Genomic DNA, 72,089 nt, shown 5'->3' on the forward strand with positions numbered 1-72,089 from the left:
TAGTATAAGGAAGCCCCCCATAGGCAGACTCTTTAGTATAATGCAGCCCCCCATATTCAGACTCTATAGTATAATGCAGCCTTCCATAAGCTGACTGTAATGTAAGGCAGCCCCCCATAGGCAGACTAATATAATGGAGCCCCACATAGGCTGACGGTAATATAATGCACCCCCAGGCAGACTCTAATATAAGGCAATCCCCCATAGGCAGACTGTAATATAATGCACCTCCAGGCAGACTATAATGTAAGGCAGCCACCCATAGGCAGACTGTAATGTAAGGCACCTCCATAGGCAGACTGTAATGTAAGGCAGCAACCCCCATAGGCAGACTGTAATGTAAGGCAGCACCCCCCATAGGCAGACTGTAATGTAAGGCAGCACCCCCCATAGGCAGACTGTAATGTAAGGCACCCCCATATGCAGACTGTAATGTAAGGCAGCATCCCATCCCATAGGCAGACTCTGTAGTATAAGGCAGCCTCTCTTCCTCCTGGCTCCTGCACTACTCCGAGCTCCCGCTCATCTCCAGACATCAGGCGCCAGGTAGTGATATCGTCGTGCCTGCTGTCAGTTTCTGCAACTGCGTCGGATGCTGACACTGACAGGGGGATGATGGGAGAAGGAGCGTAACGTGCCTTCTTTCATCAATGCGGTCAGTTGTATCGGCTGGGTGCTGATACAGTCGACCCTGCGATGATGGGCAGGGGCCCACTGCTGGGTCCCCCCGCCTGCTCAGGTGCCCCATAGTGGCCGGGTGGCAGAGCAGGGAGATCGATTCTCCCTGCTCTGCCTCAGAATGTAACTGTATGGGCACGCTGTGCACGCCGATACAGTTACAGTAGCGTAGCTCCGGGTGGGCCCCCTCAGAGCACGGGGCCCAGTGACACTGCCCCCTCTGCCTCCCCGGTAGCTAAGCTACTGCCACTAGGGAAATAGAGGGTCATTCGGGAAAGATGCCGAGGAGCGGAGGTGCATCTCATCTAGTCTGTGAACCTCAACGGTTAGGTAGGGAATTCACCTAAGATTTTCTAGGAATATCTTAGCATATATATTGCACCATCCAGATCTGTTCTCTACTTTTTATAACAATTTTCAAGTATTGTCTTGAAATATTTCAGGGATTTGTTTTAATAATTTATAATATAAGTAATCTACAGGTAAATAGCTTTACAATGTTGTCTGGCAGCCTTAGTGAAAGTCTGACTTTCAAGCAGAGGCGTAGCTAGGGTTTCAACTTAGGGGGGGCGAAACATCTGAGTGGGCCCCTAACCAGCTAACCCTGATTACAGCTACGGTTGCGCACTCTAATTGTGAATATAGGGGAACCTCAGAATGTGACCCTACTGTTACTGAAAATAAATCTATATACAAAAACGAACGTTGACTTTACCGCCATATTGTGACCATATGCAACTTTGATGGTCACAATACTCTGAGTGCCCCTATAACAACGATGCTTAAGTGCCCACTTAACATTTAATAATGTCCCCTAAGTTCCCCCATGTACTGCTCCATTATACACAGTATGGTGAGCTTAAAGCTTCCCTATACACAGTCTAAGGCCCCCACAGCTCCCCTATACACAGTATGGTGATTCTATAACTCCCCGATACACCGTATGATGTTCTCACTGCTCCCCTTTACACAGTATGATGTTTCCACTGCTCCCCTCTACACAGTATAATGCTGACAGAACTCCACTATAGAAAGTATAATGCCCCCCAGAGCTCCCCTATATACAATGTAATGGGCCAACAGCTCCCATATGCACAATATGCCTTCACAGTTCCTTATACACAGTATGATGGGCCCGCAGCTCCCTTATACACAGTATGATTGGCCCACAGCTCCCTTATACACAGTATGATGGGCCCGCAGCTCCCTTATACACAGTATGATTGGCCCGCAGCTCCCGTATACACAGTATGATTGGCCCGCAGCTCCCTTATACACAGTATGATGGGCCCGCAGCTCCCTTATACACAGTGTGATGGGCCTGCAGCTCCCTTATACACAGTATGATTGGCCCGCAGCTCCCTTATACACAGTATGATTGACCCGCAGCTCCCTTATACACAGTATGATGGGCCCGCAGCTCCCGTATAAACAGTATGATGGGCCCGCAGCTCCCATATACACAGTATGATGGGCCCGCAGCTCCCTTATACACAGTATGATGGGCCCACAGCTCCCATATATACAGTATGATGGGCCCACAGCTCCTCTATACACAGTATGATGGGCCTGCAGCTCCCTTATACACAGTATGATGGGCCCGCAGCTCCCTTATACACAGTATGATGAGCCCGCAGCTCCCTTATACACAGTATGATGCACTCACAGCTCCCTTATACACAGTATGATGGGCCCGCAGCTCCCTTATACACAGTATGATGGGCCCGCAGCTCCCTTATACACAGTATGATGGACTTACAGCTCCCGTATACACAGTATGATGGGCCCGCAGCTCCCTTATACACAGTATGATTGGCCCGCAGCTCCCTTATACACAGTATGATGGGCCCGCAGCTCCCTTATACACAGTATGATGGGCCCGCAGCTCCCTTATACACAGTGTGATGGGCCTGCAGCTCCCGTACAAACAGTATGATGGACTTACAGCTCCCGTATACACAGTATGATGGACCCGCAGCTCCCGTATACACAGTATGATGGACTTACAGCTCCCTTATACACAGTGTGATGGGCCAGCAGCTCCCTTATACACAGTGTGATGGGCCCGCAGATCCCTTATACACAGTATGATGTTCCTGCAGCTCCCGTACAAACAGTATGATGGACTTACAGCTCCCGTATACACTGTCTGATGGACCCGCAGCTCCCGTATACACAGTATGATTGGCCCGCAGCTCCCGTATACACAGTATGATGGACTTGCAGCTCCCGTATACACAGTATGATGGTCCCGCAGCTCCCTTATACACAGTATGATGGGCCCGCAGCTCCCTTATACACAGTATGATGGACTTGCAGCTCCCGTATACACAGTATGATGGGCCCGCAGCTCCCTTATACACAGTATGATTGGCCCGCAGCTCCCTTATACACAGTATGATGGACTTCCAGCTCCCGTATACACAGTATGATGGACCCGCAGCTCCCTTATACACAGTATGATGAGCCCGCAGCTCCCTTATACACAGTATGATTGGCCTGCAGCTCCCGTATACACAGTATGATGGACCTGCAGCTCCCGTATACACAGTACGATGGACCCGCAGCTCCCTTATACACAGTATGATTGGCCCGCAGCTCCCTTATACATAGTATGATTGGCCCGCAGCTCCCTTATACACAGTATGATGGACCTGCAGGTCCCTTATACACAGTATGATGGGCCCGCAGCTCCCTTATATGTGACGCCCGGGAGACCGAGGTACCCAGCACCAGATCAATGAGGTCCGTCTCTTAAGGGGGATGTCACTAGTGGCTTGGCCCGGTGCTGTGGCCTCAGGCGATGCACAATGTAAGGGATATCATGAAGGAACAGACACTTACTTGATCAGCAGCAGGTCCTCTCAGCTGTGATGACCCCGATCCTGGATTGATGGCTATTGTCCAAATGAAAGACTGAGGCGCTGAAACGTTTAACCAGTTTACTTCAACAAAAAGGGATTTGTGACCAACACTGTCACCGGAGTCTGTATAAGAACTCTGAAATTATTTTGACCCTGTTAGGATTTCCACCTCTTATTATGCGCAGTTTCTATATGGCCCTGCTGCTGTTTGTGAACTGGCTGCCGGCCCAATCTGTCTCTTCTGTGCTCTGGTTCGACGGACAACCCGAGTCCTTTTTGTCGGCTTACCCCCTCTGGGAGTACCGCTGAACTCTGTGTCTGTTGCTGCGTCTTACCCTAGTGAAGCTGATATCACCTCACTTCCTTCCGGTTGCTGTATAATATGTAATGAATATAGCCACGGATCCGGTATCCGTCTCTGCGCCTATTCTGGGTAGAGGTTATTGCTACCCGGTTCTCACAATGTCCTTTTTCTCTATTCCTCTTTTCCTACTATGGGTATTACGGGCCTATAATCCGTCATAGGGCTGTTAGGAGCTCAGTTATACGACCTCTCACTTTCAGCTCCTTAACCCAACTGTCAGTCTTTTTCTCAGACCAGAATAGATCAAGGGGAATCTCTGGAGCTCCCCCTTCTGGCCGGAGATGGTAGTGCAGTCTTGCTATTCTAGTATTTGTATTTGGTGTCAATAACTATTTTTGTGGCAAATACCCCTAGGGGCGCCACATATACATAGTATGATTGGTCCACAGCTCCCTTATACACAGTATGATGGACTCACAGCTCCCTGTCATGATTTGGATGCCCCGGTCATTTACTCATCCTCCGGCGTATTCACTATTTTGTGGCACTGCTGCAGTGCCGCGGCTCAAACTTGTGAGCGTAGCTTCTGACAGGCCAGAAGTTAGAAGCTATGTCACAATCGCTCAATGTAAGACTATGAGGCTATGTGCACTTGTTGCGGATTCGTGTGCGGATTTACCGCGGATTTCCTGTGTTTTTTGTGCAGATTTCACCTGCGGAATCCTATACAGGAGCAGGTGTAAAACGCTGCGGAATCTTCAAAAAGAATTGACATGCTACGGAAAATACAACGCAGCGTTTCCACGCAGTATTTTTCGCACCATGGGCACTGCGGATTTGGTTTTCCATAGGTTTACATGGCACTGTAAACCAGATGGAAAACTGCTGCAAATCCGCAGCGGCCAATCGCAACGTGTGCACATAGCCTGAGAGTGAGAAAGAGGCCAGAACGAGGCTCCCATAGACTCACACTGATTAGTGACCTCTACGCTGCTCCATGAAACACTGGAGCAGCGGACAGGCCACAAACTGCAGGAGACGGAGCTGAGCGGAGATTAAACAGATGAAAATGCCAGAAGGTGAGTATCAGACAGGGCGCAGGGGACGCGGATTTTCAGCACCGCTCCAGCAATGAAATAAAAAAATAATGCTGGAGTGGTGCTGTAAATGTGATGCAGCTCTTGGTTACTGTATGCTGCTCCTTATACTAATACTCATAAAAGACCCAGGTGGTACGTATCAAAAGCCCCCTACCCCCCATCTCCAGCCTCCCCAGACAGCAAATATTACATGTGATCAAGTACATATAATATCAGAACAAAACATTTTAATATTCAGCCCCCAGTGACCTGTCACCCCTCCCCCACTTCAGCCCCAATACCCCCATCATCTCACATCCACCCCCTCAGTGCCCTGTCCCACCTCACCCACCTTCTGCCCTCACAACCACCAAATGGTCTCACATCCACCCCCCCCAGTACCCTGTCCCCCCTCACTCACTTTCAGCCCCCCAATACCCCAACGGTCTCACAGTGACATACCTGAATTTAATAAACATAATAAGTTCCATCCCAACTTACTGATAAAGCTTGCACTGCAGGCAGGACCAGGACGTGAAATGCACGGTGTGGACACTAGGACCCAGCGTGCCTGAGCCAATCCCAGCGTGCACAGAGTGAAGAAAAACTGCAGCCAGGAAAAGCTTCATCATCAGGTCAGAGGGGCAGCACCATTCACTGCAGGGGGGAGACTGCAGCCGCCACTGTGCTAGCAGCCTGAAGAGGCTTCCTCAGACGGGAGCAGACATTATACTGCTCTGCTCCTATGCGGTGTTCTGCCTCGTCACAGATGTGGCCTTGACTCCCGGTGGGCCCCTTCATGTGACAGGGCTCAGGGCGACGGCCCCCTCTGCCCCCCCAGTAGCTACGCTACTGCTTTCAAGAGAAAATGAACTTATTTCCTCCCAGGAGCTGCCAGCTTTCAGTCATTGGAGTTTGCACGGAGAGGCTACACTATACTGTGAGTGGTGGCTGTGAGCACGCTCTGGCACTTTGACAACTCATGGTGCAGTGAATTTGTGTAGATGTGCAGCGCCCCAGAGTCCTGGTCGTTGCAGTACTGTGGCTCTGCCACTATGGGGAGCTATGGTGCGTCCGATGGCACTGAAGGAGTTCATCTGATCAGGTATCACAGACACCAATACATTTCACAGCCGGGCCTCCGGGGGGAGCTAAGGGTGCTATTCATTAGGCCACTCCCCACCATAGTGGGTAAACTGGGGGTCAGGCAGGAAGTTAGATCAGAAAGCTGACTGGGTTGGAACCAGGCAACACCTTGTGGCAGAGGGTGTTGTAGGGGAAGATACAGTAGGGTCTCTGTCAGGGGTGGGATCCTGACAGAGGCTTGGCAACGAGAACGAACGTAACGGGACCGTGCCTGCTCCGGGTAGCGGCGGTGCCCAAGAAAGGATTAGAAGAGAGATAGATTGTGCTGAGTGAGAAACGGGATCACGCAAAGGAGAAATACCAGTAGGAGTCGTGCTGTAAGACCGAAGCAACATCCTACTGAGGCGCAATACCGGTGGCCGGAACACCGAGGGAGTAGAACAACATTCAGCTTCAAGCAATACTCCAAACAGCGGCAGGACAGTCAGTCTCAGGCGGGCTGTCTAACTCAAATCACCTATGAAGTCTTGGGAGGCAATTGTGGGAGAGGGGCGTCTCTAGGGTCCCGGAAGAACTCCAGGCCTACCCGTCAAACGGGTGCCGTTCCTACCCGAACCTCAGGGAGGGACGGAGGATTAGCAGAACATCATCTAGTCGAGTTGTGAGGGAACATCAGAAACAGACACAACAGTTGTGGGGTACTTTCCGTAAGCACAGCAGGGAAGGACTACAACACATAGCGCTAGGGGGAAGGCACAGATTTCCTCCTGTGAAGAGAACTCTGGAAGTGTCATTGGACCGGCCGGACTTGCGGAGCCTGGTGAACCGTATTCTGGATTGAGGACTCAGAGATCTTCAGTAAAGAGGTAAAGAGACTGCAACCTGGTGTCCTTGTTATTTACCGCGACCTGCACCCCACAACTGCACCGTTACAACACCACTTATTGCACCGGACGTCCCCCACTGACAGACAGGGCCACGGACCGGGTCTAGCCACCGTGACAACCCCAGGACTGAGATCCCAAAGGCCCGGCTCCGGGTACCCCTCGGCCCTGCGGCGGTGTGGGGGCGCTCCATCTTGGCGTCACGAACAGGATCTACTTAAGCCTGAAGAATCAGGTCATGTGTGTCTTGGAACTGTGATTTACTGTGCTTGGACTGTACTTTATTGCAAGGACTGTGCTGCGCCATTTGCCGCCAAAATCCGCCGCCATTACAGCGCTGAGGAGAGCGCAGGCAGAGAAGAGGGGCGTGGAGTAGGCGTAGACAAGCTAGAGAGCGCGAAGGGCAATGGCCGCCCAGTCTAAACATTTCCTGGTCCTGAGGACGTGTCCGTCAACGGCCGAGGTCCGCCTCCTGATCCTGTTTGGAGGGTGGAGACCATGGAGACGGGGCCGCCCACGAAAGAGACCGCGGGAAGAGGACACCGAAGGAGGAGAAAAGATGGCGACACCGAGAGCACCGCGTGGGACTGCCCCGATCCAGCCTGAGGCTGCACCGCCCGACACAGCCCCAGATGCGCCAGCGTTGCGGGAGCTGACCCTTACGGAGCTACCGATGGGCCGATCCCCCTTGCCGCCGTCGGCGGAGTGTGTAGCTGCAGCCGAGGCCCGCCAGCTAGCGCGCTGCGTGGAGGCCGAGGCCCGCGTGCTCGCTCGGCTGGGCCAACCCACGGAGGTCCGTTTAACTCCGGTGTCCCCTGCTCCTCCTGACCCGGCCGCGGCTGAAGGTGAGCTGCAAACACAAGGCCTGAAGATTATGCCAGAGGCCCGGAAGGAAACCACCTGCTGCGCAGAAAGAGTAAGCATGATTGCTTTAAAAATGTAAATAGTTCTCTCTTTGTTTAACTGTTTGTTTACTGTTTGCTGCTAAACCCGTCCAGGGTTAATTTCTTATGGATCCCTTTGTTGACCTGGGATCCCTGTTATTTGTTTACTTTTCTTCAAGTTTGCACAAAATTGAAAGAACTGCAGTAATCATGGACCGTGCATGATACAAACTTTTTCCTGTATATAGTTTGCACCTTCTTAAAGGCGCTTCCTACTGGTTTTACTTAAAGACTCTTTGCGAAGATACCGTACCGGAACCTTTGCTGAGCATGGACTGGTAGTCTGAGAAGACGAACTACCTCAGAAAGACTTGATCCCCTCTTAAAGGGGATGCCAAAAGTGTACTTATGAGTGATACTGTTTTAGAACAGTAATGTGATGACAATGCTTAAAGTGAAAATGATAATTTTTTACATGTAACAGTTATATGTATTTGATTGGTTAAATATAAAGAAATGTAGATGATGTCTCCAGAAAGAAAGTTAGAAGAAAGATGCAGAAGGCCCGTAGGGGTAGACAGAGTGTTCTGCATAGTCAGTAGTAAGAACGTAATAATGAGGATTGATGTTATAAGAGAATAGTTGATAATGTTGATAAGAAACTGGGGATAGAAGGTAAACCCTGAGTCCTCCATAGTAAGTTAGTTATTGTAAAGAAAGAGTTAATAATGTGTTACAGAAGACAGAAAGTGAACCCGTAGGGGTTAGGTAGTGAGTCCTCCTAGGAGCCATACGTAGATGGCTCAGTGCTTCTAAAACTGAAAGTAATGTTATGATCTATACTGTGTATAGTAGTTGAAAAGGCAGTAGGCCCTGGCTGAACGGGGCGGTCCTGTAACAGAAAGGAGAGGCAGTAGGTCTGGTGCCGATAGGACAGGCGGTCCTGCAGATTCAAAGAAGGAGAATGAAAAAAGTTAATTTACCTTATAATGTGATTATAGGAAGGTCTTTGGTGGATACAGAGTGTATGTCCTTAAAGGCAATGTTAAAGTATTGTTCAGCAATTTTTGCACTTAGTAGAATACTCGGTTGGGTAACAGGAGTTATTTATAGCCTGTAATTTATAATATTTAATGTTTAACCATGTTTTGTAACGTTCAAGTATTCTCACCTCCCATAAAGGGAAGCTTGTTCAAGTATACGTATTGTTATTTGCACTCAACAAAAATTGTATGTCTTTTTGCTAAACTTGTATTGTTGTTTTCTTCTCAGTCCCGGAGTACTGTGTTTAACCAGGGGGGAGTGCAGCGCCCCAGAGTCCTGGTCGTTGCAGTACTGTGGCTCCGCCACTATGGGGAGCTATGGTGCGTCCGATGGCACTGAAGGAGTTCATCTGATCAGGTATCACAGACACCAATACATTTCACAGCCGGGCCTCCGGGGGGAGCTAAGGGTGCTATTCATTAGGCCACTCCCCACCATAGTGGGTAAACTGGGGGTCAGGCAGGAAGTTAGATCAGAAAGCTGACTGGGTTGGAACCAGGCAACACCTTGTGGCAGAGGGTGTTGTAGGGGAAGATACAGTAGGGTCTCTGTCAGGGGTGGGATCCTGACAGAGGCTTGGCAACGAGAACGAACGTAACGGGACCGTGCCTGCTCCGGGTAGCGGCGGTGCCCAAGAAAGGATTAGAAGAGAGATAGATTGTGCTGAGTGAGAAACGGGATCACGCAAAGGAGAAATACCAGTAGGAGTCGTGCTGTAAGACCGAAGCAACATCCTACTGAGGCGCAATACCGGTGGCCGGAACGCCGAGGGAGTAGAACAACATTCAGCTTCAAGCAATACTCCAAACAGCGGCAGGGCAGTCAGTCTCAGGCGGGCTGTCTAACTCAAATCACCTATGAAGTCTTGGGAGGCAATTGTGGGAGAGGGGCGTCTCTAGGGTCCCAGAAGAACTCCAGGCCTACCCGTCAAACGGGTGCCGTTCCTACCCGAACCTCAGGGAGGGACGGAGGATTAGCAGAACATCATCTAGTCGAGTTGTGAGGGAACATCAGAAACAGACACAACAGTTGTGGGGTACTTTCCGTAAGCACAGCAGGGAAGGACTACAACACATAGCGCTAGGGGGAAGGCACAGATTTCCTCCTGTGAAGAGAACTCTGGAAGTGTCATTGGACCGGCCGGACTTGCGGAGCCTGGTGAACCGTATTCTGGATTGAGGACTCAGAGATCTTCAGTAAAGAGGTAAAGAGACTGCAACCTGGTTTCCTTGTTATTTACCGCGACCTGCACCCCACAACTGCACCGTTACAACACCACTTATTGCACCGGACGTCCCCCACTGACAGACAGGGCCACGGACCGGGTCTAGCCACCGTGACAACCCCAGGACTGAGATCCCAAAGGCCCGGCTCCGGGTACCCCTCGGCCCTGCGGCGGTGTGGGGGCGCTCCAGATGCATCTGTCAAAGTGCTGAGACGTGCTTACAGTGGTCAGTCATAGATTAGTGAGCGGTACTACTATCCACTCTGTGTATGTCCCATGATGACTGAAAGCTTGTGGCTCCCAGGAGGAAATAAGTGAATTTTCTCCCAGTAGCCAAGCTGTCTGTAAGGTGGCTAGTCAGCACTCTATTGCTATTTACCTACAGCTTAATCCTACCTCTGCAGGTAAGGCTACTTTCACACTAGCGTCGGGCTCGGCCCGTCGCAGTGTGTCGGGCCGAGGTTACCGACGCTAGCGTTGTATATGCCGCACAACGGGGGCAGCGGATGCATTTTTCCAGCGCATCCGCCGCCCCATTGTGAGGTGCGGGGAGGTGGGGGCGGAGTTCTGGCCGTGCATGCGCGGTCGGAAAAAGCGGACACGTCGCACAAAAAAACGTTACATGTAGCTTTTTTTGTGCCGACGGTCCGCCAAAGCACGACGCATCCGTCGCACAACGGTTGCGACGTGTGTCAATGCGTAGCAATGCGTCGCTAATGTTAGTCAATAGGGAAAAAACGCATCCTGGAGACAACTTTGCAGGATGCGTTTTTTCGCCAAAACGACGCATTGCGACGTATTGCAAAAAACGCTAGTGTGAAAGTAGCCTAAATTGGGTTTTCCAATGTGACAGGTTCCCTTTAAACTATGTTTTTTAAAGTACCACACCAGAATTTTTTGTTGTTATTTCACAACTGGAGTCATGCTACAAATCTGTATTCCCTGACCCTAGTATTATATTTACCAGCCGCTGTCTTCAGCTCTTTCCATTGCTGCTCTGATCACACTCCACCATTTTGTGATGGCAACTTCTGACTGACTCTCAGTGTAAGTCTATGACAGCCTTCTATTCAGACTTACATTGACATATGATTTTTAGATTGCCCAGCAAACCCTTGAGTGATCCGGCAGGTCACATACTGCCAAAGATCGACTAGAGCGCCATCGATAAAAGATGAAAACGATTGCTGGTATAGAGACAAGACGTAGAGAACTTAGATTAGTAGCAGCACTCCAGTGCTTCAATAAAAAAAACAACGATGGAGTGGTTTTAAGTGGCTTTAATTGTTTCCACTACTTTTACATTGATGCCCTATTCTTAGGATAGGACATCAATGTCTGATCTGCCAGGGTCCGTCACTCGGCACACCCACCAATCAGGTGTTATCGATGGCTGATGGCTGGAAGTACTTACTTGTGGAGCTGGCCATCTACCTGTAGTGGCCGAGGCTTGTTCCTGCACATCCGCCTTCTATTGAATTGAATAGGAGGCGTAAGTGTAGCACCCCATGGCGGCCACTACAGGTAGACGGCCAGCACCGCAAGTAAGTACTTCCAGCCGTCAGCAAGACGCTGCTGGCAATGATAACAGCTGATCGTCTGAGGTACCAAGTGCCGGACCCAGGCTGATCAGACATTGAGGCCCTGTCCGGAGGTTAGGGCAGCAATGTAAAAGTAGTGGACAACCTCTTTAATTATAGTATCACAAGTTCAGTGTTCTCTGTATGAGCCTTTAATTCTTTTACCTTGGTAGATACAAAATCCAGAATTTTCTCTTCTGCAATATAAATCGGTAAAAAACATGCAGACTGAGAAGGGCTTGTCAGACAGTCAGGGGACACCTCCACAGCAATTTATAGAAAGTGTATATTGCACCAGTTGCTGGGTAAATATTCTGCAAATTATTAAAAGCAAATCAAATGAAATATTCATTTTTTTGGGCTGAGTTCATATAGACAGACGTCTGAAAGAATTCAAACTGCAAGTGAATTCAGTGGTTTTCTTCTTTTATTGAAAGAACAAATATGGAAATGACAAACTCTGAGATCTAGCACCGGAAGTTCCTAACATTGCAATCACTATCACTCTGTCCGCTAAATTCAGCAAGAACCATGCCAGGGAATCAAGAATTCCAAATATGTGCTTTGAAAAGCTTCTCTTTACAACGGAATTTTGTAACTTCTGATTTAACATAGTCTGAAGGAGGAGGAGGGAGAAGAAGATCAATACATGTATTTCACCCAGTAACAATATACCATATGTATTATTTACTTGTGGAATTTACAATCCGATGCACTGTGCAAACAAAGCGCGGAGAACTTGTCATCTCTCAGAAGCTCGGGAAACAGAAGTAGAATTGAGGTCATATCAGACCAAAATATAATATGTGAAACAAGCTGTGTTTTCTTTACCTACCTGTGAGTTCCTTGGAATGCTTGAGAGATCTTTGCTGTGACCTTAGAATACTTTAAAGAGGCATGCAAAGGACCAAGGAAGTAGATATATGGTCCACAGACAAAAAATAAATAAAAACCGCCCAGACTGGTATTTTACTATTGAAGAGCAAAAAAGTTTTTAACACATCAAACACTGGTAATAATCACATACATAAGAAAATGTGTCAGGAGCATGTTAGAACCAGACCTACAGGGTTCCTATTAACAAAAATCTCTGGCCCCACTGGTCCCCTGCTAAAAGTCAACATAAAAAAAGATTTAATGTATGTCCACAAGGGACATTTCCACATCTGATTTTTACAGAGGAAAAGCATTAACACATCTGCAAAGACAAAAACCTCAATAAATGTGCTGATTACACTGCAAGTTTTAATAAATATTTCACCCTTTGTGTAGCAAAGGATAAAATCACCAGTGAACATCCACAGCTTCATTATTCACTGTTAATTTTCTCTGCAGCGTGTGGATGAGATTTAGTGAAATCTCATTCATAATGATATTATAATTACACAGGAGATTGTGGGTCAATCAGTATTGTTAGTCGATATTAAATATTCACTGTGTATGAGGGAGTCATGCTTTAAAAGGGTAATTTTACCATGCAACGTGCATCGGAGTGGGAGGCTCTCCACTTTAGCTCAACAAGAGGGGTCCTGAGAGGTATAAGGCTATGCCCACCCAGAGTTTTTTATGTGGATTTTGAAACAAATATGCTTCAAATTCCATGTCAAAAAGCTCAGCGTCAACATGCCCTAGGAAGGTATATGGAAAGGGGTCATCCTTATGAGGCAACCTCTAGGACCATAGAAGGTCCTTAATCAGACAAGGCATTCGCACACTGGTCTAGGTCTAGGGTGGACTGGAGGAAAATGAGACAATTGGATTAAGAGTCATACGGGTTTTATTAATTTTATCTGTGCAACAAAAAAGCAAAACTGTGCCTTATTCTACAGAATTCTTATAATTTATTCAGCAATTATGTGGGCGAGTAAATGAACAGCAGACATCAGAGCTAGACTGGCTATCTGGCAATTCTGGCAAATACCAAATAGGCCAGTCCAGCACTATACCAATATTGTTACCAACTGTAGTGGAACAGAGAGCTATTGGCTCTGTACTCTGCCAGTTGCTCAAGCAATGTGCACTGCAAGAAGCCGGTGCCACGCAAGGAATGTCGGGCGGCTCAAGAGCATCACTTAATCGTACTTTCTATGCTTGGCTTAGGACTGCGGACGGGTCATATCACACAACTGTTTGTAATGACTCTATATAATATATGAGTTTCTTTTTTGTATTGAAGAACTGAAATAAATTAACTTTTTGATGATATTCTAATTTTGTGAGAAGCACCTGTAGGAAGCAATATTTCGACAAAAAGAAGGAAAAATGGGAGTCCATATTAGTATAACAAGGACTAAAGGGGAAGCATAGAAAATATATGGGTATACAGCGCCCCCACTGCCGCAGGGCCGAGGGGTACCCGGTACCGGGCCTCTGAGTCTCTGTTCTGGGGTTGTCACGGTGGCTAAACCCGGTCCGTGACCCTGCTGAGGGGCGCCCAATGAAAGGGGTGTGGATGGTGATGATGTTATGGTGAGGTGCAGGTCGCAGTAAATAACGAGGACACCTGGTTGCAGTCTCTTTACCTCTTTACTGAAGGCTTCAGGATCCTCGGTCCGGAATACGGTTAACCGGGCTGCGCAAGTCCAGCCGGTCCGATGGCACCTCCAGAGTTCCCTTTGCAGGTGGAAATCTGTGCCTACCTTCTAGCGCTTGTGTGTTGTGGTCCTCCCCTGCTGTGCTTACGGAATAGTCCCCACAACTGTTGTGTCTGTTTCTGAAGTTCCCTCACAACTCGATTCTGATGATCTTCTTCATCCCCCAGATGATATGGCTAGGACGCACCCGTATGACGGGTAGGCTCGGAGGTCTTCCGGGACCCTAGTGTCGCCCCTCTCCAACTGTTGCCCCCTATGTCTTCTTAGGTGATTTGAGTGAGACAGCCCGCCTATAACTGACTGTCCTGCCGTAGGTTTGAAGTAAGGCCTGGAGCTCAATACTTCCTCGGCGTTCCGGCCACCGGCTACGCGCCTCAATAGGATGTTGCCTCGTCTTACAGCACAACTCCTACTGGTGTTTCTCCTTGTTGCGGTGATCTCGTTTCTCACTCAGCACAATAAACCTCGCTTCTTGTCCTTTCTTGGGGTACCGCCGCGATGAAGTGCAGGCGCGGTCCCGTAACGTTCTTTCTGTTCGCTAGGCCTCTGTCAGGATCCCACCCCTGACAGGGACCCCCCTGAATCTTCCCCTGCAACACCCTCTGCCACAGCATGTTGCCTGGTTCCAACCCAGTCAGCTTCTCCCTAACTTCCTATCCAACCCCCAGTTTTACCAGATTGTGAGGAGTGGCCTAATACATAGTACCCTTAGCTCCCCCTGGAGGCCAGACTGTGAAATGTATTGGTGACTGTGATACCTGGTCAGGTGAACTCCTTCAGTGCCATCAGACGTACCATATCCCCCCTTAGCGGCGGAGCATCAGTACTGCAACAACCAGGACTCTGGGGCGCTGCAGGTACAATTGGGACAATAATATAATGAAGCACAATGGGGGCATTACTATAAGGAGGCTCTATGTGGAGGCACAGAGGGGGCATTATTACCGTCTAGGGCATTAGTTGTAGCAGTTTGTATAAGGCTGTGTGCACACGTTGCGTTTTTTTGCTATAAAAAAACGCATACATATGCATCCTATCATTTAGAATGCATTCTGCAATTTTTGTGCACATGATGCGTTTTTTTCCCGCGAAAAAAACGCATCATGGTAAAAAACGCAGCATGTTCATTTGTTTTGCGTTTTTTTCGCGTTTTTCCCGCTATATAATGCATTGGGAAAGCTCCGGAAAAAAAAACGAGGAAAAAAGTATGCGGATTTCTTGCTGAAAATGTCCGGTTTTCTGCAAGAAATCCTGACGTGTGCACATACTCTAAAAGTGGAGAAATGTGAGTCGTGTGTTGGAAAAGCAATATGCACAAGATGTCTGGTTGTTACATTCTGTAGCTATATGTCTTAGATTGAAAAAGTTGTCATGGCAGTCTTGGCCAAAAGGAAAAAAGCAAAATAAAGTTATTGACTATGATCATGAGATCATCAATGGAGTGCCACTGGATTTATCTGTACACTATACATATATGTGGTCTGCAGAGCACTGGTGTCTGCCATAACAAAGTCTCTCTATGGTGATAATATCAGTCTTAGCACATCATTTTTTGTTAATGATCAGAATGGTGATATCACTACTATATATGCTGTACAGTGGGGACAATAAGTATTTGATTGCCGATTTTACAAGTTTTCCCACCTACAAAGAATGGAGACATCTGTAATTCTTATTGTAGGTACACTTCAACTGTGAGAGACAGAATGTAAAAATAAAAACCAAAAAATCACATTTTATGATTTTAAAAAAAAAAAATTAAATTGCATTTTGTGCATGAAATAAGTATTTGATCACCTACCAACCAGTAAGAATTCGGGATATCACAGACCTGTTTACAATATGTTTTTTTTTTTTGCTTAAAATACAAAGGAAATGTGTCATCTTTAACTTTAGCCCTTTTGCAGATCATTTACTCTTCAACTTGTTTAACTGTTCACAATAGCAGTAATTTTGACTAAGCTTTTACATGTCCCTGTAACTGAACATGAGGTTCTTAGCTTAACATTCTGATCAGACTGTATGAAGCCCACAGCCTCATCACAGCAATCCTCTCAGTGGGTCCGAACTTTTTATAGCCTTAAAGGGAACCTGTCAGCAGGATTGTGCACAGTAACCTACACACAGTGTCAGGTCGGCGCCGTTATACTGAATAAAATGATACCTTGGTTAATGAAATCCGTCTTGTGGTTGCTCTTTACTCTTTATTTTCAGTTTGTAGTTAATGGGATTCTCGTGCCCTAAGGCGGGGTTCATGTATGTGGTGCTCTGATTAGATATTCATAATGCAGACTGCTGACAGGTCACTGATTCCTCACTGACCTGCAAAATAGTTTGCATAATGAATACCTAACATACTGAAGAAAGAGACAAAAAAAGTTTCTGAAGGCAAGGGCCGGCTGTGGCACCTGCTCTGTAGCATAATCGCATGTTTAGTGTTACAATAATACATTTTCTTGATGTTATCCAGCTAGGGGAAAAAACAGTTTTAAAATGTTGCCCGCCGCGCTTGCGCAGTAGCAGCTATTGGATCACAGCTATAGACACCTATAGCTGCTACTACGCAGGTGCGGTGGGCGCCATTTTCAAATAGTTTTTTTTTCCCCTAGCTGGATAACATCAAGAAAATGTATTATTGCCACACTAAACATGCGATTATGCTGCAGCGCAGGGGCCACGGCCGGCACCTGCCTGCAAAAAGAACCCCTCTGGCAGTTTTCTGCTCATTAAAAATGCCAGTGCCAAAAGGGGTAGTGCTGATCCAAGTGAAGGGATAGATCATGCAATACGCTGAAAAAAGGACATGGACCACACATCCAAAAATCATACGTTGACCTAACGCTAGGCAAAAATACGCATGACTGAACATTAGGTTCTTAGTTTAACATTCTGATCAGACTGTATGAAGTCCACTGCAGGCTCTGACAGTCCATTCAGTTTGACGGCACGGTACCATATGATGTGATAGTTGAAAGGCAATATGGAGTAGCCCGCGCAGTAGAAATGAGGTCATGTCAGTCTACTGTGCTTCATCCAATCTGGAGCAATGTGTAAAATGACTGAGAATTTTTTTGACAATTCACAGGAATTGAACATTTTTCAAATTTGCCTTGACTTGCGAATATCATCAAATCCTACTTAAGTTCGATTCACATCATATCGATTTGCTAATTTCTAGCATGGTATTATTATTACATCACCATGTACTAGTATATCATTTAACCTTATATAGCAATATTTTTGGGGTAATATTGGTCTAACAGTAAATCTTGGTTTCCTTCAACATCAGGCAGGGTCATATTTGCATTACAAATCCACATATGGGGAAGTGGGTGTAGGGGGTCATTATGGCCCCCTGTGCCTTCAAATTCAAGGACTGAATTTCAGTCCCAATCCGGCCACGGCAGGCATACAGCATGTAAGATGGAAAACAAAAACTTTCTTGGTACAAGTAATTTTATTTACTTTTGACTATTTACTTCAAGAAATGAGTCTTGTGCCCGAGTTCTAAAGTAAGCTGTCAAATATGCCAAGTGTTCCCACCTTGCCGTCAGATTAGAAGGAGCAGACATGTACGTTTCATTTTGACCTATCTCTGCCGTGATGTAACAGCTTGTAACATTCTTTTGACCCTTTTCATCTGTTTTAAGTAATTAAATGTCCTCCCCGTACACAGCTGTGTTTGATAATCCGAGAAAACAAATAGCAATGAAAGGCGAGAGCAGCTGAGTATTGTCTGCAGGCCACTGACCCCGTTGATCATTGTGCAATGTATTATCTGTCTGTTGGATATCAGTTCTCTGTCCTATTCCATTTTTTGTTGTATTGTCAAGTTGTTTGCCTTCTGAATAATTTGTGGTTACTTCAAATTCGACAGATAAATAAGGCAGGTTTATCAATGTAGCAAAGTTGCCTAATATGGCATATCCAATTCTACAACATTACATTTGTCAGACAAAAATCTAAAATTTATTCTGTTGTAATTTTTTATTAAATTCTCATTTGTTTAGATATTGCATTTTACACATTTACTATAGTGCCCTATGGTGTTCTTTTGATTAGCGCCCAGAATACTCATTATTAGGTCTAGTGCAGGCGAGAAGTGTCTTCTAGTGCATTAATTCTTATACTGACTGGCTGCAAAATAGCAGGAATCACTCCGGTGCCGGCGCAAGAAAATTTCCGTAATGGGACTGGCTACTGGGGAATGACTGATCACTGGCAGGGGACACATTAGGTAGATGTTTTTGAGAGAGAACGGAAAAAAATAGTATGTAGCCTGATTCAGATTCAGGAAAAAGGTGGCATTTACAAAAAATAAATATATTTACAGCAAAAGACAGGTCCACTTTAAACAATTTCCACTGTTATTATACCATTTCCTCAGCAAATTACCAACATCTTTAACTTTTTTTTGAAGGGCACATGGCTAAGAAGTGTCAATAAGAACATGCAAGGAAGGTTTTACTTCATCCAACTTTTTTCCTCTTCCCTTTGACTAAAGATCTCCAACACTTTTTAAAATTACGTTATTGATTCCGATAGGAGGGAAGGCTCCTTTTCTGCCAAATGCATTGTATGCTTTTTATTTCATAAAGAAAAATCCAAAATAACAGAGTCCGTATGTATAATACAACTAGATCTGCAAGGAAATTGTACTATATATACTGAGGAACCCATATATCATTTATAGTGTGCCTCTATGAGAGGCCACTTTTTCTGCACCCCGCTTATGGAGTTGTTATATACCTATATTAATACCATCTGCTCCGTAGATGCCTATTATTTGTTCCTTAGATAAGCCTCATGCTGCGACGTTCAGTTATTCTTATTTTTTCTGTGACATTTGTATATCATACATTATTTAATACAGTTACCACTATGCGGTACTAGACAGACTATAGGATTACATCCTTTTGATGTCTTTGGATCTTGATTTTTTTATGTATATCTTACTCATATATTGCTTTCTATTTTTCTTTTTATATATATATATATATATATATATATATATATATATATATATATATACTGTATATATATATATATAAAAACCTTGTCGCTCTAGATCATTTTGAACTGTTCTGAGGAAGGTCTATGTTTGACCGAAAACGTTTAAAACTGGTTCTATGTCTGGACGCACAATAAATTGAATGTTTCGTTTTCACAAACATTTGAGTGCCGAGTTATTCTGAACAATTGCCATTAAGGGTGGGATACCCTACTCGAGCACCAATAACCACTTCTCCACAGAGTGCTGTGCTGCATCTATTTAATTTGGACTCCTGTCACCTGACACCTGTCCATAATGTCCATAATGTCAACTGGGACTTTCTTCTATAACGCTGAAGAAGCAGCTGAGATCGTCTCTAAGGTGACAGCATCAGGTGAATTTCTTCACACTTCCACACAGGAACTCAAAAACAGGGACCTGGAAAGGGCGACAAAAAGGGCGATCAACCTTGAACTGCGTACCATCACCATAGCTGAATATCTACGTGTTCAACGAATCCCAAGGGGTTTACGGGTTCCCCTACAACCCACCTTCTTCAAGGACGACAAAGACTATTGTACAAAATTTGAACATATTCTGAACAAATGCTCATTCGACCTGATGACCCTGACCCTGGCCTATCTGCAAAAAAATCTGGACATTGTGAACACACAGATATCTGCCAGAGAAAACCAACTTTCAAGTACTCTATCACAGGAGGATTTCCAAGAAATCAAATCCAAAAATCAGGAGACTTTACGAGTTCACCGTCAGGAACTTGAAAAAAAAAGAGATCCAAATTACTAAGGGACACGGAGGATTACTTACAGAATCGTGTCTACCAATGGCGGGACAAACAACGTTCTTTCAGGCGACAACCTCCCAAAGTTCCTCTGGCTCAGCAGACAGCCAAACCGGCTCCACCAACACCTCCACTACTGTCCCTTTTTTAGGGAACAACCGAGGCCGGGCAAAAGGAAAATGAGGTGGGGGGGCCAGTGCCGCCGAGGACAGCAGGACCCAAGTAATAACCAGATCACAGGTAGGCAACCTCCTCTAGTAATTAATATCTCCTCTAAGAACTTGGATTCTCATCAACTTTCGCTATTGCAAAAAGGCCTCTCGTTCCGTCCAGCTTATAAATTAAATTTCTTTGAGCTCAGTGTAGATTTACAGAGGTTTTATCGCAATCTTAAACCCAAGGCACATTTTCAGAGTATTCCAGATGTCACGATTTCCCACGACACTCCAGCCCTTCTACAGCTGAAAGAGTTGGGTTTACATACAACTAGCTCTTTCATGCCACCTAGGGACAAACCCCCCATTGAAACATTTATCGCCTTGGTTGAGAGGGATATGGAGGTGTTCAATCATGAGGTTAATCAGGGCAGATTTCATCACCAAACAAATTTAACCCCTAATGAAAAATTAGCACTTGATCAATTGTCAAATGACAAGTCCCTTATCATCAAACTGGCAGACAAGGGTGGGGCCATTGTCATCATGGACAAAACTGAATATATATCCGAAATACAGAGACAGTTGAGTGACACAAGGGTTTACGAGGCTATTCCACACAATTCCACTAATGTTATAGCCAGTAAAATCTCATCGGTAGTGAACCACCACTTACATGAAGGCACCATAGACAAGAAATTGCGGAACTATCTAATCAAAACGAATCCAATCACACCAGTTTTTTATATTTTACCAAAAGTACATAAATGTTTACACAAACCACCGGGTCGCCCTATAGTATCTTCTACTGATTCGGTCCTTTCACCTCTGGCTAAAACATTGGAGAAAATATTAACACCACTAACCAAACAGACCAAATCATTCTTATTGGATACTAATGATTTTTTGAACATGATCAAAGCCCTAGATCCTCTTCTTACATCTACCATACTCGCTACTTGGGATGTGAGTAGTCTATACACTTCTATTACCCACACCAAAGGGATGGAGGCCACTGACCGTTTATTAACGGAAGCCAACATTGATCCTAAAGTCAGATGTTTTTGCTCTGACATGTTGGGCCTTGTTCTCAGTGAGAACTACTTTATGTTCCAAGACACCTTTTACATCCAGCGACAAGGGACCACGATGGGCTCAAATGTAGCACCACCTTATGCGGTGGCCTACATGGTGGCTTTCGAGGAAGACCATGTTTACGTACATCCATTATACAAACAGCATTCAAAAACATGGCGACAGTTCATTGATGATATTTTCTGTGTGTGGGATGGGCCAGTCAAAGCACTTCTTCTCTTTGATACTCAAATCAATAATATACGGCCCGAGTTGAAATTCACCCTACAGTACAGCACAAAAAATATCAGTTTCCTTGACACCATGGTATACAAAAATGGTGATGGTACACTCTCCACTGATCTCTATACCAAAACCACCGATAGGAACAGCCTCCTACAATTCACCAGTTTTCACCCCCCAGCGATAAAAAAATCTATCCCAATATCACAGTTCCAGAGAGTTGAAAGGATAGTCACGGATAGCGATACTAGGAGTCAGAGACTACAAGAAATGGAAGAGAAATTCTCTAACAGAGGTTACCCTAAGACAGTCTTATCAGGGGCTAGACATTCTACTCCGAAACCCAAAATGCCTGGGCCACGCATACCCTTTGTAAATACTTACCATCCTTACTCTAGACGGGTTCAGGCTTCACTCTGTAGACATTGGAGCATTTTAAGTAAGAGCTACCCCAATGTGCCCGAATTTCAAAAACCCTTCCTCTCCTGCTACTGTCGCCCCTCAAACATCAAGGACAAGTTGGTAAGGGCAGACATTGGATCGGGTACCAGAGTACCCAGACAAGTTTTTTTACTTACACAGAAACGGGGGACATTCCCTTGCCTTAACTGTCTACAGTGCAATAATATCCAAAAAGGGGACAGAGTTTTCCATCCCCATACTGGAAGAAGTATCCCCATACAAGTCTTCTTTACCTGTGAATCCTCTTATGTGATCTACATGATAAAATGTCCCTGTGGTCTAGCCTACATAGGTGAGACAACTCAGGCGGTACGCGATAGAATATCGCAACATAAATCTAACATACGCTGCAATAGGGATCATCTCCCTCTTCCACACCATTTCCGGACAATGGGACATAATATTGCTCAACTCAGGTTTCAAGTTCTGGAGCAAATTGGACAAAACCGAAGGGGACAAAACAGGCTTAAGTTGTTGAAAAAACGTGAATCCTATTGGATATTCACCCTGCAAACTTTGGAACCGAAGGGACTCAATAGGGATTATGATATGTCTAGTTTCTTATGAATGTGCCATTTTTTTAATTTAATCAGGATTTACACTATTGAAACGTTGACATATATATCAGTGTGTTAATGGATTATCATTAATTCATGTCTATCTTTGTTTCCTCCTTTTAGAATCGTCAATCCTCCCTTTTTGTCACTCACTGGGCACCCTGTTCTCTGCACGGTATAGTATGCGGTACATATAGCGTTATATAACCTCTCACAGTACATTGTCCCTTTTTTTTAATGTCTGATACACTCATACACGTTTATATCCCTTTCACTCCACGATTAGCCCTCCATAGTAATTAATCTTCCCCTTTCCACGGATATAGTGCGCATCACACATGTGACCTTATGATACGCAGTGTTAATGGATCATATGGCCTCGGACATTCACAGCTCTGTATATGTAACACCCTTTGAGGGCAGGCTGCCAGGACTTTCTATGTCCATTCATGTAGCTGGACCAACAGTGCAAGCTCCGCACACACACATGACTGCTATGCAAGCAGCATCACGTGACTCCCGGGCACTTAAACCCGGAAGTGCTAATCCCTGCACAGCGAGCTTTCCCAGGCGACAGAGCACGCCACCAGTGCTGGAGCTTCAACACGGTAAGCAGGCGCCCGGTGACCGCTATCACCCTTCCAGCCCTGCGGACTATTTATCCACATTGTCTCTCCTATAGAGCAAGGACCACGTAACTCCTTAAAGGCATAGCACGCTATCTACCCCAGGTCCATATATTAGGTAAGAGTAACTGCAGGAGTGAACATTAACCCCTTCACCACCTCACCATTGCTTACCTGCTTCTATTGTTACAGCACATTCTATTGGGGACAGCCCTCTAAAAATAACAAGGGGACCCCCAAGCTGGCCATCCGCAGTGCCATTACACTCCAGGTAAACATTAAGATTTCCCAACCCTCCTTTACATACCACATCTTTAGAACAATACCAGGTTAATCTGAACACACAGGATATACGCTGTTCAGTGTTTTACCACCGTCTACCTTTTCACCTGGGATCTTTGCTTCCACCACCAGAATGCCGTTCACATGTATTATTCTGTTTATCATGAGAATTGTATAACACGTTCTTTCTATCATGGGGATTTTATAGCACGTTCTGAATGCCACTGTCATATTTGTCTCCCTAGGCACGATACACTTTGCACTTTAGCACTCCGTGCTACATGAAAGGAGTCCGTATGTATGATACAACTAGATCTACAAGGAAATCTATATATATAAGAGGCATCGTGATTACTCGCTAATCCTGCCCCCTGCACTGTAGCTCCGCCCCCACCACATCACCACACACAATCCCGCCCCCACCACATTACCACACACAAACCTACCCCCCCACATTACCACACATAATCCCGCCCCCCCCACATTACCACACATAATCCCGCCCCCACCACATTACCACACATAATCCCGCCCCCACCACATTACCAGACACAATCTCCCCCACCACATTACCACACACAATCCCGCCCCACCACATTACCACACATAATCCTGCCCCCACCACATTACCACACATAATCCCGCCTCACCACACATAATCCCACCCCCAACCACATTACCACAGATAATCCCGCCCACTGCACAGTAGCTCTGCCCCTCACCCCATCACCACACATAATCCCGCCCCCCACCACATTACCACACATAATCCCGCCCCCCACCACATTACCACACATAATCCCGCCCCCCCACATTACCACACACAATCCCGACCCCACCACATTACCACACACAATCCCGCCCCCCACCATACTACCACACATAATCCCGCCCCCCCACATTACCACACGAGGCTTTATCCCCACACATTACCACATGAGGCTCCGTCCCCACACATTACCACACGAGGCTCTGTCCCCCCACATTACCACACGAGGCTCCGTCCCCCCACATTACCACACGAGGCTCCGTACCCACACATTACCACACGAGGCTCAGTCCTCACACATTACCACACGAGGCTCTGTCCCCACACATTACCATACGAGGCTCCATCCTCACACATTACCACATGAGGCTCCGTCCCCACACATTACCACACGAGGCTCTGTCCTTACACATTACCACATGAGGCTCCATCCCCACACATTACCACACGAAGCTCTGTCCCCACACATTACCATATGAGGCTCTGTCCCTCCACATTACCACACGAGGCTCCATCCCCACACATTACCACATGAGGCTCCATCCTCACACATTACCACATGAGGCTGCGTCCCCACACATTACCACATGAATCCAGTTTGCTTTTGATTTTACACTGTGAATAAAATGTATTAGTATTATTCTGATTTTTAATTATTATTATTGTTATTAACTTCATTTTAACCCCTTAGTGACAGAGCCAATTTGGTACTTGATGACCAGGCCAATTTTTACAATTCTGACCACTGTCACTTTATGAGGTTATAACTCTGGAACGCTTCAACGGATCCTGCTGATTCTGAGAATGTTTTTTCGTGACATATTGTACTTCATGTTAGTGGTAACATTTCTTCGATATTACTTGCAATTATTTATGAAAAAAATGGAAATATGGCAAAAAAATTAAAAATTTAGCAATTTTCTAAATTTGGATTTTTATACCCTTAAATCAGAGAGATATGTCACAAAAAATAGTTAATAATTTCCCACATGTCTACTTTACATCAGCACAATTTTGGAACCAAAATTTTTTTTTGTTAGGGAGTTATAAGGGTTAAAAGTTGACCAGCAATTTCTCATTTTTACAACACCATTTTTTTTTTAGGGACCACATCACATTTGAAGTCATTTTGAGGGGTCAATATGATAGAAAATAACCAAGTGTGACACCATTCTAAAAACTGCACCCCTCAAGGTGCTCAAAACCACATTCAAGAAGTTTATTAACCCTTTACGTGCTTCACAGGAACTGAAACAATGTGGAAGGCAAAAATGAACATTTAACTTTTTTTTGCAAACATTTTGCTTCAGAACCATTTTTTTTTATTTTCACAAGTGTAAAAACAGAAATTTAACCATAAATGTTGTTGTGCAATTTCTCCTGAATACGCCGATACCCCATATGTGGGGGTAAACCACTGTTTGGGCGCACCGCAGAGCTTGGAAGAGAAGGAGCACCGTTTGACTTTTTCAATGCAGAATTGGCTGGAATTGAGATCGGATGCCATGTCACGTTTAGAGAGCCCCTGATGTGCCTAAACAGTGGAAACACCCCACAAGTAACCCCATTTTGGAAACTAGACCCCTTAAGGAACTTAACTAGATGTGTGGTGAGCACTTTGAGCCCCCAGGTGCTTCTCAGAAGTTTATAACGTAGAGCCGTGAAAATAAATAATCGCATTTTTTCTACAAAAATGATCTTTTTGCCCCAAAATATTTATTTTCACAAGGGTAACAGGAGAAATTAGACCACAAAAGTTGTTGTGCAATTTCTCCTGAGTACATCGATACCCCATATGTGGGGGTAAACCACTGTTTGGGCGCACTGCAGAGCTTGGAAGAGAAGGAGTGCCGTTTTACTTTTTCGATGTAGAATTGGCTGGAATTGAGATCGGACGCCATGTCGCGTTTGGAGAGCCCCTGATGTGCCTAAACAGTGGAATCCCCCCACAAGTGACACCATTTTGGAAACTAGACCCCTTAAGGAACTTATCTAGATGTGTGGTGAGCACTTTAAACCCCCAGGTTTCCTCAAAAATGATTTTTTAGCCTGCAATTTTTTATTTTCTCAAGGGTAACAGGAGAAATTGGACCCCAAAATTTATTGTGCAATTTATGCTGAGTAGGCTGATACCCCATATGTTGGGGTAAACCACTGTTTGGGCGCATGGTAGAGCTCAGAAGGGAAGGAGCGCCGTTTTGGAATGCAGACTTTGATAGAATGGTCTGCGGGCGTTATGTTGCATTTGCAGAGCCCTTGATGTACCTAAACAGTAGAAACCCCCCACAAGTGACCCCATTTTGGAAACTAGACCCCCCAAGGAACTTATCTAGATGTGTGGTGAGAACTTTGAATGCCCATCTGCTTCACAGAAGTGTATAATGCAGAGTCGTGAAAATAAAAAATATTTTTTTTTCCACAAAAAAGATTTTTTAGCCCCCAAGTTTTTATTTTCACAAGGGAACAAGAGAAATTAGACCCCAAGAGTTGTTGTCCAATTTTTCCTGAGTACACTGATACCCCATGTGTGTGGGGGGGACCACTGTTTGGGTGCACGGCAGAGCTCGGAAGGGAAGGAGCGCCGTTTTAGAATGCAGACTTTGATAGAATGGTCTGCGGGCGTTATGTTGCATTTGCAGAGCCCCTGATGTGCCTAAACAGTAGAAACCTCCCACAAGTGACCCCATTTTGGAAACTAGACCCCCCAGGGAACTTATCTAGATGTGTGGTGAGAACTTTGAATGCCCAAGTGCTTCACAGAAGTTTATAATGCAGAGTCGTGAAAATAAAAATAAAACATTTTTTCCACAAAAAAGATTTTTGAGCCCCCAAATTTTTATTTTGACAAGGGTAACAAGAGAAATTGGACCCCAAAAGTTGTTGTCCAATTTGTGCTGAGTACACTGATACCCCATGTGTGGTGGGGACCACTGTTTGAGCGCATGGCAGAGCTCGGAAGGGAAGGAACCCCATTTTGGAATGCGGACTTTGATAGAATGGTCTGCGGGCATTATGTTGCGTTTGCAGAGACCCTGATGTACCTAAACAGTAGAAACCCCCCACAAGTGACCCCATTTTGGAAACTAGAGCCCCCAAGGAACTTATCTAGATGTGTGGTGAGAACTTTGAATGCCCAAGTGCTTCACAGACGTTTATAATGCAGAGTTGTGAAAATAAAAAATATTTTATTTTTCCACCAAAAAATTTTTTTAGCCCCCAAGTTTTTATTTTCACAAGGGTAACAGGAGAAATTGGACCCCAAAAGTTGTTGTCCAATTTATCCCGAGTACGCTGATGCCCCATATGTGGGGGTAAACCACTGTTTGGGTGCACGGCAGAGCTCGGAAGGGAGGGAGCACCATTTGACTTTTTGAGCGCAAAATTGGCTGTGGTGTTTAGAGACCCCCTGATGTACCTAAACAGTGGAAACCCCCCAAATCTAACTCCAACCCTAACCCCAACACACCCCTAAGGCTTCTTTCACACTTCAGTTGTTTGGCGTCAGTCAGCTCCGACATAGTGACGGATCCGTCACAATTGTTGAGAAAACGGTATTAATGGATCCGTTTTTTTGACGGATCCGTTACTTGGGGGTTGTCTGGGAAAAGTATCTACTTTTTGGAGCATGCGCAATTAAAAAAGCGGATTGGGGCGACGGATCCGCCGAAATGACGGTAACAACGGATCCGTCGCCCATAGGCGGCCATTCTATGGAATGACGAACGCGACGGATCTGTCGCGAACCGCCATTTCGGCGCAGACAAAAAACGTTACAATGGCCGTCAATGTCTAGATGACGTCCGCCAAATCTCGACGGATCCGTCACATGGCGGATGGAATGGACGACCATCCGCCACAATCCGTCGCTAATGCATGTCTATGGGAAAATAGCGGAACCGCCAAAAAAAAGGCGGATCCGCTATTTGATGAAAATGGCCGTTTCAGACTGATGCCAAAAGACTGAAGTGTGAAAGAGGCCTAACCCTAATGCCAACCCGATCCATAATCCTAATCACAACCCTAAGGATAATCGCAACCCTAACCTCAAAACAACCATAACCCTAATCAGAACCCTAAATCCAACACACCCCTAATCCTAATCTCAACCCTAACCTCAAACCTAACCCTAATCCCAATACACCCCTAATCCCAACCCTACCCTTAACCCTAATCCCAAACCTAACCGTAATCCCAAACGTAACCCTAATGCCAACCCTAATCCAAACCCTAATCCCAACCCTAACCCTAACTTTAGCCGCAACCCTAGTCCTAACTTTAGCCCCAACTCTAACTATAGCCCTAACTTTAGCCCCAACCCTAATCCTAACCCTAAATTTAGCCCCAGCCCTAACCCTAAATTTAGCCCCAACCCTAACCCTAAATTTAGCTCCAACCCTAACCCTAAATTTAGCCCCAGCCCTAACCCTAACCCTAACCCTAGCCCTAACCCTAGCCCTAACCCTAACCCTAACCCTAACCCTAATTTTAGCCCCAACTCTTCTCTCCTGCCGGCCGGCAGATGGCAGCAGAGAGCGGGCGCACTGCGCATGCGCCTGCCATTTTCTTTCTATAGGAAGAAGCCGGCCGGCAGGAGAAGACACAGGAGGACCCAGGGACACCGGTAAGTATGATAGGGTCCCCGAATCCCCCTATTTCTCTGTCCTCTGATGTGCGATCACATCAGAGGACAGAGAATTACACATCACTTTTTTTTTTTTTTTTTTTGCGGTCGCCGGTAAACAGTTAATTACCGGCGATCGCAAAACAGGGGTCGGTAAAAACCGACCCCGATCCTGTTCTTTGGGGTCTCGGCTACTCCCAGCAGCCGAGACCCCAAAGATCTCCCAGGTGCCGGCCGGCGGGCGCACTGCGCGTGCGCCCGCCATTTTTAAGATGGCGGCGCCCATGGGGAACCACGAGGAGCACCGGGGGAGACAGGTGAGTATCGGGGGGGGGGCATCGGGGGCGACCGGGGACCCCATTTTTCTGTCCTCCGATGTGCAATCACATCGGAGGACAGAGAAATTAAATGGGAAATCGCGTTTTTTGGTTTTTTTTGCGATTGCCGGTAAACGGTTAATTACCGGCGATCGCAACTCGGGGGTCGGTAAAAAACCCCCGAATCATGTTCTCTGGGGTCTCGGCTACCCCTGGTAACCGAGACCCCAGAGAAAATCCGACTCTGGGGGGCGCTATTCACTTTTTCCACAGCGCCGTTAATTAACGGCGCTGTGGTTTAAGTACCCTTAGAGGCCGCCGTTAAAAGGCGTATTGGCGGTCGTTAAGGGGATAAGTTAATTTACCACCTGCGTAAGCGCTATTGAATGTTGTCATTATTTACTTTAGTTTAATCACTAGCAGCGTTAATTAGATAGCAATGAGCGTGCCGAGCGTTAGCTGGCTGGAAACAGCTAGTTGTACTATATATACTGAGGAAGCTATATATCATTTATAGTATGCCTCTATGAGAGGCCACTTTTTCTGCACCCCGCTTATGGAATTGTTATATACCTATATTAATACCATCTGCTCCGTAGATGCCTATTATTCGTTCCTTAGATACGCCTCATGCTGCGATGTTCAGTTATTCTTATTTTTTCTAACTGTGACATTTGTATATCATACATTATTTAATACAGTTACCACTATGCGGTACTAGACAGACTATAGGATTACATCCTTTTGATGTCTTTGGATCTTGATTTTTTTATGTATATCTTACTCATATATTGTTTTCTATTTTTCTTGTTTTTTATATAAAAAAACCTTGTTGCTCTAGATAATTTTGAACTGTTCTGAGGAAGATCTATGTTTGACCGAAAACGTTTAAAACTGGTTCTATGTCTGGACGCAAAATAAATTGAATCTTTCGTTTTCACAAACATTTGAGTGCCGAGTTATTCTGAACAATTGCCATTAAGGGTGGGATACCCTACTCGAGCACCAGTAACCACTTCTCCACAGAGTGCCGTGTTGCATCTATTCAAAATAACAGAACGGTCAGAAAATTTTCCTTAAACACTTGACACATAACAGCATGAGCAACGCCAATGGCAGTTGCTTTCCATACTTCTTTCAAGTACTCTTTCTGAGACTGAGCTTCAATGCAATGTTGTAGGGTCACTGCTAGTTGACAACTAAGGCTTGAAAGTTAGAAAAACAACCTCAAAACTCATGCTCTAGATGGAGTTGTGCCCATTCCTACAAGAACAGCAAGTACAGTGGCATGTAAAGTTTGCCCCCAGGTCAAAATTACTGTTATTGTGAACAGTTAGACAAGTTGAAGATGAAATGATCTCTAACATGGCTAAAGTTAAAGATGACACATTTACTTTGTATTTTAGCCATTTGTTCTTTTTTACATTTTTAAATTTGCTAAAAGGAAAATGGGGTGATGTGTTGTGAATTTGGATTCTGGGCTCCCCCGGTGGCTACTGGTGGAATTGAACTGGTGTTGTCATCTTCTCTGTTCACCTGTTCCCATCAAGATGTGGGAGTCGCTATATAACCTTGCTGCTCTGTTAGTTGCTTGCCGGTCAACAATGTTATCAGAAGCCTCTCTGTGCTTGTTCCTGCTCCTAGACAACTACTAGATAAGTTGGACTCTTGTCCATGTTTGTTTTTGCATTTTTGTTCCAGTTCACAGCTGAAGTTTCGTTACTGTGTCTGGAAAGCTCTTGTGAACAGGAATTGCCACTCTGGTGTTATGAGTTAATGCCAGAGTTTTAAAGTAATTCCTGGATGGTGTTTTGATAGGGTTTTCAGCTGACCATGAAAGTGTCCTTTCTGTCTTCTGCTATGTAGTAAGTGGACCTCAAATTTGCTAAACCTATTTTCATACTACGTTTGTAATTTCATCTTAATTCACCGCCAATACATGTGGGGGGCCTCTGTCTCCTTTCGGGGTATTTCTCTAGAGGTGAGCTAGGACTAATATTTTCCTCTGCTAGCATTATTTAGTCCTCCGGCTGGTGCTGGGCATCTAGAATCAACGTAGGCATGCTACCCGGCCACTGCTAGTTGTGCGTTAGGTTTAGTTCATGGTCAGCTCAGTTTCCATCTTCCAAGAGCTAGTTCCTATATATGCTGATGCTATGTTCTCTTGCCATTGAGAATATGACAGTTTGACCGGCCCACTAAAGGGTTAAAATCCTTGGCTGAGAAAGGAGAGAAATAAGAAGTCTGCTGAGAATTTTTTTTTTTTTTTCTCCTTCTAATCTTTGAATGGCTCTGTGTCCACCTGTTTGTAATGGATCTTCAGAGTGTGACTGCAGGTTTGAATAATCTCGCCACGAAGGTACAAAATTTGCAAGACTTTGTTTGTCATGCACCTGTATCTGAGCCGAGAATTCCTTTGCCGGAATTTTTCTCGGGGAATAGATCTGGGTTTCAGAATTTTCGAAATAATTGCAAATTATTTTTGTCCCTGAAATTTCGCTCTGCCGGAGACCCTGCACAGCAGGTCAGGATTGTGATTTCCTTGCTCCGGGGCGACCCTCAAGACTGGGCTTTTTCATTGACACCAGGGGATCCTGCGTTGCTCAATGTGGATGCGTTTTTTCTGGCCTTGGGGTTGCTTTATGACGAACCTCATTTGGAGCTTCAGGCAGAAAAAACTTTGATGTCCCTATCTCAGGGGCAAGATGAAGCGGAAATTTACTGTCAAAGATTCCGTAAATGGCCTGTGCTTACTCAGTGGAATGAGTGCGCCCTGGCGGCGACTTTCAGAGAGGGTCTCTCTGATGCCATTAAGGATGTTATGGTAGGGTTCCCTGTGCCTGCTGGTCTGAATGAGTCCATGACAATGGCTATTCAGATCGATAGGCGTTTGCGGGAGCGCAAACCAGTGCACCATCTGGCGGTGTCCACTGAGAAGTCGCCAGAGAGTATGCAGTGTGATAGAATTCTGTCCCGAAGCGAGCGGCAGAATTTTAGACGGAAAAATGGGTTGTGTTTCTATTGTGGTGATTCTACTCATGTTATATCAGCATGCTCTAAGCGCACTAAAAAGCTTGATAAATCTGTTTCCATTTGCACCTTACCGTCTAAGTTTATTCTATCTGTGACCCTGATTTGCTCTTTGTCATCTATTACTACGGACGCCTATGTCGACTCTGGCGCCGCTTTGAGTCTTATGGATTGGTCCTTTGCTAAACGCTGTGGGTATGATTTAGAGCCTTTGGAGACTCTTATTCCTCTGAAGGGGATTGACTCCACCCCATTGGCTAATAATAAACCACAATACTGGACCCAAGTAACTATGCGTATTAATCCGGATCACCAGGAGATTATTCGCTTTCTGGTGCTGCATAATCTACATGATGATTTGGTGCTAGGATTGCCTTGGCTGCAATCTCACAACCCAGTCCTCGACTGGAAAGCTATGTCTGTGTTGAGCTGGGGATGTAAGGGGGCTCATGGGGATGTACCTGTGGTTTCCATTTCATCATCTATTCCCTCTGAAATTCCTGAGTTCCTGTCTGATTATCGTGACGTCTTTGAAGAATCCAAGCTTGGTTCATTACCTCCGCACCGAGAGTGCGATTGTGCCATAGATTTAATCCCGGGTAGTAAATACCCAAAGGGTCGTTTATTTAATCTGTCTGTGCCTGAACATGCTGCTATGCGAGAATATATAAAGGAGTCCTTGGAAAAGGGACATATTCGTCCATCGTCATCTCCCTTAGGAGCCGGTTTTTTCTTTGTGTCAAAAAAAGACGGCTCTTTGAGACCATGTATCGATTATCGGCTTTTGAATAAAATCACTGTAAAATATCAATACCCATTGCCGTTGCTGACTGATTTGTTTGCTCGCATAAAGGGGGCCAAGTGGTTCTCTAAGATTGACCTTCGTGGGGCGTATAATTTGGTGCGTATCAGGCAGGGGGATGAGTGGAAAACCGCATTTAATACGCCCGAGGGCCACTTTGAGTATTTAGTGATGCCTTTTGGTCTTTCTAATGCTCCGTCAGTTTTCCAGTCCTTTATGCATGATATTTTTCGCGATTATTTGGATAAATTTATGATTGTGTATCTGGATGATATTCTGATTTTTTCGGATGACTGGGACTCTCATGTCCAGCAAGTCAGGAGGGTTTTCCAGGTTTTGCGGTCTAATTCTTTGTGTGTGAAGGGTTCTAAGTGTGTTTTTGGGGTACAGAGGATTTCCTTTTTGGGATATATTTTTTCTCCCTCTTCCATTGAAATGGATCCTGTCAAGGTTCAAGCTATTTGTGATTGGACGCAGCCCTCTTCTCTTAAGAGTCTTCAGAAATTTTTGGGCTTTGCTAACTTTTATCGTCGATTTATTGCTGGTTTTTCGGATATTGCTAAACCATTGACCGATTTGACTAAGAAGGGTGCTGATGTTGCTGATTGGTCCCCTGACGCTGTGGAGGCCTTTCGGGAGCTTAAGCGCCGTTTTTCCTCTGCCCCTGTGTTGCGTCAGCCTGATGTTGCTCTACCTTTTCAGGTTGAGGTCGACGCTTCTGAGATCGGAGCTGGGGCAGTGTTGTCGCAGAAAAGTTCTGACTGCTCCGTGATGAGGCCTTGTGCCTTCTTTTCCCGTAAATTTTCGCCCGCTGAGCGGAATTATGATGTTGGGAATCGGGAGCTTTTGGCCATGAAGTGGGCTTTTGAGGAGTGGCGCCATTGGCTTGAGGGGGCCAGACATCAGGTGGTGGTATTGACTGACCACAAAAACTTGATTTATCTTGAGACCGCCAGGCGCCTGAATCCTAGACAGGCGCGCTGGTCATTATTTTTCTCTCGGTTTAATTTTGTGGTGTCATACCTACCGGGTTCTAAGAATGTTAAGGCGGATGCCCTTTCTAGGAGTTTTGAGCCTGACTCGCCTGGTAACTCTGAGCCCACAGGTATCCTTAAGGATGGAGTGGTATTGTCAGCCGTTTCTCCAGACCTGCGGCGGGCCTTGCAGGAGTTTCAGGCGGATAGACCGGATCGTTGCCCACCTGATAAACTGTTTGTTCCTGATGATTGGACCAGTAGAGTCATCTCTGAGGTTCATTCTTCTGCGTTGGCAGGTCATCCTGGCATTTTTGGAACCAGGGATTTGGTGGCAAGGTCCTTCTGGTGGCCTTCCCTGTCACGAGATGTGCTAGGCTTTGTGCAGTCTTGTGACGTTTGTGCTCGGGCCAAGCCTTGTTGCTCTCGGGCTAGTGGATTATTGTTGCCCTTGCCTATTCCTAAGAGGCCTTGGACGCACATCTCGATGGATTTTATTTCAGATCTGCCTGTTTCTCAGAAGATGTCTGTCATCTGGGTGGTGTGTGACCGTTTCTCTAAGATGGTCCATTTGGTTCCTCTGCCCAAGTTGCCTTCTTCTTCCGAGTTGGTTCCTCTGTTTTTTCAAAATGTTGTTCGTTTGCATGGTATTCCTGAGAATATCATTTCTGACAGAGGGACCCAATTCGTGTCTAGATTTTGGCGGGCATTCTGTGCTAGGATGGGCATAGATTTGTCTTTTTCGTCCGCTTTCCATCCTCAGACGAATGGCCAGACCGAGCGGACTAATCAGACCCTGGAGACATATCTGAGGTGTTTTGTGTCTGCTGACCAGGATGATTGGGTTGCTTTTTTGCCATTGGCGGAGTTCGCTCTCAATAATCGGGCCAGCTCTGCCACTTTGGTGTCCCCGTTTTTCTGTAATTCGGGGTTTCATCCTCGATTTTCCTCTGGTCAGGTGGAAACTTCGGATTGTCCTGGAGTGGATGCTGTGGTGGAGAGATTGCATCAGATCTGGGGACAGGTGGTGGACAATTTGAGGTTGTCCCAGGAGAAGACTCAGCTTTTTGCCAACCGCCACCGTCGTGTTGGTCCTCGGCTTTGTGTTGGGGATTTGGTGTGGTTGTCTTCTCGTTTTGTCCCTATGAGGGTCTCTTCTCCTAAGTTTAAGCCTCGGTTCATCGGCCCGTATAAGATATTGGAGATTCTTAACCCTGTTTCCTTCCGTTTGGACCTCCCTGCATCCTTTTCTATTCATAACGTTTTTCATCGGTCATTATTGCGCAGGTATGAGGTACCGGTTGTGCCTTCCGTTGAGCCTCCTGCTCCGGTGTTGGTTGAGGGTGAGTTGGAGTACGTTGTGGAGAAAATCTTGGACTCTCGTGTTTCCAGACGGAGACTCCAGTATCTGGTCAAGTGGAAGGGATACGGCCAGGAGGATAATTCTTGGGTGAATGCATCTGATGTTCATGCCTCTGATCTGGTTCGTGCCTTTCATAGGGCCCATCCTGATCGCCCTGGTGGTTCTGGTGAGGGTTCGGTGCCCCCTCCTTGAGGGGGGGGTACTGTTGTGAATTTGGATTCTGGGCTCCCCCGGTGGCTACTGGTGGAATTGAACTGGTGTTGTCATCTTCTCTGTTCACCTGTTCCCATCAAGATGTGGGAGTCGCTATATAACCTTGCTGCTCTGTTAGTTGCTTGCCGGTCAACAATGTTATCAGAAGCCTCTCTGTGCTTGTTCCTGCTCCTAGACAACTACTAGATAAGTTGGACTCTTGTCCATGTTTGTTTTTGCATTTTTGTTCCAGTTCACAGCTGAAGTTTCGTTACTGTGTCTGGAAAGCTCTTGTGAACAGGAATTGCCACTCTGGTGTTATGAGTTAATGCCAGAGTTTTAAAGTAATTCCTGGATGGTGTTTTGATAGGGTTTTCAGCTGACCATGAAAGTGTCCTTTCTGTCTTCTGCTATGTAGTAAGTGGACCTCAAATTTGCTAAACCTATTTTCATACTACGTTTGTAATTTCATCTTAATTCACCGCCAATACATGTGGGGGGCCTCTGTCTCCTTTCGGGGTATTTCTCTAGAGGTGAGCTAGGACTAATATTTTCCTCTGCTAGCATTATTTAGTCCTCCGGCTGGTGCTGGGCATCTAGAATCAACGTAGGCATGCTACCCGGCCACTGCTAGTTGTGCGTTAGGTTTAGTTCATGGTCAGCTCAGTTTCCATCTTCCAAGAGCTAGTTCCTATATATGCTGATGCTATGTTCTCTTGCCATTGAGAATATGACAGTGATGCAAAGGTTTGGGCACCCTGCATGGTATGTACACAATTGCACCCCCTTTTGCAAGTAAAACAGCTTATAAACTTTTTTTGTTGCCAGACAAGAGTCTTTCAATTCTGTTTGAGAGATTTTCATCCATTCTTCCTTGGAAAATTCTTCCAGTTCTGTGATATACCTGGATCATCTTGCAAGCACTGCTATTTTGAGGTCTATACACTGATTTTTTAATGATATTCACATCAAGGGACTGTGAGGGCTATTGCAAAACCTTCAGCTTGCACCTTTTGAGGTAGTCTATTGTGAATTTTGACATGTGTTTAGGATTATTATCCATTTGTAGAAACCATCCTCTTTACAACTTCAATTTGAATCCATTCTTCCCTCTACCCATGAAACTTACCCTCAGCCATTGGCTGCAACACAACCCCAACGCATGATTAATTCACTCCCATGCTTAATGGTTGGCGAGATGTTATTTTCTTGAAATTATGTGCCCTTTTTTCTCCACACGTACCTTTGATCATTCTGGCCAAAGAGTTCCATTTTAGCCTCATCAGTCCACAGAACTTTTTTCAAAACTGCATCAGGCTTGTTTAGATTTTGTTTTGCATACTTCTGAATTTTATGGTGAGGATGCAGAAGTTTTCTTCTGATGACTCTTTCATAAAGGCTATATTTGTGCAGGTGTCTCTGAACAGTAGAACAATGTACCACAACTCCAGAGTCTGCTAAATCTTTCTGAAGATCTTTTGCGTCAAGCGGGGATTCTGATTTGCCTCTCTAGCAATCCTATGAGACGCTCTCATTGAAATTTTGCTTGGTCTGGACTCCAATGTTCCTGTAATTGCCATTTCTTAATTACATTTTAAATTGATGAAAAGGCAACTTGAAAACCCTTTGCTATCTTCTTATAGCCATCGCCTGCTTTGCGGGCCGCCACCATTTCCATTTTCAGAGTGCTAGGCAGCTGCTTAGAAGAAACCATGGCTGCTGTTTTTCAGGCACAAGGCTAGAGGAGACCGGATTTTTATAAAGCTGAGAAATTTGAATCATCAGGCCTTTCCTAATGATGATAGTAAACAAGTCATAATCCTAACAGGCTAATTAAGATATGAAACCTTGGTCAAAGTTATCTGAGCACACAAATCTCGAAGGGTGCCCAAACTTTTGCATTAGCTCATTTTCCTTTTTGTATTTTTAAAAATGTAAAAAATTACAATACTTATTTTTTGCCTAAAATACAGGAAATGCGTCATCTGTAGCTTTAGCCTTTTTAGTGATCAGTTCATTTTCAACTTGCTTAACTGTTCACAATAACAGTAATTTTGACCTGGGGTGCCCAAACTTTTATATTGCCGTTGTAAGAGCATATCTATACTCACTTATGATCTGGGCATTTTTTATATACATTCTACATTCATAATACATTGTGCACATTATTTTTCCTTTTTCCTTTTCTCATGTTTATGTCCTCTTCTAGGACTGACGAGGATCCAACTTTCAAGGCTTCAGTCATGTATGTATTGTACTAGGCTCTGTTTGCAATACTTTATTTTAGATGAAAATTAAAACTTTTTTAGTGAAATTATACAGAAGGCATTTTTTTGTTTTTTTCTGTCTTTTTGTTAGTATTCTGCTTTAAAAATGCTGATGCCAGTTATTGGCTGAGTCAATAGGAAAATATAAAACTCACAAAAAACTATGAAACATACTTTAAAATTATGCATTTTTTTAAGATTAGCAAAAAGCACTATGTGAAGGAATCTTAAGGGTATGTTCACATTGCGTCTTTTTTTTAGCATTTTTAAGTGGCTGCGCCCCTAAAAATACAGATAAAGCACCAACAAAATGGCCAAAAGTACAGTTGTGCTCAAACGTTTACATACCCTTGCAGAATTTTTTCTTTCTTGGCCTTTTTTTTCAGAGAATATGAATAATAGCAGCAAAACTTTTTCTCCACTCATGGTTAGTGGTTGGGTGAAGCCATTTATTGTCAAACTATTGTGTTTTCTCTTTCTAAATCATAATGACAACCTAAAACATCCAAATGACCCTGATCAAAAGTTCACATACCCTGGTGATTTTGGCCTGGTTGGTTTGCTTGTAATCAGTGTGACTGCATAAAAGCTGAGTGAGTTTCTGGGATCCAGACAGACTCTTGCATCTTTCATACAGCCACTGATGTTTCTGGATTGTGAGTCATGGGGAAAGCAAAAGAATTGTCAACGGATCTATGAGAAAAAGTATACAAAAGATATCCAAGGTATTGATAATGCCAGTCAGCTGAGTTCAAACTGTGATTAACAAATGGAAATTCAGGGGCTCTGTAAAAACAAAATCACGGTCAGGTAAACCAACAAAAATGTCATCCACAACTGCCAGGAAAATTGCTTGGAATGCAAGGAAAAACCCACAAATAACATCAGCTGAAATACAGGATTCTCTGAAAACTAGCGGTGTGGCTGTTTCAAGATGCACAATAAGGAGGCACTTGAAGAAAAATGGGCTGCGTGGTCAAGTCGCCAGAAGAAAGCCTTTACTGTGCAAATGCCACAAAGTATCTTGCCTACCATACGCAAAACAGCACAAAGACAAGCCTCAAATCTTCTGGAACAAGGTCATTTGGAGTGATGAGACCAAAATTGAACTTTTTGGCCACAACCATAAACGTTACATTTGGAGAGAGGTCAACAAGGTCTATGATAAAAGGAACACCATTCCTACTGTAAAGCATGGAGGTGGATCGCTGATGTTTTGGGGATGTGTGAGCTACAAAGGCACAGGAAACTTGGTCAAAGTTGAAGGAAAGGTGAATGCAGCACATTATATACATATAATGAGGACGTCTCAATTTTTTTCATGTAATTCTCTCATTACTTGTAATATCTACTCTTTTATAAACTCTAACGCCACCCATGTTATTTATTTGGAGGAATGTCCCATATGTACTCTCAATATGTGGGGTGCAATACACGAACACTTAAAGTAAGAATTTCAGAGAACATACATGATGTCAAATTTAATCCCCTGAAAATGCTGTATATCGGGCATATCTAGACATTTGCTGGAAAAACATCTGGGACATATGTCTTTGTTGACAATCAGCGGGACTTGAAAAAGTAAATTGCCCCCACAGGCGGGTTGAGGGGTAGTGTACAGGGATCCCACTCAAACAAGAGGCACATTGGATCCTAAAACTTAATACAACATTTCCTAAATGTCTGAATTGTAAAACAGATGTATTATATCTATATTAATATGAATATATTTGCACATTTCCTCACTTTTTATATATTTACATTTGGAAATTATATTAGGTTTGTACTAAATATCAAATTTATTGCATCCAATTTAATAAGATGATGCCACATATGGTGCCTGCATAACATATCGGTTTGCTGTGTGCAACTTTATTGTGACATCTGTTTTTTCCTTATTGGGTCTTCTCCTGCCTCATTAATTATTGTTATTTCCATGGTGCGTTTCTTCCTTCTCATTGGTCTTTTTCACCTGTGTTCCTCTTTATAACCTTGGACTATGGACACAAAGGTCATCAAGAATAAGAACAGTTATGCTCGAAACATGTAGATCTGTGTCCTTTTTACCTTCCTGTCTCTTTTTATTTTTTCTATTTTTATGGTGCTTGAACCTCCTAGGTTCAAGCAACATATTGTAATCCGATTTCTTATATTTTATTATTATTATTCTTCTTCTCCGCGTTTTCCGCAATTAACCGCTCGGCGCAGAGACCCCGTTCAGGCGGCGTTTCGAAGGCCTCGGTGGGGACAGGTGTGCTATGACTTTTATAGTCGATCCGATATGTAGATTTTATTTAAATTGCATTTAAAAAAAAAAAATTTCCCATAGGAAATAATGGCGAACTTTCCATTACCCCCAACTTGACCTTCCAAAGATGGCAGCTATGCAAATGTACGGTGTCCATTTTAGGACATGATCATTTATCAAAGTCAAACATCAGAATAAAGTGACTATGACACCCTCTCGTCCCGTGTGTGAAAAGTAAGTGCGCCCCCGGCCCCGTGTGTGAAAAGTAAGTGCCCCCCCGGCCCCATGTGTCAAAAGTAAGTGCCCCCCCCGGCCCCGTGTGTGAAAAGTAAGTGCCCCCCCGGCCCCGTGTGTGAAAAGTAAGTGCCCCCCCGGCCCCATGTGCAAAAGTAAGTGCGCCCCCGGCCCCGTGTGCAAAAGTAAGTGCGCCCCCGGCCCCGTGTGCAAAAGTAAGTGCGCCCCCGGCCCCGTGTGCAAAAGTAAGTGCGCCCCCGGCCCCGTGTGCAAAAGTAAGTGCGCCCCCGGCCCCGTGTGCAAAAGTAAGTGCGCCCCCGGCCCCGTGTGCAAAAGTAAGTGCGCCCCCGGCCCCGTGTGCAAAAGTAAGTGCGCCCCCGGCTCCGTGTGCAAAAGTAAGTGCGCCCCCGGCCCCGTGTGCAAAAGTAAGTGCGCCTCCGGCCCCGTGTGCAAAAGTAAGTGCGCCCCCGGCCCTGTGTGTGAAAAGTAAGTGCCCCCCGGCCCCGTGTGTGAAAAGTAAGTGCCCCCCCGGCCCTGTGTGTGAAAAGTAAGTGCCCCCCGGCCCCGTGTGCAAAAGTAAGTGCGCCCCCGGCCCCGTGTGCAAAAGTAAGTGCGCCCCCGGCCCCGTGTGCAAAAGTAAGTGCGCCCCCGGCCCCGTGTGCAAAAGTAAGTGCGCCCCCGGCCCCGTGTGCAAAAGTAAGTGCGCCCCCGGCCCCGTGTGCAAAAGTAAGTGCGCCCCCGGCCCCGTGTGCAAAAGTAAGTGCGCCCCCGGCCCCGTGTGCAAAAGTAAGTGCGCCCCCGGCCCCGTGTGCAAAAGTAAGTGCGCCCCCGGCCCCGTGTGCAAAAGTAAGTGCGCCCCCGGCCCCGTGTGCAAAAGTAAGTACGCCCCCGGCCCCGTGTGCAAAAGTAAGAGCGCCCCCGGCCCCGTGTGCAAAAGTAAGTGCGCCCCCGGCCCCGTGTGCAAAAGTAAGTGCGCCCCCGGCCCCGTGTGCAAAAGTAAGTGCGCCCCCGGCCCCGTGTGCAAAAGTAAGTGCACCCCCGGCCCCGTGTGCAAAAGTAAGTGTGCCCCCGGCCCCGTGTGCAAAAGTAAGTGCGCCCCCGGCCCCGTGTGCAAAAGTAAGTGCGCCCCCGGCCCCGTGTGCAAAAGTAAGTGCGCCCCCGGCCCCGTGTGTGAAAAGTAAGTGCCCCCCAGGCCCTGTGTGTGAAAAGTAAGTGCCCCCCCGGCCCCGTGTGTGAAAAGTAAGTTCCGCCCCGTGTGTGAAAAGTAAGTGCCCCCCGGCCCCGTGTGTGAAAAGTAAGTGCCCCCCGGCCCCGTGTGTGAAAAGTAGGTGCCCCCCCGGCCCCGTGTGTGAAAAGTAAGTGACCCACAACTCTGACCTGTATATAGGAGTCTGTATATAGGGGAATGTCTGTATATAGGAGTGGTGTCTGTATTTAGAGGGATGTCTGTATATAGGAGTGGTGTCTGTATATAGGGGAATGTCTGTATATAGGAGTGGTGTCTGTATATAGGGGATTGTCTGTATATAGGAGTGGTGTCTGTATATAGAGGGATGTCTGTATATAGGAGTGGTGTCTGTATATAGAGGGATGTCTGTATATAGAGGGATGTCTCTATATAGGAGTGATGTCTGTATATAGGGGGATGTCTGTATATAGGAGTGGTGTCTGTATATAGAGGGATGTCTGTATATAAGAGTGGTGTCTGTATATAGAGGGATGTCTGTATATAGGAGTGGTGTCTGTATATAGAGGGATGTCTGTATATAGGAGTGGTGTCTGTATATAGAGGGATGTCTGTATATAAGAGTGGTGTCTGTATATAGGGGGATGTCTGTATATAGGAGTTGTGTCTGTATATAGAGGGATATCTGTATAAAGGAGAGATGTCTGTATATAGAGGGATGTCTGTATATAGGAGTGGTGTCTGTATATAGAGGGATGTCTGTATATAGGAGAGATGTCTGTATATAGAGGGATGTCTGTATATAGGAGTGGTGTCTGTACATAGAGGGATGTCTGTTTATAGGAGTGGTGTCTGTATATAGAGGGATGTCTGTATATAGTAGTGGTGTCTGTATACAGAGGGATGTCTGTATATAGGAGTGGTATCTGTATATAGAGGGATGTCTGTATATAAGAGTGGTGTCTGTATATAGGGGGATGTCTGTATATAGGAGTGGTGTCTGTATATAGAGGGATGTCTGTATATAGGAGTGGTGTCTGTATATAGAGGGATGTCTGTATATAGGAGTGGTGTCTGTATACAGAGGGATGTCTGTATATAGGAGTGGTGTCTGTATATAGGGGGATGTCTGTATATAGGGGGATGTCTGTATATAGGAGTGGTGTCTGTATATAGGGGGATGTCTGTATATAGGAGTGGTGTCTGTATATAGAGGGATGTCTCTATATAGGAGAGATGTCTGTATATACAGGGATGTCTGTATATAGGAGTGGTGTCTGTATATAGAGGGATGTCTGTATATAGGAGTGGTGTCTGTATATAGAGGGATGTCTGTCTATAGGAGTGGTGTCTGTATATAGAAGGATGTCTGTATATAGGAGTGGTGTCTGTATACAGAGGGATGTCTGTATATAGGAGTGGTGTCTGTATATAGGGGGATGTCTGTATATAGGAGTGGTGTCTGTATATAGAGGGATGTCTGTATATAGGATTGGTGTCTGTATATAGAGGGATGTCTGTATATAGGAGTGGTGTCTGTATACAGAGGGATGTCTGTATATAGGAGTGGTGTCTGTATATAGGGGGATGTCTGTATATAGGAGTGGTGTCTGTATATAGGGGGATATCTGTATATAGGAGTGGTGTCTGTATATAGAGGGATGTCTGTATATAGGAGTGGTGTCTGTATATAGAGGGATGTCTGTATATAGGAGTGGTGTCTGTATATAGAGGGATGTCTGTATATAGGAGTCGTGTCTGTATATAGTGGAATGTCTGTATATAGGAGTGGTGTCTGTATATAGAGGGATGTCTGTATATAGGAGTGGTGTCTGTATATAGGGGGATGTCTGTATTTAGGAGTGGTGTCTGTATATAGAGGGATGTCTGTATATAGGAGAGATGTCTGTATATAGAGGGATGTCTGTATATAGGAGTGGTGTCTGTATATAGAGGGATGTCTGTATATAGGAGAGATGTCTGTATATAGAGGGATGTCTGTATATAGGAGTGGTGTCTGTATATAGAGGGATGTCTGTATATAGGAGTGGTGTCTGTATATAGAGGGATGTCTGTATATAGGAGTTGTGTCTGTATACAGAGGGATGTCTGTATATAGGAGTGGTGTCTCTATATAGGGGGATGTCTGAATATAGAAGATATGTCTGTATATAGAGGGATGTCTGTATATAGGAGTGGTGTCTGTATATAGAGGGATGTCTGTATATAGGAGTGGTGTCTGTATATAGAGGGATGTCTGTATATAGGAGTGGTGTCTGTATACAGAGGGATGTCTGTATATAAGAGTGGTGTCTGTATATAGGGGGATGTCTGTATATAGGAGTGGTGTCTGTATATAGGGGGATGTCTGTATATAGGAGTGGTGTCTGTATATAGAGGGATGTCTGTATATAGGAGAGATGTCTGTATATAGAGGGATGTCTGTATATAGGAGTGGTGTCTGTATATAGAGGGATGTCTGTATATAGGAGAGATGTCTGTATATAGAGGGATGTCTGTATATAGGATTGGTGTCTGTATATAGAGGGATGACTGTATATAGGAGTGGTGTCTGTATATAGGGGGATGTCTGTATATAGGAGTGGTGACTGCATATAGGGGGATGTCTGTATATAGGAGAGGTGTCTGTATATAGAGGGATGTCTGTATATAGGAGTGGTGTCTGTATATAGGGGGATGTCTGTATATAGGAGTGGTGTCTGTATATAGAGGGATGTCTGTATATAGGAGAGATGTCTGTATATAGGAGTGGTGTCTGTATATAGAGGGATGTCTGTATATAGAGGGATGTCTCTATATAGGAGTGATGTCTGTATATCGGGGGATGTCTGTATATAGGAGTGGTGTCTGTATATAGAGGGATGTCTGTATATAAGAGTGGTGTCTGTATATAGAGGGATGTCTGTATATAGGAGTGGTGTCTGTATATAGGAGTGGTGTCTGTATATAGAGGGATGTCTGTATATAAGAGTGGTGTCTGTATATAGGGGGATGTCTGTATATAGGAGTGGTGTCTGTATATAGAGGGATATCTGTATAAAGGAGAGATGTCTGTATATAGAGGGATGTCTGTATATAGGAGTGGTGTCTGTATATAGAGGGATGTCTGTATATAGGAGAGATGTCTGTATATAGAGGGATGTCTGTATATAGGAGTGGTGTCTGTACATAGAGGGATGTCTGTATATAGGAGTGGTGTCTGTATATAGAGGGATGTCTGTATATAGTAGTGGTGTCTGTATACAGAGGGATGTCTGTATATAGGAGTGGTGTCTGTATATAGAGGGATGTCTGTCATGATCTCAATGGCAAGAGAACATAGCATAAGCATATATAGAAACTAGCTCTTGGAAGATGGGAACTGAGCTGACCATGAACTAAACCTAACGCACAACTAGCAGTGGCCGGGTAGCATGCCTACGTTGATTCTAGATGCCCAGCCCAGCCGGAGGACTAAATAAAGCTAGCAGAGGAAAATATTAGTCCTAGCTCACCTCTAGAGAAATACCCCGAAAGGAGACAGAGGCCCCCCACATGTATTGGCGGTGAGTTGAGATGAAATAACAAACGTAGTATGAAAATAGGTTTAGCAAATTTGAGGTCCACTTACTACATAGCAGAAGACAGAAAGGACACTTTCATGGTCAGCTGAAAACCCTATCAAAAACACCATCCAGAAATTACTTTAAATCTCTGGCATTAACTCATAACACCAGAGTGGCAATTCCCGTTCACAAGAGCTTTCCAGACACAGTAACGAAACTACAGCTGTGAACTGGAACAAAATGCAAAAACAAACATGGACAAGAGTCCAACTTATCTAGTAGTTGTCTAGGAGCAGGAACAAGCACAGAGAGGCTTCTGATAACATTGTTGACCGGCAAGCAACTAACAGAGCAGCAAGGTTATATAGCGACTCCCACATCTTGATGGGAACAGGTGAACAGAGAAGATGAAGACACCAGTTCAATTCCACCAGTAGCCACCGGGGGAGCCCAGAATCCAAATTCACAACAGTACCCCCCCCTCAAGGAGGGGGCACCGAACCCTCACCAGAACCACCAGGGCGATCAGGATGGGCCCTATGAAAGGCACGAACCAGATCGGAGGCATGAACATCAGATGCATTCACCCAAGAATTATCCTCCTGGCCGTATCCCTTCCACTTGACCAGATACTGGAGTCTCCGTCTGGAAACACGAGAGTCCAAGATTTTCTCCACAACGTACTCCAACTCACCCTCAACCAACACCGGAGCAGGAGGCTCAACGGAAGGCACAACCGGTACCTCATACCTGCGCAATAATGACCGATGAAAAACGTTATGAATAGAAAAGGATGCAGGGAGGTCCAAACGGAAGGAAACAGGGTTAAGAATCTCCAATATCTTATACGGGCCGATAAACCGAGGCTTAAACTTAGGAGAAGAGACCCTCATAGGGACAAAACGAGAAGACAACCACACCAAATCCCCAACAGAAAGCCGAGGACCAACACGACGGTGGCGGTTGGCAAAAAGCTGAGTCTTCTCCTGGGACAACCTCAAATTGTCCACCACCTGCCCCCAGATCTGATGCAATCTCTCCACCACAGCATCCACTCCAGGACAATCCGAAGATTCCACCTGACCAGAGGAAAATCGAGGATGAAACCCCGAATTACAGAAAAACGGGGACACCAAAGTGGCAGAGCTGGCCCGATTATTGAGAGCGAACTCCGCCAATGGCAAAAAAGCAACCCAATCATCCTGGTCAGCAGACACAAAACACCTCAGATATGTCTCCAGGGTCTGATTAATCCACTCGGTCTGGCCATTCGTCTGAGGATGGAAAGCGGACGAAAAAGATAAATCTATGCCCATCCTAGCACAGAATGCCCGCCAAAATCTAGACACGAATTGGGTCCCTCTGTCAGAAACGATATTCTCAGGAATACCATGCAAACGAACAACATTTTGAAAAAACAGAGGAACCAACTCGGAAGAAGAAGGTAACTTGGGCAGAGGAACCAAATGGACCATCTTAGAAAAACGGTCACACACCACCCAGATGACAGACATCTTCTGAGAAACAGGCAGATCTGAAATAAAATCCATCGAGATGTGCGTCCAAGGCCTCTTAGGAATAGGCAAGGGCAACAATAATCCACTAGCCCGAGAACAACAAGGCTTGGCCCGAGCACAAACGTCACAAGACTGCACAAAGCCTCGCACATCTCGTGACAGGGAAGGCCACCAGAAGGACCTTGCCACCAAATCCCTGGTACCAAAAATGCCAGGATGACCTGCCAACGCAGAAGAATGAACCTCAGAGATGACTCTATTGGTCCAATCATCAGGAACAAACAGTTTATCAGGTGGGCAACGATCAGGTCTCTCCGCCTGAAACTCCTGCAAGGCCCGCCGCAGGTCTGGAGAAACGGCTGACAATACCACTCCATCCTTAAGGATACCTGTGGGCTCAGAGTTACCAGGCGAGTCAGGCTCAAAACTCCTAGAAAGGGCATCCGCCTTAACATTCTTAGAACCCGGTAGGTATGACACCACAAAATTAAACCGAGAGAAAAATAATGACCAGCGCGCCTGTCTAGGATTCAGGCGCCTGGCGGTCTCAAGATAAATCAAATTTTTGTGGTCAGTCAATACCACCACCTGATGTCTGGCCCCCTCAAGCCAATGGCGCCACTCCTCAAAAGCCCACTTCATGGCCAAAAGCTCCCGATTCCCAACATCATAATTCCGCTCAGCGGGCGAAAATTTACGGGAAAAGAAGGCACAAGGCCTCATCACGGAGCAGTCAGAACTTTTCTGCGACAACACTGCCCCAGCTCCGATCTCAGAAGCGTCGACCTCAACCTGAAAAGGTAGAGCAACATCAGGCTGACGCAACACAGGGGCAGAGGAAAAACGGCGCTTAAGCTCCCGAAAGGCCTCCACAGCATCAGGGGACCAATCAGCAACATCAGCACCCTTCTTAGTCAAATCGGTCAATGGCTTAGCAATATCCGAAAAACCAGCAATAAATCGACGATAAAAGTTAGCAAAGCCCAAAAATTTCTGAAGACTCTTAAGAGAAGAGGGCTGCGTCCAATCACAAATAGCTTGAACCTTGACAGGATCCATTTCAATGGAAGAGGGGGAAAAAATATATCCCAAAAAGGAAATCCTCTGTACCCCAAAAACACACTTCGAACCCTTCACACACAAAGAATTAGACCGCAAAACCTGAAAAACCCTCCTGACTTGCTGGACATGAGAGTCCCAGTCATCCGAAAAAATCAGAATATCATCCAGATACACAATCATAAATTTATCCAAATAATCGCGAAAAATATCATGCATAAAGGACTGGAAAACTGACGGAGCATTAGAAAGACCAAAAGGCATCACTAAATACTCAAAGTGGCCCTCGGGCGTATTAAATGCGGTTTTCCACTCATCCCCCTGCCTGATTCGCACCAAATTATACGCCCCACGAAGGTCAATCTTAGAGAACCACTTGGCCCCCTTTATGCGAGCAAACAAATCAGTCAGCAACGGCAATGGGTATTGATATTTAACAGTGATTTTATTCAAAAGCCGATAATCAATACATGGTCTCAAAGAGCCGTCTTTTTTTGACACAAAGAAAAAACCGGCTCCTAAGGGAGATGACGATGGACGAATATGTCCCTTTTCCAAGGACTCCTTTATATATTCTCGCATAGCAGCATGTTCAGGCACAGACAGATTAAATAAACGACCCTTTGGGTATTTACTACCCGGGATTAAATCTATGGCACAATCGCACTCTCGGTGCGGAGGTAACGAACCAAGCTTGGATTCTTCAAAGACGTCACGATAGTCAGACAGGAACTCAGGAATTTCAGAGGGAATGGATGATGAAATGGAAACCACAGGTACATCCCCATGAGCCCCCTTACATCCCCAGCTCAACACAGACATAGCTCTCCAGTCGAGGACTGGGTTATGAGATTGCAGCCAAGGCAATCCTAGCACCAAATCATCATGTAGATTATACAGCACCAGAAAGCGAATAATCTCCTGGTGATCCGGATTAATACGCATAGTTACTTGTGTCCAGCATTGTGGTTTATTATTAGCCAATGGGGTGGAGTCAATCCCCTTCAGAGGAATAGGAGTCTCCAAAGGCTCTAAATCATACCCACAGCGTTTGGCAAAGGACCAATCCATAAGACTCAAAGCGGCGCCAGAGTCGACATAGGCGTCCGTGGTAATAGATGACAAAGAGCAAATCAGGGTCACAGATAGAATAAATTTAGACGGTAAGGTGCAAATGGAAACAGATTTACCAAGCTTTTTAGTGCGCTTAGAGCATGCTGATATAACATGAGTAGAATCACCACAATAGAAACACAACCCATTTTTCCGTCTAAAATTCTGCCGCTCGCTTCGGGACAGAATTCTATCACACTGCATACTCTCTGGCGACTTCTCAGTGGACACCGCCAGATGGTGCACTGGTTTGCGCTCCCGCAAACGCCTATCGATCTGAATAGCCATTGTCATGGACTCATTCAGACCCGTAGGCACAGGGAACCCCACCATAACATCCTTAATGGCATCAGAGAGACCCTCTCTGAAAGTCGCCGCCAGGGCGCACTCATTCCACTGAGTAAGCACAGACCATTTACGGAATCTTTGGCAGTAAATTTCCACTTCATCTTGCCCCTGAGATAGGGACATCAAAGTTTTTTCTGCCTGAAGCTCCAAATGAGGTTCGTCATAAAGCAACCCCAAGGCCAGAAAAAACGCATCCACATTGAGCAACGCAGGATCCCCTGGTGTCAATGAAAAAGCCCAGTCTTGAGGGTCGCCCCGGAGCAAGGAAATCACAATCCTGACCTGCTGTGCAGGGTCTCCGGCAGAGCGAGATTTCAGAGACAAAAATAATTTGCAATTATTTCGAAAATTCTGAAACCCGGATCTATTCCCCGAGAAAAATTCCGGCAAAGGAATTCTCGGCTCAGATACAGGTGCATGACAAACAAAATCTTGCAAATTTTGTACCTTCGTGGCGAGATTATTCAAACCTGCAGTTACACTCTGAAGATCCATTACAAACAGGTGGACACAGAGCCATTCAAGGGTTAAGAGGAGGTAAGAAGCAGCTAGACAGCAATTAAGGGCTAGGCAGCAAAACTCTGAGGGGAAAAAAAAAAAAAAAAAAAAAATTTCCCTTCAACACTTCTTTTTCTCCTGCTTCAGCCCAAACAATTAACACTTTGCGGGCCGGTCAAACTGTCATGATCTCAATGGCAAGAGAACATAGCATAAGCATATATAGAAACTAGCTCTTGGAAGATGGGAACTGAGCTGACCATGAACTAAACCTAACGCACAACTAGCAGTGGCCGGGTAGCATGCCTACGTTGATTCTAGATGCCCAGCCCAGCCGGAGGACTAAATAAAGCTAGCAGAGGAAAATATTAGTCCTAGCTCACCTCTAGAGAAATACCCCGAAAGGAGACAGAGGCCCCCCACATGTATTGGCGGTGAGTTGAGATGAAATAACAAACGTAGTATGAAAATAGGTTTAGCAAATTTGAGGTCCACTTACTACATAGCAGAAGACAGAAAGGACACTTTCATGGTCAGCTGAAAACCCTATCAAAAACACCATCCAGAAATTACTTTAAAACTCTGGCATTAACTCATAACACCAGAGTGGCAATTCCCGTTCACAAGAGCTTTCCAGACACAGTAACGAAACTACAGCTGTGAACTGGAACAAAATGCAAAAACAAACATGGACAAGAGTCCAACTTATCTAGTAGTTGTCTAGGAGCAGGAACAAGCACAGAGAGGCTTCTGATAACATTGTTGACCGGCAAGCAACTAACAGAGCAGCAAGGTTATATAGCGACTCCCACATCTTGATGGGAACAGGTGAACAGAGAAGATGAAGACACCAGTTCAATTCCACCAGTAGCCACCGGGGGAGCCCAGAATCCAAATTCACAACAGATGTCTGTATATAAGAGTGGTGTCTGTATATAGGGGGATGTCTGTATATAGGAGTGGTGTCTGTATATAGAGGGATGTCTGTATATAGGAGTGGTGTCTGTATATAGAGGGATGTCTGTATATAGGAGTGGTGTCTGTATACAGAGGGATGTCTGTATATAGGAGTGGTGTCTGTATATAGGGGGATGTCTGTATATAGGGGGATGTCTGTATATAGGCGTGGTGTCTGTATATAGGGGGATGTCTGTATATAGGAGTGGTGTCTGTATATAGAGGGATGTCTCTATATAGGAGAGATGTCTGTATATACAGGGGTGTCTGTATATAGGAGTGGTGTCTGTATATAGAGGGATGTCTGTATATAGGAGTGGTGTCTGTATATAGAGGGATGTCTGTCTATAGGAGTGGTGTCTGTATATAGAAGGATGTCTGTATATAGGAGTGGTGTCTGTATACAGAGGGATGTCTGTATATAGGAGTGGTGTCTGTATATAGGGGGATGTCTGTATATAGGAGTGGTGTCTGTATATAGAGGGATGTCTGTATATAGGATTGGTGTCTGTATATAGAGGGATGTCTGTATATAGGAGTGGTGTCTGTATACAGAGGGATGTCTGTATATAGGAGTGGTGTCTGTATATAGCGGGATGTCTGTATATAGGATTGGTGTCTGTATATAGGGGGATATCTGTATATAGGAGTGGTGTCTGTATATAGAGGGATGTCTGTATATAGGAGTGGTGTCTGTATATAGAGGGATGTCTGTATATAGGAGTGGTGTCTGTATATAGAGGGATGTCTGTATATAGGAGTCGTGTCTGTATATAGTGGAATGTCTGTATATAGGAGTGGTGTCTGTATATAGAGGGATGTCTGTATATAGGAGTGGTGTCTGTATATAGGGGGATGTCTGTATTTAGGAGTGGTGTCTGTATATAGAGGGATGTCTGTATATAGGAGAGATGTCTGTATATAGAGGGATGTCTGTATATAGGAGTGGTGTCTGTATATAGAGGGATGTCTGTATATAGGAGAGATGTCTGTATATAGTGGGATGTCTGTATATAGGAGTGGTGTCTGTATATAGAGGGATGTCTGTATATAGGAGTGGTGTCTGTATATAGAGGGATGTCTGTATATAGGAGTTGTGTCTGTATACAGAGGGATGTCTGTATATAGGAGTGGTGTCTCTATATAGGGGGATGTCTGAATATAGAAGATATGTCTGTTGTTGTGAATTTGGATTCTGGGCTCCCCCGGTGGCTACTGGTGGAATTGAACTGGTGTCTTCATCTTCTCTGTTCACCTGTTCCCATCAAGATGTGGGAGTCGCTATATAACCTTGCTGCTCTGTTAGTTGCTTGCCGGTCAACAATGTTATCAGAAGCCTCTCTGTGCTTGTTCCTGCTCCTAGACAACTACTAGATAAGTTGGACTCTTGTCCATGTTTGTTTTTGCATTTTGTTCCAGTTCACAGCTGTAGTTTCGTTACTGTGTCTGGAAAGCTCTTGTGAACGGGAATTGCCACTCTGGTGTTATGAGTTAATGCCAGAGTTTTAAAGTAATTTCTGGATGGTGTTTTTTGATAGGGTTTTCAGCTGACCATGAAAGTGTCCTTTCTGTCTTCTGCTATGTAGTAAGTGGACCTCAAATTTGCTAAACCTATTTTCATACTACGTTTGTTATTTCATCTCAACTCACCGCCAATACATGTGGGGGGCCTCTGTCTCCTTTCGGGGTATTTCTCTAGAGGTGAGCTAGGACTAATATTTTCCTCTGCTAGCTTTATTTAGTCCTCCGGCTGGGCTGGGCATCTAGAACCAACGTAGGCATGCTACCCGGCCACTGCTAGTTGTGCGTTAGGTTTAGTTCATGGTCAGCTCAGTTCCCATCTTCCAAGAGCTAGTTCCTATATATGCTTATGCTATGATCTCTTGCCATTGAGATCATGACAGTTTGACCGGCCCGCAAAGTGTTAATTGTTTGGGCTGAAGCAGGAGAAAAAGAAGTGTTGAAGGGAAATTTTTTTTTTTTCCCCTCAGAGTTTTGCTGCCTAGCCCTTAATTGCTGTCTAGCTGCTTCTTACCTCCTCTTAACCCTTGAATGGCTCTGTGTCCACCTGTTTGTAATGGATCTTCAGAGTGTAACTGCAGGTTTGAATAATCTCGCCACGAAGGTACAAAATTTGCAAGATTTTGTTTGTCATGCACCTGTATCTGAGCCGAGAATTCCTTTGCCGGAATTTTTCTCGGGGAATAGATCCGGGTTTCAGAATTTTCGAAATAATTGCAAATTATTTTTGTCTCTGAAATTTCGCTCTGCCGGAGACCCTGCACAGCAGGTCAGGATTGTGATTTCCTTGCTCCGGGGCGACCCTCAAGACTGGGCTTTTTCATTGACACCAGGGGATCCTGCGTTGCTCAATGTGGATGCGTTTTTTCTGGCCTTGGGGTTGCTTTATGACGAACCTCATTTGGAGCTTCAGGCAGAAAAAACTTTGATGTCCCTATCTCAGGGGCAAGATGAAGCGGAAATTTACTGCCAAAGATTCCGTAAATGGTCTGTGCTTACTCAGTGGAATGAGTGCGCCCTGGCGGCGACTTTCAGAGAGGGTCTCTCTGATGCCATTAAGGATGTTATGGTGGGGTTCCCTGTGCCTGCGGGTCTGAATGAGTCCATGACAATGGCTATTCAGATCGATAGGCGTTTGCGGGAGCGCAAACCAGTGCACCATCTGGCGGTGTCCACTGAGAAGTCGCCAGAGAGTATGCAGTGTGATAGAATTCTGTCCCGAAGCGAGCGGCAGAATTTTAGACGGAAAAATGGGTTGTGTTTCTATTGTGGTGATTCTACTCATGTTATATCAGCATGCTCTAAGCGCACTAAAAAGCTTGGTAAATCTGTTTCCATTTGCACCTTACCGTCTAAATTTATTCTATCTGTGACCCTGATTTGCTCTTTGTCATCTATTACCACGGACGCCTATGTCGACTCTGGCGCCGCTTTGAGTCTTATGGATTGGTCCTTTGCCAAACGCTGTGGGTATGATTTAGAGCCTTTGGAGACTCCTATTCCTCTGAAGGGGATTGACTCCACCCCATTGGCTAATAATAAACCACAATACTGGACACAAGTAACTATGCGTATTAATCCGGATCACCAGGAGATTATTCGCTTTCTGGTGCTGTATAATCTACATGATGATTTGGTGCTAGGATTGCCTTGGCTGCAATCTCACAACCCAGTCCTCGACTGGAGAGCTATGTCTGTGTTGAGCTGGGGATGTAAGGGGGCTCATGGGGATGTACCTGTGGTTTCCATTTCATCATCCATTCCCTCTGAAATTCCTGAGTTCCTGTCTGACTATCGTGACGTCTTTGAAGAATCCAAGCTTGGTTCGTTACCTCCGCACCGAGAGTGCGATTGTGCCATAGATTTAATCCCGGGTAGTAAATACCCAAAGGGTCGTTTATTTAATCTGTCTGTGCCTGAACATGCTGCTATGCGAGAATATATAAAGGAGTCCTTGGAAAAGGGACATATTCGTCCATCGTCATCTCCCTTAGGAGCCGGTTTTTTCTTTGTGTCAAAAAAAGACGGCTCTTTGAGACCATGTATTGATTATCGGCTTTTGAATAAAATCACTGTTAAATATCAATACCCATTGCCGTTGCTGACTGATTTGTTTGCTCGCATAAAGGGGGCCAAGTGGTTCTCTAAGATTGACCTTCGTGGGGCGTATAATTTGGTGCGAATCAGGCAGGGGGATGAGTGGAAAACCGCATTTAATACGCCCGAGGGCCACTTTGAGTATTTAGTGATGCCTTTTGGTCTTTCTAATGCTCCGTCAGTTTTCCAGTCCTTTATGCATGATATTTTTCGCGATTATTTGGATAAATTTATGATTGTGTATCTGGATGATATTCTGATTTTTTCGGATGACTGGGACTCTCATGTCCAGCAAGTCAGGAGGGTTTTTCAGGTTTTGCGGTCTAATTCTTTGTGTGTGAAGGGTTCGAAGTGTGTTTTTGGGGTACAGAGGATTTCCTTTTTGGGATATATTTTTTCCCCCTCTTCCATTGAAATGGATCCTGTCAAGGTTCAAGCTATTTGTGATTGGACGCAGCCCTCTTCTCTTAAGAGTCTTCAGAAATTTTTGGGCTTTGCTAACTTTTATCGTCGATTTATTGCTGGTTTTTCGGATATTGCTAAGCCATTGACCGATTTGACTAAGAAGGGTGCTGATGTTGCTGATTGGTCCCCTGATGCTGTGGAGGCCTTTCGGGAGCTTAAGCGCCGTTTTTCCTCTGCCCCTGTGTTGCGTCAGCCTGATGTTGCTCTACCTTTTCAGGTTGAGGTCGACGCTTCTGAGATCGGAGCTGGGGCAGTGTTGTCGCAGAAAAGTTCTGACTGCTCCGTGATGAGGCCTTGTGCCTTCTTTTCCCGTAAATTTTCGCCCGCTGAGCGGAATTATGATGTTGGGAATCGGGAGCTTTTGGCCATGAAGTGGGCTTTTGAGGAGTGGCGCCATTGGCTTGAGGGGGCCAGACATCAGGTGGTGGTATTGACTGACCACAAAAATTTGATTTATCTTGAGACCGCCAGGCGCCTGAATCCTAGACAGGCGCGCTGGTCATTATTTTTCTCTCGGTTTAATTTTGTGGTGTCATACCTACCGGGTTCTAAGAATGTTAAGGCGGATGCCCTTTCTAGGAGTTTTGAGCCTGACTCGCCTGGTAACTCTGAGCCCACAGGTATCCTTAAGGATGGAGTGGTATTGTCAGCCGTTTCTCCAGACCTGCGGCGGGCCTTGCAGGAGTTTCAGGCGGAGAGACCTGATCGTTGCCCACCTGATAAACTGTTTGTTCCTGATGATTGGACCAGTAGAGTCATCTCTGAGGTTCATTCTTCTGCGTTGGCAGGTCATCCTGGCATTTTTGGTACCAGGGATTTGGTGGCAAGGTCCTTCTGGTGGCCTTCCCTGTCACGAGATGTGCGAGGCTTTGTGCAGTCTTGTGACGTTTGTGCTCGGGCCAAGCCTTGTTGTTCTCGGGCTAGTGGATTATTGTTGCCCTTGCCTATTCCTAAGAGGCCTTGGACGCACATCTCGATGGATTTTATTTCAGATCTGCCTGTTTCTCAGAAGATGTCTGTCATCTGGGTGGTGTGTGACCGTTTTTCTAAGATGGTCCATTTGGTTCCTCTGCCCAAGTTACCTTCTTCTTCCGAGTTGGTTCCTCTGTTTTTTCAAAATGTTGTTCGTTTGCATGGTATTCCTGAGAATATCGTTTCTGACAGAGGGACCCAATTCGTGTCTAGATTTTGGCGGGCATTCTGTGCTAGGATGGGCATAGATTTATCTTTTTCGTCCGCTTTCCATCCTCAGACGAATGGCCAGACCGAGCGGATTAATCAGACCCTGGAGACATATCTGAGGTGTTTTGTGTCTGCTGACCAGGATGATTGGGTTGCTTTTTTGCCATTGGCGGAGTTCGCTCTCAATAATCGGGCCAGCTCTGCCACTTTGGTGTCCCCGTTTTTCTGTAATTCGGGGTTTCATCCTCGATTTTCCTCTGGTCAGGTGGAATCTTCGGATTGTCCTGGAGTGGATGCTGTGGTGGAGAGATTGCATCAGATCTGGGGGCAGGTGGTGGACAATTTGAGGTTGTCCCAGGAGAAGACTCAGCTTTTTGCCAACCGCCACCGTCGTGTTGGTCCTCGGCTTTCTGTTGGGGATTTGGTGTGGTTGTCTTCTCGTTTTGTCCCTATGAGGGTCTCTTCTCCTAAGTTTAAGCCTCGGTTTATCGGCCCGTATAAGATATTGGAGATTCTTAACCCTGTTTCCTTCCGTTTGGACCTCCCTGCATCCTTTTCTATTCATAACGTTTTTCATCGGTCATTATTGCGCAGGTATGAGGTACCGGTTGTGCCTTCCGTTGAGCCTCCTGCTCCGGTGTTGGTTGAGGGTGAGTTGGAGTACGTTGTGGAGAAAATTTTGGACTCTCGTGTTTCCAGATGGAGACTCCAGTATCTGGTCAAGTGGAAGGGATACGGCCAGGAGGATAATTCTTGGGTGAATGCATCTGATGTTCATGCCTCCGATCTGGTTCGTGCCTTTCATAGGGCCCATCCTGATCGCCCTGGTGGTTCTGGTGAGGGTTCGGTGCCCCCTCCTTGAGGGGGGGGTACTGTTGTGAATTTGGATTCTGGGCTCCCCCGGTGGCTACTGGTGGAATTGAACTGGTGTCTTCATCTTCTCTGTTCACCTGTTCCCATCAAGATGTGGGAGTCGCTATATAACCTTGCTGCTCTGTTAGTTGCTTGCCGGTCAACAATGTTATCAGAAGCCTCTCTGTGCTTGTTCCTGCTCCTAGACAACTACTAGATAAGTTGGACTCTTGTCCATGTTTGTTTTTGCATTTTGTTCCAGTTCACAGCTGTAGTTTCGTTACTGTGTCTGGAAAGCTCTTGTGAACGGGAATTGCCACTCTGGTGTTATGAGTTAATGCCAGAGTTTTAAAGTAATTTCTGGATGGTGTTTTTTGATAGGGTTTTCAGCTGACCATGAAAGTGTCCTTTCTGTCTTCTGCTATGTAGTAAGTGGACCTCAAATTTGCTAAACCTATTTTCATACTACGTTTGTTATTTCATCTCAACTCACCGCCAATACATGTGGGGGGCCTCTGTCTCCTTTCGGGGTATTTCTCTAGAGGTGAGCTAGGACTAATATTTTCCTCTGCTAGCTTTATTTAGTCCTCCGGCTGGGCTGGGCATCTAGAACCAACGTAGGCATGCTACCCGGCCACTGCTAGTTGTGCGTTAGGTTTAGTTCATGGTCAGCTCAGTTCCCATCTTCCAAGAGCTAGTTCCTATATATGCTTATGCTATGATCTCTTGCCATTGAGATCATGACAGTCTGTATATAGAGGGATGTCTGTATATAGGAGTGGTGTCTGTATATAGAGGGATGTCTGTATATAGGAGTGGTGTCTGTATATAGAGGGATGTCTGTATATAGGAGTGGTGTCTGTATACAGAGGGATGTCTGTATATAGGAGTGGTGTCTGTATATAGGGGGATGTCTGTATATAGGAGTGGTGTCTGTATATAGGGGGATGTCTGTATATAGGAGTGGTGTCTGTCTATAGAGGGATGTCTGTATATAGGAGAGATGTCTGTATATAGAGGGATGTCTGTATATAGGAGGGGTGTCTGTATATAGAGGGATGTCTGTATATAGGAGAGATGTCTGTATATAGAGGGATGTCTGTATATAGGATTGGTGTCTGTATATAGAGGGATGTCTGTATATAGGAGTGGTGTCTGTATATAGGGGGATGTCTGTATATAGGAGTGGTGTCTGCATATAGGGGGATGTCTGTATATAGGAGAGGTGTCTGTATATAGAGGGATGTCTGTATATAGGAGTGGTGTCTGTATATAGGGGGATGTCTGTATATAGGAGTGGTGTCTGTATATAGAGGGATGTCTGTATATAGGAGAGATGTCTGTATATAGGAGTGGTGTCTGTATATAGAGGGATGTCTGTATATAGAGGGATGTCTCTATATAGGAGTGATGTCTGTATATAGAGGGATGTCTGTATATAGAGGGATGTCTGTATATAGGAGTGGTGTCTGTATATAGAGGGATGTCTGTATATAAGAGTGGTGTCTGTATATAGAGGGATGTCTGAATATAGAAGATATGTCTGTATATAGAGGGATGTCTGTATATAGGAGTGGTGTCTGTATATAGAGGGATGTCTGTATATAGGAGTGGTGTCTGTATATAGAGGGATGTCTGTATATAGGAGTGGTGTCTGTATACATAGGGATGTCTGTATATAGGAGTGGTGTCTGTATATAGGGGGATGTCTGTATATAGGAGTGGTGTCTGTATATAGGGGGATGTCTGTATATAGGAGTGGTGTCTGTATATAGAGGGATGTCTGTATATAGGAGAGATGTCTGTATATAGAGGGATGTCTGTATATAGGAGTGGTGTCTATATATAGAGGGATGTCTGTATATAGGAGAGATGTCTGTATATAGAGGGATGTCTGTATATAGGATTGGTGTCTGTATATAGAGGGATGTCTGTATATAGGAGTGGTGTCTGTATATAGGGGGATGTCTGTATATAGGAGTGGTGTCTGCATATAGGGGGATGTCTGTATATAGGAGAGGTGTCTGTATATAGAGGGATGTCTGTATATAGGAGTGGTGTCTGTATATAGGGGATGTCTGTATATAGGAGTGGTGTCTGTATATAGAGGGATGTCTGTATATAGGAGAGATGTCTGTATATAGGAGTGGTGTCTGTATATAGAGGGATGTCTATATAGGAGTGGTGTCTGTATATAGGGGGATGTCTGTATATAGGAGAGGTGTCTGTATATAGAGGGATGTCTGTATATAGGAGTGGTGTCTGTATATAGGGGGATGTCTGTATATAGGAGTGGTGTCTGTATATAGAGGGATGTCTGTATATAGGAGAGATGTCTGTATATAGAGGGATGTCTGTATATAGGAGTGGTGTCTGTATATAGAGGGATGTCTGTATATAGGAGAGATGTCTGTATATAGAGGGATGTCTGTATATAGGAGTGGTGTCTGTATATAGAGGGATGTCTGTATATAGGAGTGGTGTCTGTATATAGGGGGATGTCTGTATATAGGAGTGGTGTCTGTATATAGAGGGATGTCTGCATATAGGAGTGGTGTCTGTATATAGGAGTGGTGTCTGTATATAGGGGGATGTCTGTATATAAGAGTGGTGTCTGTATATAGAGGGATGTCTGTATATAGGAGAGATGTCTGTATATAGAGGGATGTCTGTATATAGGAGTGGTGTCTCTATATTGGGGGATGTCTGTATATAGTAGAGATGTCTGTATATAGGGGGATGTCTGTATATAGGGGGGTGTCTGAATATAGGAGTGGTGTCTGTATATAGGGGGATGTCTGTATATAGGAGTGATGTCTGTATATAGAGGGATGTCTGTACATAGGAGAGGTGCCTGCATATAGGAGTGGTGTCTGTATATAGGAGTGGTGTCTGTATATAGAGGGATGTCTTTATATAGAAGTGGTGTCTGTATATAGGGGGATTTCTGTATATTGTAGTGCTGTCTGTATATAGGGGTATGTCTGTATATAGGAGTGGTATCTGTATATAGAGGGATCTCTGTATATGGTAGTGGTGTCTGTATATAGAGGGATGTCTGTATATAGGAGTGGTGTCTGTATATAGGAGTGATGTTTGTATATAAGAGGATGTGGCCACAGTGGCTACCAAGGATTCCTGCATGGCAAAATGGCTACCAAGGGGCCAAAGTTGCTAACAAGGGGCCCCGCACATCAAAGTGGCTACCAAGGGGCCAAATTGGATACCCAGGGGCAGGGCCCTGCATGCCAGACTTGCTCCTGAGGTTCATTGTCAGCTGGCAGTGCTGTTCAAGCACCATGTATTTCCTTCAGGAAATGCCCATCTAGTTATTATTATGGTGCTTGAACCCTCCTAGGTTCAAGCAACATATTGTAATCCGATTTCTTATATTTATGGTGCTTGAACCTCCTAGGTTCAAGCAACATATTGTAATCCGATTTCTTATATTTTATTATTATGGTGCTTGAACCTCCTAGGTTCAAGCAACATATTGTAATCCGATTTCTTATATTTTATTATTATGGTGCTTGAACCTCCTAGGTTCAAGCAACATATTGTAATCCGATTTCTTATATTTATGGTGCTTGAACCTCCTAGGTTCAAGCAACATATTGTAATCCGATTTCTTATATTTTATTATTATTCTTCTTCTTCTCCGCGTTTTCCGCAATTAATGCGGCCCGAACCGCTCGGCGCAGAGACCCCGTTCAGGCGGCGTTTCGAAGGCCTCGGTGGGGACAGGTGTGCTATGACTTTTATAGTCGATCCGATATGTAGATTTTATTTAAATCGCATTTTAAAAAAAAAATTTCCCATAGGAAATAATGGCGAACTTTCCATTACCCCGAACTTGACCTTCCAAAGATGGCAGCTATGCAAATGTACGGTGTCCATTTTAGGACATGATCATTTATCAAAGTCAAACATCAGAATAAAGTGACTATGACACCCTCCCGTCCCGTGTGTGAAAAGTAAGTGCCCCCCCGGCCCTGTGTGTGAAAAGTCAGTGCCCCCCGGCCCCGTGTGTGAAAAGTAAGTGCCCCCCCGGCCCCGTGTGTGAAAAGTAAGTGCCCCCCCGGCCCCGTGTGTGAAAAGTAAGTGCCCCCCCGGCCCCGTGTGTGAAAAGTAAGTGCCCCCCAGCCCCGTGTGTGAAAAGTAAGTGCCCCCCGGCCCCGTGTGTGAAAAGTAAGTGCCCCCCGGCCCCGTGTGTCAAAAGTAAGTGCCCCCCCGGCCCCGTGTGTCAAAAGTAAGTGCCCCCCCGACCCGGGTGTGAAAAGTAAGTGCCCCCCGGCCCCGTGTGTGAAAAGTAAGTGCCCCCCCGGCCCCGTGTGTGAAAAGTAAGTGCCCTCCCGGCCCCGTGTGCAAAAGTAAGTGCGCCCCCGGCCCCGTGTGCAAAAGTAAGTGCGCCCCCGGCCCCGTGTGCAAAAGTAAGTGCGCCCCCGGCCCCGTGTGCAAAAGTAAGTGTGCCCCCGGCAGCGTGTGCAAAAGTAAGTGCGCCCCCGGCCCCGTGTGCAAAAGTAAGTGCGCCCCCGGCCCCGTGTGCAAAAGTAAGTGCGCCCCCGGCCCCGTATGCAAAAGTAAGTGCGCCCCCGGCCCCGTGTGCAAAAGTAAGTGCGCCCCCGGCCCCGTGTGCAAAAGTAAGTGCGCCCCCGGCCCCGTGTGCAAAAGTAAGTGCGCCCCCGGCCCCGTGTGCAAAAGTAAGTGCGCCCTCGGCCTCGTGTGCAAAAGTAAGTGCGCCCCCGGCCCTGTGTGTGAAAAGTAAGTGCGCCCCCGGCCCCGTGTGTGAAAAGTAAGTGCCCCCCCGGCCCCGTGTGTGAAAAGTAAGTGCCCCCCGGCCCCGTGTGTGAAAAGTAAATGCCCCCCCGGCCACGTGTGTGAAAAGTAAGTGCCCCCCGGCCCTGTGTGTGAAAAGTAAGTGCCCCCCGGCCCCGTGTGTGAAAAGTAAGTGCCCCCCCGGCCCCGTGTGTGGAAAGTAAGTGCCCCCCCGGCCCCGTATGTGAAAAGTAAGTGCCCCCCGGCCCCGTGTGTGAAAAGTAAGTGCCCCCCCGGCCCCGTGTGTGAAAAGTAAGTGCCCCCCGGCCCTGTGTGTGAAAAGTAAGTGCCCCCCGGCCCCGTGTGTGAAAAGTAAGTGCCCCCCGGCCCCGTGTGTGAAAAGTAAGTGCCCCCCGGCCCCGTGTGTGAAAATTAAGTGCCCCCCCGGCCCTGTGTGTGAAAAGTAAGTTCCGCCCCGTGTGTGAAAATTAAGTGCCCCCCGGCCCCGTGTGTGAAAAGTAAGTGCCCCCCGGCCCCATGTGTGAAAAGTAAGTGCCCCCCGGCCCCGTGTGTGAAAAGTAAGTGACCCACAACTCTGACCTGTATATAGGAGTCTGTATATAGGGGGATGTCTGTATATAAGAGTGGTGTCTGTATTTAGAGGGATGTCTGTATATAGGAGTGGTGTCTGTATATAGGGGGATGTCTGTATATAGGAGTGGTGTCTGTATATAGGGGATCGTCTGTAAATAGGAGTGGTGTCTGTATATAGAGGGATGTCTGTATATAGGAGTGGTGTCTGTATATAGAGGGATGTCTGTATATAGGAGTGATGTCTGTATATAGGGGGATGAATGTATATAGGAGTGGTGTCTGTATATAGAGGGATGTCTGTATATAAGAGTGGTGTCTGTATATAGAGGGATGTCTGTATATAGGAGTGGTGTCTGTATATAGAGGGATGTCTGTATATAGGAGTGGTGTCTGTATACAGAGGGATGTCTGTATATAGTAATGGTGTCTGTATATAGGCAGATGTCTGTATATAGGAGTGGTGTCTGTATATAGAGGGATGTCTGTATATAGGATTGGTGTCTGTATATAGAGGGATGTCTGTATATAGGAGTGGTGTCTGTATATAGGGGGATGTCTGTATATAGGAGTGGTGTCTGTATATAGAGGGATGTCTGTATATAGGAGTGGTGTCTGTATATAGAGGGATGTCTGTATATAGGAGTGGTGTCTGTATACAGAGGGATGTCTGTATATAGGAGTCGTGTCTGTATACAGAGGGATGTCTGTATACAGGAGTGGTGTCTGTATATAGGGGGATGTCTGTATATAGGAGTTTTGTCTGTATATAGGGGGATGTCTGTATATAGGAGTGGTGTCTGTATATAGAGGGATGTCTGTATATAGGAGAGATTTCTGTATATACAGGGATGTCTGTATATAGGAGTGGTGTCTGTATATAGAGGGATGTCTGTATATAGGAGTGGTGTCTGTATATAGAGAGATGTCTGTATATAGGAGTGGTGTCTGTATATAGAGGGATGTCTGAATATAGGAGTGGTGTCTGTATACAGAGGGATGTCTGTATATAGGAGTGGTGTCTGTATATAGGGGGATGTCTGTATATAGGAGTGTTGTCTGTATATAGAGGGATGTCTGTATATAGGAGAGGTGTCTGTATATAGAGGGATGTCTGTATATAGGAGAGGTGTCTGTATATAGGGGGATGTCTGTATATAGGAGTGGTGTCTGTATATAGAGGGATGTCTGTATATAGGAGTGGTGTCTGTATTTAGAGGGATGTCTGTATATAGAAGTGGTGTCTGTATACAGAGGGATGTCTGTATATAGGAGTGATGTCTGTATATAGGGGGATGTCTGTATATAGGAGTGGTGTCTGTATATAGAGGGATGTCTGTATATAGGAGTGGTGTCTGTATAAAGAGGGATGTCTGTATATAGGAGTGGTGTCTGTATATAGGGGGATGTCTGTATGTAGGTGTGGTGTCTGTATACAGAGGGATGTCTGTATATAGGAGTGGTGTCTGTACATAGAGGGATGTCTGTGTATAGGAGTGGTGTCTGTATATAGGGGATGTCTGTATATAGGAGTGGTGTCTGTATAAAGTGGGATGTCTGTATATAGGAGTGGTGTCTGTATATAGAGGGATGTCTGTATATAGGAGAGATGTCTGTATATAGAGGGATGTCTGTATATAGGAGTGGTGTCTGTACATAGAGGGATGTCTGTATATATGAGTGGTGTCTGTATATAGAGGGATGTCTGTATATAGTAGTGGTGTCTGTATACAGAGGGATGTCTGTATATGGGAGTGGTGTCTGTATATAGATGGATGTCTGTATATAAGAGTGGTGTCTGTATATAGGGGGATGTCTGTATATAGGAGTGGTGTCTGTATATAGAGGGATGTCTGTATATAGGAGTGGTGTCTGTATATAGAGGGATGTCTGTATATAGGAGTGGTGTCTGTATACAGAGGGATGTCTGTATATAGGAGTGGTGTCTGTATATAGGGGGATGTCTGTATATAGGAGTGTTGTCTGTATATAGGGGGATGTCTGTATTTAGGAGTGGTGTCTGTATATAGAGGGATGTCTGTATATAGGAGTGGTGTCTGTATATAGAGGGATGTCTGTATATAGGAGTGGTGTCTGTATACAGAGGGATGTCTGTATATAGGAGTCGTGTCTGTATACAGAGGGATGTCTGTATACAGGAGTGGTGTCTGTATATAGGGGGATGTCTGTATATAGGAGTTTTGTCTGTATATAGGGGAATGTCTGTATATAGGAGTGGTGTCTGTATATAGAGGGATGTCTGTATATAGGAGAGATTTCTGTATATACAGGGATGTCTGTATATAGGAGTGGTGTCTGTATATAGAGGGATGTCTGTATATAGGAGTGGTGTCTGTATATAGAGAGATGTCTGTATATAGGAGTGGTGTCTGTATATAGAGGGATGTCTGAATATAGGAGTGGTGTCTGTATACAGAGGGATGTCTGTATATAGGAGTGGTGTCTGTATATAGGGGGATGTCTGTATATAGGAGTGTTGTCTGTATGTAGAGGGATGTCTGTATATAGGAGAGGTGTCTGTATATAGAGGGATGTCTGTATATAGGAGTGGTGTCTGTATACAGAGGGATGTCTGTATATAGGAGTGATGTCTGTACATAGGGGGATGTCTGTATATAGGGGGATGTCTGTATATAGGAGTGGTGTCTGTATAAAGTGGGATGTCTGTATATAGGAGTGGTGTCTGTATATAGAGGGATGTCTGTATATAGGAGAGATGTCTGTATATAGAGGGATGTCTGTATATAGGAGTGGTGTCTGTACATAGAGGGATGTCTGTATATAGGAGTGGTGTCTGTATATAAAGGGATGTCTGTATATAGTAGTGGTGTGTGTATACAGAGGGATGTCTGTATATAGGAGTGGTGTCTGTATATAGAGGGATGTCTGTATATAAGAGTGGTGTCTGTATATAGGGGGATGTCTGTATATAGGAGTGGTGTCTGTATATAGAGGGATGTCTGTATATAGGAGTGGTGTCTCTATATAGAGGGATGTCTGTATATAGGAGTGGTGTCTGTATACAGAGGGATGTCTGCATATAGGAGTGGTGTCTGTATATAGGGGGATGTCTGTATATAGGAGTGTTGTCTGTATATAGGGGGATGTCTGTATTTAGGAGTGGTGTCTGTATATAGAGGGATGTCTGTATATAGGAGAGATGTCTGTATATACAGGGATGTCTGTATATAGGAGTGGTGTCTGTATATAGAGGGATGTCTGTATATAGGAGTGGTGTCTGTATATAGAGGGATGTCTGTATATAGGAGTGTTGTCTGTATATAGAGGGATGTCTGTATATAAGAGTGGTGTCTGTATACAGAGGGATGACTGTATATAGTAGTGGTGTCTGTATATAGAGGGATGTCTGTATATAGGAGTGGTGTCTGTATATAGAGGGATGTCTGTATATAGGAGTGGTGTCTGTATAGAGAGGGATGTCTGTATATAGGAGTGGTGTCTGTATATAGGGGGATGTCTGTATATAGGGGGATGTCTGTATATAGGAGTGGTGTCTGTATATAGGGGGATGTCTGTATATAGGAGTGGTGTCTGTATATAGAGGGATGTCTCTATATAGGAGAGATGTCTGTATATACAGGGATGTCTGTATATAGGAGTGGTGTCTGTATATAGAGGGATGTCTGTATATAGGAGTGGTGTCTGTATATAGAGGGATGTCTGTATATAGGAGTGGTGTCTGTATACAGAGGGATGTCTGTATATAGGAGTGGTGTCTGTATATAGGGGGATGTCTGTATACAGGAGTGGTGTCTGTATATAGAGGGATGTCTGTATATAGGATTGGTGTCTGTATATAGAGGGATGTCTGTATATAGGAGTGGTGTCTGTATACAGAGGGATGTCTGTATATAGGAGTGGTGTCTGTATATAGGGGGATGTCTGTATATAAGAGTGGTGTCTGTATATAGTGGGATATCTGTATATAGGAGTGGTGTCTGTATATAGAGGGATGTCTTTATATAGGAGTGGTGTCTGTATATAGAGGGATGTCTATATATAGGAGTGGTGTCTGTATGTAGAGGGATGTCTGTATATAGGAGTGGTGTCTGTATATAGAGGGATGTCTGTATATAGGAGTGGTGTCTGTATATAGAGGGATGTCTGTATATAGGAGTGGTGTCTGTATATAGGGGGATGTCTGTATTTAGGAGTGGTGTCTGTATATAGAGGGATGTCTGTATATAGGAGAGATGTCTGTATATAGAGGGATGTCTGTATATAGGAGTGGTGTCTGTATATAGAGGGATGTCTGTATATAGGAGAGATGTCTGTATATAGAGGGATGTCTGTATATAGGAGTGGTGTCTGTATATAGAGGGATGTCTGTATATAGGAGTGGTGTCTGTATATAGAGGGATGTCTGTATATAGGAGTTGTGTCTGTATACAGAGGGATGTCTGTATATAGGAGTGGTGTCTCTATATAGGGGGATGTCTGAATATAGAAGATATGTCTGTATATAGAGGGATGTCTGTATATAGGAGTGGTGTCTGTATATAGAGGGATGTCTGTATATAGGAGTGGTGTCTGTATATAGAGGGATGTCTGTATATAGGAGTGGTGTCTGTATACAGAGGGATGTCTGTATATAGGAGTGGTGTCTGTATATAGGGGGATGTCTGTATATAGGAGTGGTGTCTGTATATAGGGGGATGTCTGTATATAGGAGTGGTGTCTGTATATAGAGGGATGTCTGTATATAGGAGTGGTGCCTGTATATAGAGGGATGTCTGTATATAGGAGTGGTGTCTGTATATAGGGGGATGTCTGTTTATAGGAGTGGTGTCTGTATATAGAGGGATGTCTGTATATAGGAAAGATGTCTGTATATAGAGGGATGTCTGTATATAGGAGTGGTGTCTGTATATAGAGGGATGTCTGTATATAGGAGTGGTGTCTGTATATAGGGGGATGTCTCTATATAGGAGTGGTGTCTGTATATAGGTGGATGTCTGTATATAGGAGTGGTGTCTGTATATAGGGGATCTCTGTATATGGTAGCGGTGTCTGTATATAGAGGGATGTCTGTATATAGGAGTGGTGTCTGTATATAGGAGTGATCTATATATATCTATATATATAATTGTCTAAGGGTTTTTCCGTCTGTCTGTCTGTCTGTCTTTCTGTCTGTCTGTCTGTCTGTCTGTCTGTCCTGGAAATCCCGCGTCTCTGATTGGTCGAGGCCGCCAGGCCTCGACCAATCAGAGACGGGCACAGCATGGCGACGATGATGTCATAAAGGTTGCCTCGACCAATCAGTGACGGGCACAGTCTGCCGTGAATTCGCCTCGACCAATCAGCGACGGGTACAGTATCGACGTAGATGTCATAATGGTTGCCATGGCGACGATGATGTCATAAAGGTTGCCTCGACCAATCAGCGACGGGCACAGTCTGCCGTGAATTCTGGAATCATCATTGTCCATATACTACGGGGACATGCATATTCTAGAATACCCGATGCATTAGAATCGGGCCACAGTCTAGTGTTTGTATATAAGAGGATGTGGCAAGGCTACCAAGGATTCCTGCATGCCAAAATGGCTACCAAGGGGCCAAAGTTGCTAACAAGGGGCCCCGCACATCAAAGTGGCTACCAAGGGGCCAAATTGGATACCCAGGGGCAGGGCCCTGCATGCCAGACTTGCTCCTGAGGTTCATTGGCAGATGGCAGCGCTGTTCAAGCACCATGTATTTCCTTCAGGAAATGCCCATCTAGTTTATTATTATTATTATTCTTCTTCTTCTCCGCGTTTTCCGCAATTAATGCGGCCCGAACCGCTCGGCGCAGAGACCCCGTTCAGGCGGCGTTTCGAAGCCCTCGGTGGGGACAGGTGTGCTATGACTTTTATAGTCGATCCAATATGTAGATTTTATTTAAATCGCATTTTAAAAAAAAAATTTCCCATAGGAAATAATGGCGAACTTTCCATTACCCCCAACTTGACCTTCCAAAGATGGCAGCTATGCAAATGTACGGTTTCCATTTTAGGACATGATCATTTATAACACGGCCCCGTGTGCAAAAGTAAGTGCGCCCCCGGCCCCGTGTGCAAAAGTAAGTGCGCCCCCGGCCCCGTGTGCAAAAGTAAGTGCGCCCCCGGCCCCGTGTGCAAAAGTAAGTGCGCCCCCGGCCCCGTGTGCAAAAGTAAGTGCCCCCCGGCCCCGTGTGTGAAAAGTAAGTGCCCCCACGGCCCCGTGTGTGAAAAGTAAGTGCCCCCCCCCGGCCCCGTGTGTAAAAAGTAAGTGCCCCCCCCCCCCCGGCCCCGTGTGTAAAAAGTAAGTGCCCCCCCGGCCCCGTGTGTAAAAAGTAAGTGCCCCCCCGGCCCCGTGTGTAAAAAGTAAGTGCCCCCCGGCCCCGTGTGTCAAAAGTAAGTGCCCCCCCGGCCCTGTGTGTCAAAAGTAAGTGCCCCCCCGGCCCGTGTGTCAAAAGTAAGTGCCCCGTGTGTCAAAAGTAAGCGCCCCCCGGCCCCGTGTGCAAAAGTAAGCGCGCCCCCGGCCCCGTGTGCAAAAGTAAGTGCGCCCCCGGCCCCGTGTGCAAAAGTAAGCGCGCCCCCGGCCCCGTGTGCAAAAGTAATGGCGCCCCCGGCCCCGTGTGCAAAAGTAATGGCGTCCCCGTGTGCAAAAGTAATGGCGCCCCCGTCCCCGTGTGCAAAAGTAATGGGGCCCCCGGCCCCGTGTGCAAAAGTAATGGCGCCCCCGGCCCCGTGTGCAAAAGTAATGGCGCCCCCGGCCCCGTGTGCAAAAGTAATGGCGCCCCCGGCCCCGTGTGCAAAAGTAATGGCGCCCCCGGCCCCGTGTGCAAAAGTAATGGCGCCCCCGGCCCCGTGTGCAAAAGTAATGGCGCCCCCGGCCCCGTGGGCAAAAGTAATGGCGCCCCCGGCCCCGTGGGCAAAAGTAATGGCGCCCCCGGCCCCGTGGGCAAAAGTAATGGCGCCCCCGGCCCCGTGTGCAAAAGTAATGGCGCCCCCGGCCCCGTGTGCAAAAGTAATGGCGCCCCCGGCCCCGTGTGCAAAAGTAATGGCGCCCCCGGCCCCGTGTGCAAAAGTAATGGCGCCCCCGTGTGCAAAAGTAATGGCGCCCCCGTGTGCAAAAGTAATGGCGCCCCCGTGTGCAAAAGTAATGGCGCCCCCGGCCCCGTGTGCAAAAGTAATGGCGCCCCCGGCCCCGTGTGCAAAAGTAATGGCGCCCCCGGCCCCGTGTGCAAAAGTAATGGCGCCCCCGGCCCCGTGTGCAAAAGTAATGGCGCCCCCGTGTGCAAAAGTAATGGCGCCCCCATGTGCAAAAGTAATGGCGCCCCCGTGTGCAAAAGTAATGGCGGCCCCATGTGCAAAAGTAATGGCGCCCCCGGCCCCGTGTGCAAAAGTAATGGCACCCCCGTGTGCAAAAGTAATGGCGCCCCCGTGTGCAAAAGTAATGGCGCCCCCGTGTGCAAAAGTAATGGCGCCCCCGTGTGCAAAAGTAATGGCGGCCCCGTGTGCAAACGTAATGGCGCCCCCGGCACCGTGTGCAAAAGTAATGGCGCCCCCGGCCCCGTGTGCAAAAGTAATGGCGCCCCCGGCCCCGTGTGCAAAAGTAATGGCGCCCCCGGCCCCGTGTGCAAAAGTAATGGCGCCCCCGGCCCCGTGTGCAAAAGTAATGGCGCCCCTGGCCCCGTGTGCAAAAGCAATGGCACCCCCGTGTGCAAAAGTAATGGCGCCCCCGGCCCCGTGTGCAAAAGTAATGGCGCCCCCGTGTGCAAAAGTAATGGCGCCCCCGGCCCCGTGTGCAAAAGTAATGGCGCCCCCGGCCCCGTGTGCAAAAGTAATGGCGCCCCCGGCCCCGTGTGCAAAAGTAATGGCGCCCCCGGCCCCGTGTGCAAAAGTAATGGCGCCCCCGGCCCCGTGTGCAAAAGTAATGGCGCCCCCGGCCCCGTGTGCAAAAGTAATGGCGCCCCCGTGTGCAAAAGTAATGGCGCCCCCGGCACCGTGTGCAAAAGTAATGGCGCCCCCGGCCCCGTGTGCAAAAGTAATGGCGCCCCCGGCCCCGTGTGCAAAAGTAATGGCGCCCCCGGCCCCGTGTGCAAAAGTAATGGCGCCCCCGGCCCCGTGTGCAAAAGTAATGGCGCCCCCGGCCCCGTGTGCAAAAGTAATGGCGCCCCCGGCCCCGTGTGCAAAAGTAATGGCGCCCCCGGCCCCGTGTGCAAAAGTAATGGCGCCCCCGGCCCCGTGTGCAAAAGTAATGGCGCCCCCGGCCCCGTGTGCAAAAGTAATGGCGCCCCCGGCCCCGTGTGCAAAAGTAATGGCGCCCCCGGCCCCGTGTGCAAAAGTAATGGCGCCCCCGGCCCCGTGTGCAAAAGTAATGGCGCCCCCGGCCCCGTGTGCAAAAGTAATGGCGCCCCCGGCCCCGTGTGCAAAAGTAATGGCACCCCCGTGTGCAAAAGTAATGGCGCCCCCGTGTGCAAAAGTAATGGCGCCCCCGGCCCCGTGTGCAAAAGTAATGGCGCCCCCGGCCCCGTGTGCAAAAGTAATGGCGCCCCCGGCCCCGTGTGCAAAAGTAATGGCGCCCCCGGCCCCGTGTGCAAAAGTAATGGCGCCCCCGGCCCCGTGTGCAAAAGTAATGGCGCCCCCGGCCCCGTGTGCAAAAGTAATGGCGCCCCCGGCCCCGTGTGCAAAAGTAATGGCGCCCCCGGCCCCGTGTGCAAAAGTAATGGCGCCCCCGGCCCCGTGTGCAAAAGTAATGGCGCCCCCGGCCCCGTGTGCAAAAGTAATGGCGCCCCCGGCCCCGTGTGCAAAAGTAATGGCGCCCCCGGCCCCGTGTGCAAAAGTAATGGCGCCCCCGGCCCCGTGTGCAAAAGTAATGGCGCCCTTGGCCCCGTGTGCAAAAGTAAGCGCGCCCCCGGCCCCGTGTGCAAAAGTAAGTGCTCCCCTGGACCCGGGTGTGGAAAAGTAAGTGGCCCCCCTGGTCCGGTGTGTGAAAAGTGCTGCTGTAAAGCTGGCAGCGCTGTTCAAGCACCATGTATTTCCTTCAGGAAATGCCCATCTAGTTATTATTATTCTTCTTCTTCTCCGCGTTTTCCGCAATTAATGCGGCCCGAACCGCTCGGCGCAGAGACCCCGTTCAGGCGGCGTTTCGAAGCCCTCGGTGGGGACAGGTGTGCTATGACTTTTATAGTCGATCCGATATGTAGATTTTATTTAAATCGCATTTAAAAAAAAAAATTTCCCATAGGAAATAATGGCGAACTTTCCATTACCCCAAACTTGACCTTCCAAAGATGGCAGCTATGCAAATGCACGGTATCCATTTTAGGACATGATCATTTATCACACGGCCCCGTGTGCAAAAGTAAGTGCGCCCCCGGCCCCGTGTGCAAAAGTAAGTGCGCCCCCGGCCCCGTGTGCAAAAGTAAGTGCGCCCCCGGCCCCGTGTGCAAAAGTAAGTGCGCCCCCGGCCCCGTGTGCAAAAGTAAGTGCGCCCCCGTCCCCGTGTGCAAAAGTAAGTGCGCCCCCGGCCCCGTGTGCAAAAGTAAGTGCGCCCCCGGCCCCGTGAGCAAAAGTAAGTGCGCCCCCGGCCCCGTGTGCAAAAGTAAGTGCGCCCCCGGCCCCGTGTGCAAAAGTAAGTGCGCCCCCGGCCCCGTGTGCAAAAGTAAGTGCGCCCCCGGCCCTGTGTGCAAAAGTAAGTGCGCCCCCGGCCCCGTGTGCAAAAGTAAGTGCGCCCCCGGCCCCGTGTGCAAAAGTAAGTGCGCCCCCGGCCCCGTGTGCAAAAGTAAGTGCGCCCCCGGCCTCGTGTGCAAAAGTAAGTGCGCCCCCGGCCCCGTGTGCAAAAGTAAGTGCGCCCCCGGCCCCGTGTGCAAAAGTAAGTGCGCCCCCGGCCCCGTGTGCAAAAGTAAGTGCGCCCCCGGCCCCGTGTGCAAAAGTAAGTGCGCCCCCGGCCCCGTGTGCAAAAGTAAGTGCGCCCCCGGCCCCGTGTGCAAAAGTAAGTGCGCCCCCGGCCCCGTGTGCAAAAGTAAGTGCGCCCCCGGCCCCGTGTGCAAAAGTAAGTGCGCCCCCGGCCCCGTGTGCAAAAGTAAGTGCGCCCCCGGCCCCGTGTGTGAAAAGTAAGTGCCCCCTTGGCCCCGTGTGT

Source organism: Ranitomeya variabilis, chromosome 3 (genome assembly GCF_051348905.1).
Source record: "Ranitomeya variabilis isolate aRanVar5 chromosome 3, aRanVar5.hap1, whole genome shotgun sequence".
In the NCBI taxonomy this organism is placed as follows: Eukaryota; Metazoa; Chordata; class Amphibia; order Anura; family Dendrobatidae; genus Ranitomeya; species Ranitomeya variabilis.